Here is a 56,258-nt window from a genome sequence, read left to right on the forward strand (position 1 = left end):
CCCTGGCCCGATTTTGCCTTATTTATCAATAAAATAACTCGAATGAATCGGATTGGGAAAAAACCCGATAAAATCAGTCGAAATCCCGAATCGTACGTTTTTTCCTGAATCTCTCAATTTTTTCAGGGTTTCTCCATAAAACCCCAAATGTATTGGATTATCGGACTAACCCCAGAGCAAAACACAATTTCTTCAAATTAGGATAGGTGCCTCTCCCATTGACCTTACAGGACCTCGACAGGTCTGAGATGGTGGATGTTCTGATTCAGGCTATTTGCAGCATTGGGGTATAGTAAATCTCAAAAAATTTTAGTTTTTTTTTTACATGAAAAAAAATGTTTTTGCCACAAAATGCCCGCCCAGAAAAATTTGTGGTTTAGTAAAAAAAACCCTTAGAGTTCAGACACTTGGCCTATGTGGCACTCTGGTAGTTGCATTATGTTGTATTGAAAACTCGCATTTTAAAGGGAAAATTGAAATATACATTTATAGAACTATGCCTCTGTTTTTTCTTGATTTTTTGTAGTTAATACCCACATCGCTGTATTCTGTGTTTTCTTTAAAGAAAATAAACTTTGTGGTATTGTTTACAATTCCTTTTTCTGATACAAGTTCATCAACTACACGGAGCCAGGCATATTCTACATTGAGATGATTTTCATTCGATGCATCTTCTGCAGAGGCAATGTTTTGATCTGAGTCATATCTCAAAGGGACAACATTTGAATTTGAAGGTATTTCTTCATATATGTCATCATATTCTTCATCTATATTGTAAATGTCTTCTAAACTTCCTGAAGTCTCTTTTCTGTGTTTAAAAAGAATAAGTTATTGATCATGTTAATAATGACGAATTAAACATTTTTACATAGCTATTTTTTATTGATATCAGGTATAGGATTGCATACCCAGAATTCTTGGGACCCGGGGGTTTTCCAAATTAGGGATCCTTCTGTACTTTGGATCATCATACCTTTAGGAACCTATTTACTAGCATTCGGAGTTCCTTTTTTTCACAAATTGTATTTTTTCTCAAAAAAATTCAAGATTTTTAAAAGGTTCTAAAAAACCCTAAAAATTTGCATATGCAAATTAGGAGTGGGAGGGAAATCACGTGACTTTTTGTTAGAAAACAAGGAAGTAAAAAGTCTTATCCCCTTCCCACACCTAATTTGCATATGCAAATTAGGGTTTGGATCAGGTTCGGTATTTGGCCGAATCTTTCATGAAGGATTTGGGGGTTCGGCCGAATCCAAAATAGTGGATTCGGTGCATCCCTAATTAAAATAGTCTATATTGGAAGACACCAAAGAGACTTTTTATATCACTACATATTTTAATATCCCTATAATATCCCTTTTCCAAATTAGGAAAACTGGACAGGACATTGAAGTGAATGACTCGGAGATCAGACAATCACTGATCACCACGTCATCACCTGCTCCACCTCTAAAATCACCGTTCCCGCCCCTGACATCCACTGCCCTCCCCCATACGTCACCAGCCCGCCCCCCCTGCCCATTTTATCAGAAAAAAGTTGGCAACCCTACTCCTTATGTCAGCTCTGTCTGGCTTCCTCCCTTCATGGTCCCTCTCCGGTCTCGCTCTCCCCTCCCTTCTGCCCATTGCCTCAAGTTTAGCACTCCCGCCCACTCTCGATCCCCAGTCTCGATCTCTGTCCTTCTCTGCCTTTCCCCCTCCTCCAATCTCCTTAACTTGCAACTGATGATGTCAACCATGGCAAGCAAGAAGGAAAGGGGCAGAATAAAGCAAAGAAATTCAAATAATGGTACTTTGCCCCAAAAAACGAACTATAGGGAAACATAAGGATAAAGCTGAAATCAGCAAAGAGGGGCAAAATAACAGTACTTAGTGATGTCATCGGTTATAATCGGAGCTTAGTGATGTCACTTCTGTCACATGACTCACTGAAACTCATGTATTATAATAAATAAAGTACCACCTGTTGCAGAATATGAGAATATTAGAAAGCATCTCCAAGTTCAATAACCTGTTTAATATGGTTATTCACTATATATTTTAAAGGCTATTGGTGGCTTTTGCACAAACACTATTTAAACACACACAAAGCATGATATATTTACCTGTGCCCTTTATAATTTGTGCTCAGATTCTTGATGGTTTCACTAATGCATTCCAGTGAAGGTCTTTTTGTTGGATTGGGATGCCAGCATTTTTGCATCCATATTACCAGTTCACTGACAGAATCTTTCCAATTTTCTGTGGTGGGTGTCGAATTTTTTTCCTGTTGGAATTTTTTTTTTGTTTCATTAAATTTAACCAAAGTAAAATACAAATTGCACAACATTTACACGTATGTTTTGGGGGGAATTAAACACTACATTTATACTTTTACATAACTGCTTTTTAAACATGTTCCACAAAGACACACAGGGGCCTATTTACTTACACCCAGATTTCTGTTTTTTTCACAAATCATCATTTTTGTGTTTTTTTTTTATTTCTGTGAAACTCTGAAAAACTGTAATACAAAACGTTGCCAAGTAAAAGCTGTAAAGGTCCCATATAAGTCAATGGCAATTGCACTGATCCTGTTTGAACATTTTTAATCAATTCAGACTTTTAGAGGTTTTCAGATTTTTTTGCTAGTAAATGTCTGGAAAACTATGAACTCATTTTTAGTTAGGTTTTAGTTTAGGTTTTCATATTAATTAATTTATACACTTTATATTCTGATCGTTTAATAACTTTCATGGCATTTGTGGTTTTAGAGAAAAAGAGTTTAATCATGGTCAGTGATGGGCGAATTTATTCTGCAGGCGCGAATTTGCATCGAATTTCCTCATTCGCTGCCGGTGAATAAATTTGCGATATTTGCCACGAAAATTCGGCGGCGTCAAAGTGACTTTAATGGGCGCCGGCGTCAACTTCGACGCTGTCGACAATTTTGGGAAATTCGCCAATTTTGTGGCGAAACAGGACAAATTCGCCCGTCACTAATAAATCTGCCCTATAGGGGCCATTTGAAGATTGCAGCACAAGCAAGAAAACCCCATGTAAGTTTCATAATCATGCAGGGTTTTGTTATTCTACCCAAACAGGCTTTTTTAACAAAGAAAAACGTATGGCCCCATATGTTTGTGAGTGTTTACAAAGATACTTATAACTAATATAAATATTAGCTATTTTTTGCAGATTTTGTTTGTTTCCCTGATTCTAATCTTTGTATTGCTACAAATTGTGGATTGTACTAATTACTCTAAACCACAAAGAATTGTATTTTATTAAGGGGCCCATTTACTAAGAGTCGAAGTGAATTTTCTAATTCGAAAACTTAGAATTTCAAAGTAATTTTTGGGTACTTCGACCATCGAATAGGCTAAAATTTGATTTGAATTGAAAAAACTTCGACTTCGACACTTCACCACCTTAAATCTGCCGAATTGCTGTTTAGCCTATGGGGGACTTCCTATAACCTTTCATGAGTGTTTGGCTAAGTTTTGAGTAGTCAAAGTATTTTTTTGTAAAATCGTTCGAATCGAACGATTTAATTGATCGAACGATTTTTACTTTGAGCTAAAACGATCGAAAAAATACTTCGACTATCGAAGTATCAAATATTTCGACCCTTAGTAAATGTGCGCCTAAGTGTAAAAACCATGAAAAAAACAATACAAAATTTCTATTAATCTTAGTTTTCGTGTTGTTAACCCCGAACTCACTGATTTCAGCTTTTGCCATTTTTTTTAAAATTAGAAACCATTCGAGTTGTGAGTTCATTCAAGGTATAAAAAACCTCGACCTTTGATAAGTAACCCCCTATAAAAATGTTAAATAGTTTAAAACACAATTTATTTGTTCTTTTAGGTTTCGTTTGTTGGCTGCTCACAAATTTTTAGGATTTTGATGTCTTCGTATTCTTATTCTGATTCGTTCACAATTTTTAATATTTGCATCTTTTAATAAATAACTTCACATTTACAGTTTTATAAAAAGTGTTTTTTTTAATTACACAAATACAAGTTTTGATAAATCAGGCCCTAAATCAACAAAACACTTACCATGTATTGCTGCAGATATATTCAAAAGGCACATTTTAGGAAAAAAGAAGTGGGATGACCTCTGTTTAAGACTAATGTCATATGGGGCTGGTTCTCAGCCTGTGTAAAAGTGCAGACCATGAAACAGCCCCTCTGCTTGCATCTATACCGTTCTGTGTCTCACACTGAGCGAATTTGTGTGCAGAAACTTGTACGTATTTTCGCCCTGAAAGCCGCTCCGTGTGTCTGCAGCTAGGCCTACACAGTGCCTATGGGTGCACAGACATGCTGAAAAACAGGCTGCTGTGGCAGTACCCTAAGATCTATCCCAAGAAATCTAAATATATATTGTATGCGTTTCTCGAAGTAATGTATGCAGATTACAGAAACAAAGAAAACAACTTACCATATGGATATTAGATGCTGCAAATGGTACAAGTGGGTGATTACCATAGATTACTGTTTTCTGATAACCTAAGGCTTCCCAAAAAACTGCTGCCAGGTTAAAAATGTCAGATAATTTTGAGTACATCCCATTGGTTCTTACTTCTGGAGCTGACCTGTTGTTTAAAAATGGGATACCATATTTTACATTATCAATCCAAAATATACACTAATATTTACAATTATTTAATCTGCGTCAAATGATATGTCCCTTGTACGATTCAGCTATGTTTGCTCTTTGACCTTCAGTAGATTGTGTTGAATCTGTTAGAGATAGGGAGGAAGTGATTATTTTCCTCTGGAAGTGTTGTGCCTACAAGGTTCTGTTCTACTAATTTATATTCAGTCCAAACATGTAGCATTAAAAAACTTTTCAGGATTAAGGTCTGTCTCGTCTGGTGGAGAGAGTGTGTTAAGAGCCAAGGGTAGTATAGGACCCTAGAAAATGTATAATCATATCAGAGGACAGCTTATATATGAATGAAGAGCAGATTAAAGTCTAGTATCTCAGTAGTGTTGAAGGTGCAATAGGCAGATAAGGCTAGATAGATTTGCAGCGCTACAGTACTATGCTTTTTACACGTTGTACCTTGCACCTTCGTTGGTTGTGCAGCCCTTTGCATTTCTCACTGTGTATTCAGTACTGCCTGCATATAGAAGGGATAGCAAATTGGCATCTACTGGAATGCTCTATATTTGCACATACTTTATCATGTGAAAGCTTTATGACACCAGCAAACTACAGGATATTTTGGCAAATGTTATGTACAGGGCTCCATTATGCCAGAGATTTGCTCTGGGCCCTTGTGCCAGATTTGTTCAAGATACAGAGCACAACCAGTACCATTATTACAGTCACTACTTTTTATTATACCATTGGAAACCTGTTAGTGTAAATAGTGCAAATGTAGGTTGACCAACATATTAGGAAACTGAAGAGGGTAAGAATAAAGACTGTGTAACAGGTATTTGTCTTAGCAGTTGAGAGACATTATATTAACTACTTAGGGTACAGTATTTTCAAATTCTGTGTGTGCACCACAATTTATGTGCAGACTAATGTGGGTATGGTTTAGAAGGAACATTGGATCTTCTATGTCTATTATCTGGCTCTTCAGTATATGGCAAAACTCAGAAATGCTGTATTTGGGTTGCCTTGCTTGCAAAGCAAGGTCAGTCTAGTCTTAAATGATTCTGGGGTTTGTATTAATGGGTGGAGCCACAACATTTGTTAGACACTGTCCTCTTCATTCCTGTACCTTTTGGAAGGAATCTCTGTACAACTTTTCTCCATTCTGAAATTTTCCAAGTGTCTCCAAAAGAGTAGTAGAGGTTCCACATACATACAAACAAAGTTATGGCTTACACAGTCATGAGGAGGATTATTGCAATAAATCCTTTGACAGCATAATGCTTATGAACCTGGAATTTAGTAACTCAATGCAGCTACAGGACTTAAATTAAGCAAATCTTATTGTAGGAATATATGTGCTTTTAAAGTTAAACATCTATTCCACTTCTGTAATAATTCAAAGGAAAGGAATAACGAAAAAAAAGACTCAGCCATCAATGTCAAGTTTGTAAGCACTAGGAGAATAATCTGTAATCTAAAACCCAAATCTGAAATAAATAAATGTGAAATAAATTGAAATATAAGAGCATATATTCACAGTGTGCTGATCCTCCATATGCATATATCACTATAACTGATTGTGCACCTCTGGCTTCACATGGGGGCGAATTTACTAAAGGGTGAAGATTTGCCAGCGTGACGTCATTTTGGCACTTCGACGATTTAACTGTAGCTGGCGTAATTTCGCTGGTGCAATTTTGCCAAGGAGATAGACTCTGCCGCAACTTCGCACTCTTACACCAGGCGAATTTTCAGTCTGGTGAATCAGCGTTACTATGCAAATTCACTAAGTTTTTGATTTTACTGACCGTTACCTCTATCGCCAGACTTGCCTTTGCCACCAAGTTGAAACGCTGGCATTTTTTCCTATTTAAAGGGTGATAGACTGAAAAAGATCGTAAATTTTTTTTTGGGGTACCCTCCTTCCCCCCTACATTTGCTAACATATGGCACCTAAACTATACTGTGTAGGGCTTTATAACAACTTTATATAATTTTATTAAGGTTCCCTGGGCTTGTGTAGTGTAATGTATTTGCTGCAGCATATACGGCCATTGTACATTAACTGCACGCTGTATGTTAATTAGCCAACGCTAGCGTAACTTCGAACTGCTGAGCGTAATTTCACTGGCGTAATTTCGCCATCGTTCGGTACCCTGTGCGCAACTTCTGATCTTCATGAATTACCGTTGTCCAGGCGAATTTTCGCCTAGCGATGTGTTGGGATGTACGCAAAGCCAGCGCTGGTGAATTTTCGCCGGTTCGTGAATTTGCCCCATGGTTCGAGTGCAGGCACTGTGGAACATATATGTGTGTGTGTAGAAACTCCTGTGTTTACATGAGGCTGCATATGTGTTTAACTAAAGTATGTGGCTTAACATTAAATAATATGGGGGGTTTTATTATTCGGGTTTATTTGAGTACCTACAGCCCTGAAAACACTGTTTCGGTCATACATTAAAATAAATAATGCAACTGATAATTTAGTTACTATGGCATACTTATCCCACAAAAATAAAATGTATTTAACATTGTGTAATACCATTTTTCTGCATCTGGAGGCATCATTTTGAAAACACAGCTTTGACCCTCTAAAGATACAGCTCTTCCAAAATGGCCAAGTTTCAAAGTGCCCTGTAGAAGAAGAAGAAGACTTTTAATCCAAGCAAAGACAATGTAATTCAAAACATACAGAAAAAAACAGATAGACCAAAGAATATTGACAAAATCTCAATCTTAGTCCATTGGGGTAAATTTACTATGCCACACTTCATGCCAATTCACCTGGTGCAAATTCGTTACCACTACGCTAATTCACTAAAATGAGAAGTTGCGTCTCAGCAGCCAAATGCTGGCGAATTTTCGCTAGCATTACATCGGCAGTGCACGCATTCCATAGCGAATTTTTGCTAGCATTCAATTCTGCCTAGCAAAACTTCGTTAGTACTGTAACGCTTAGGTCAATTTGAATACTGCAGGTACATAGAAGTCTTATGGACGTCTTTATTAGTAATGTTGGTGCAAATGCTTGAAGTGGCCACTTTTCATTACAAATGTCCAAGGAACCATAATAAAGACAGAGGAGATCCTCTAATGCCTTAGACATGAGCCCACCCTAAAACAATTGTGCCATGCTCCTCTGGTCTGGAAAACTGTTAACACAAAAATCTTAATAGTTTGGACTTTTGAAGGCAATCCCGCTTTAAAAGAGTAAATGTCGCCATTGTTTTTTACAACTTTAATGAATTTCTAGCATACAGGATATGATGTCACTGACATAAGATTGAGGAAGACATAGCTTTGTTTTATTAGTTTGCCTGTTCTGAGGTGAAGAAGTAAACTCTGGCGAAAGAGGTAACGTTCAGCAAAATTCGCATCTTGGTGAATTTGCGGAGTAACAACCTTTTACCAGAGCGAAAAGTCGTCTGCCGATAGGGTGCAACCGTACATTAGCAATGGTCTTCTTTGCTAGCGAATTGTCCTCTACACCTGTTAGTAAATTGGCGGATGGGATTTTTGGCGAACTGTCTCTAGCGTTGGCTCCATTAGTGAATCTGCCCCATTGTTTTTCCTTCACAGTGCATACTGTGAAATACAGTGAGATGCATGGGGAAAGGAAATTATTTGTAGAAGTAATTTATTAAGTTATGGTGGAAACATGCTATACTGTGCTGAGTGACTAGTATATGGAATTGCTAGGTGTGAGATTCAAGGGACCTCATTGCTTGGACTAGAACTCCAGATTATTGTTTATTGAAAGCCAAAGTGGAAACATGGATTCCAGGAACTCCATCTGTTTTCAGTAATTTCAGTATAGTTCTCAAATGCCTGTCTGCTTTTTTAATCCATATTATATATATATATGTATGTATATCTATATCTTTATGCACGTTACTGTGTGTTTCCTTTGTACCAGTCAATTTTTTTCTCAGTCTACTGCAAAACCCGACCATCGAATTAAAAAACTTTGAATTAGAATATCAAATTGAAAGTTTTTTCAGCAAATTTGGCAATCGTGTTATCGAATAAAAATCGTTCGATCGAACGATTAAATTGTTCGAATCGAACGATTCTAACTATTTTATCAATCGATCTAAGGATTTTTATTCTATGTATAAAGAAAAATGTTGTAGAAGGTCCCTATAGGCTATCATAGTACTTCAGCAGGTTTAATTTGGCGAAGTATTGAAGTCGAATATTTTTTAAAGAGACAGTACTTCGATTATCAAATGGTCAAACAATCAAATGATTTTTACTTTGAATCAAAGTAAATTCGAAGTCGTAGTATCCTATTCGATGGTCGAAGTATCCAAAAAATTACTTCGAATTTCGAATTTTTTTTACTTCAAAAATTCCCTCAAATTCACTTCGACCCGTAGTAAATCTGCCCCTATATTCGTATATATAAATATGTTAGTAAACGAATGTTAATTACGTCACACGGGCTGACATATATGTGACTGCAGCGCAAATCACAATGAAGAATGTTCTGGGAGTGTAGTTCTTGCAAAGCGGCAGTAATTTGCTCAAAGTAAGACAGAAGTTCATCTACTGGTGTAAAGGCATCAATGTTGTCCAAAGTATAGGTGTATATTTCAAAAGGATAGGACACCTGTAAAGCAGAGAAAGTGTTATTTATACAGGACGTGTAAAAAGTAAGGAAAGGCATTAAATTACTATTACAATGAAAACTATCAGAAAAAAATGGGCATCAATTGCAAGTCGAATTTTACAATGTTTAATATTCTCATCATCATCTCACCATCTTTAAAGGTAAAGTGGCTTAAAAGCCATCCTACAATGGATACAGATGATCACAGGTTAAAGATGCCTAGAAAGTTTATGCTGACATATGGCTATTAAAAACATTTAAACATTAGAAAACGCAATGTTTGAATTTAGGCAGCTTAGATCAAAAGAAAGTCAGTTAAACCTGCACGATTAGCAAACCAACATTGTTCATCAAAGTCTGCCCAAAATACATGTACTAAAAATCATACAATAATCAAAGTGCAGCTTTATTGTATTGGATGTGTGATAATTCTATCTTAACAAATAGGTTTCATACGTTTTTCATATGTTTTTTAGCCTTACATAAACCTTAAGCTCTCAGCACACATTTTTGTTTCTGCTGCAAACAACAGTCATGCTGGGAGTCAGTAGTGCATCAAATACTGCTGGCATCAGATATTTAGAGCAGGTGAGATCTATCAGTGACTCACATCATGAGTGTTGTTTGTAAATCACAAATAAACTGTCCAATATATGAACTGCTGAAAAAAGGTCTCTTGGACAAACAGAATTAAATTTAACATGTACTTTTACTTGGTATTTGTTTACAGGTTCCACTGTATAAAGTAAACCTTAATAGTTAAAGGGGAAACATGTAAAAATGAAAATCTAATATAAGCTTCAGCATAATGAAATAAGAAACTTTCTAAATAAAATCACTTAAAAATTCTGTACTGTTTCTGGAATAATCAAGTTCATTTTCAGTATTCCTCTCTCAGTATCTGCTCTCTTCATTCTATCTTCATGCAGTTGTTGGGTGACAGATATTCATTGACAGTTAGATCCAATATATCTTATAGGGGGGGCTCATTTTGCCTAGAAGATGTATTAGAGCTCACTCTATTAAAATCCCCAGAAATCCTGTCTCTCTACATGCAGAATTTGTGCAAAAGGCAGTTATTTTGTTAGATTTTGTTTGTACTGGAATCAATTATTTGAGTGAGCTCTAATACATCTGCTGGGAAAGGAAGCCCCCCTATAAGATATATTGGATTTAACTGTCAATGATATCTGACAACCAACTGCTGCATGAAGACAGAATGAAGAGAAGCAGATGCTGAGAGAGGAATAGTGAAGATAAACCTGATTATTCCAGAAACAGTACAGAATTTTTAAGTGATTGTATTTAGAAAGTTTCTTATTTCATTATGCTGAAGCTTATATTAGATTTTCATTTTTACATGTTTCCCCTTTCAGAAACAGTACAGAATTTTTAATTGATTGCATTTAGAGCATTAGCAAAGAAATCACAATTTTTGTTTTGAATATGTACTTACCTATAATTGGGAACTTACCAGTGTTGTTGTATATAAGCCAGTTAGAATCTCAGCTACACATAAGATGTTTTTATGTTTCAATGCTTTAATTTTTTTTCTTGTATTCAGGTTCATTCTTATTGACACTGTTTCTCTATGATTGGTCTACAAAGTTGAATTCCAGTTATATTTTTAGTATTAATTTGACTGATAAATGAAAAACACTCAAATACCTTTAATTTATCATGTACTGGTTGTTTTGGTTATCTGGTTATTACACAAAAAATATTTTTTTCTTCTAAAACTTTACCCAGCAATGCAAGATATTGGTACTTAAATTATGGGCTTATTTACTAAGGTACAATGTGCCATGCCCCCCAATGTGCCATGTTTGCAACTCTGGAATCGTGTTTAAAAATGTTGCCCTCACAACAGATACTGTAAATCATGACCAGGATGAATGAAAACCTTCATAGTCAAATGTTTAGGAACATTGTCTTTTTGTAGGAGCCAGAGCTCTTCAATTGTCAGGGACCTTGCAAAAAAAAAAGTGTTTATCACTGGACAAGTGGAAGGGTGTTCAAACATTTGCACATGTCACAATTATTATTTTCTTTGTTCTTATGTTCCTAAAATAAAATGCAATTAAGCATTAAACGTTACAAATATTTTTTTAAACACACTGGCCTCTACAGTTTTTTTAATACTTTTTTATTACAAAATTAACTACATATGTTATTTGGCATGGGATGCCCCTACTTTTGCATTCAACTGCAGGTACTGTACATCTAAAGTTTTGCATGAATGTTTAAGATATAGGATAGCTCACCCGATCAAAAAAATCTCGGAATACTTTTTGGTCCTGTTGTTTTGTTTCCTCCAGAATTAAACCATCTATGGGGAGAAGAAAGAACACAGCTATCTAAATATTGTCAAAAGCAATGCAGGTGCATATATATAAAAATTACTATATACCGCATACTGTATTATTAATCAGCAGTAAAGTAATATGAAACTTAGATTAATATGTGCATGCCATGTTAGAGTAAATATTTGGTATGAAGCTGTCCTACTGGATGCCCAGCCAAGGATTTATTTGCATAACATTATCATTTTGTTACAAACATGAATTCAAATGAAGAATATTGGATAAAGAGCCACCATATATGGAAAAAGTAGGGAAGTAGTACATGACAAGCAGGACTATAGCTGATATGCAGAAATAAATTAGGCAGTATTTGCATTGAAGACATCCTTTCTCCATCAGTCTTCCATCTGATTGGAACCTACTGTATATGCATGTGACCTCTCTGTTTCCATCCAAGATTCATATATAGGGACTAAAGTAGCAAATCACAAAATCAATTTTGTGATACACGTAATGGAAATCAAATAGGGACCTATGATTTTGACAAACCTACCATTTAAGTCCACGTAGTCCTGAAAAAAATGAAAATGTTAACAAGTTATAAACAAAATACTATATCTTGTACTGTTATTTATGTTACTGTTATTTATGTTACTGTAATTTAATTTTTTTCTGGTTTCTGAATGGTAGGAGTGCAAGAAATTGAGATAAACAGAAAGGGTGCACAAGTCACTTCTTATCACTCATGCATGGATAAAATCAGTTAGTTAGTTAGTTAGTTCTTTAGTTATTTCATTAGTTAGCGTGTAACAAAAAAGGTCAGGGTTGGCAGGTAATTAAAAAGAATGTTTATGTTAAAAAAGTTTATAGGACCTTGTTCAGAAAGCTTATCGTAGTGCTATCATCAGCATCATCATCATCATTTATTTATATAGCGCCAACAAGATACGCAGTGCTTTACCATAGTTATAACAAACAGGGAATCAATGGTGGATAACAAACAAGGGTTACAGAGTTCAATAGAACTAGAGGGCCCTACACGTTAGAGTTTACAAAGTAAAGGTTAGGGTACAATTGAGACATTAGGATTTTTGAAACCATTTGTGATTTATGATACAGCAATGATTGATTAATTAAGGTACATTGAATAAGCTTCTTTAAACAGGTGGATCTTTAAGGAGCATTTGAAAGTTTGGAAAGAAGGAGAAAGTCTGACAGCTCGAGGCAGAGAGTTCCAGAGAAAAGCAGACCCCTGAGAGAAGTCTTGTAGATGAGAATGGGCAGAAGTGATGAAAGGAGAAGCGAGGTGAAGATCAGAAGCAGAGAGAAGGTTGCATGACGGAGTGCATTTGGAGATCAGAGTTGAAATATAGGGAGGGGCTTTGTTATTAAGGGCCTTGAATGTGAGTGTCAGTAATTTGAATTTGATTCTAGAGGAGATTGGGAGCCAGTGAAGGGACATGCATATGGGAGCAGCTGATGTTGAGCGGTGAGATAGATGAATGAGTCTAGCAGCCGCATTTCGAACAGATTGGAGTTGTGAAAGGTGACTTGTTGGAATATCTGCTAGGAGTAGGTTGCAGTAATCAAGGCGATAGATGATGAGAAACTGATTCAGTGTTTTAGTTGATTCTGAACTGAGATATGGTCGTATTCGAGCAATGTTGCGCAGTTGAAAACGACAAGATTTTGCAAGTGTTTGAATGTGTGGTGAAAAAGACAGATGTGAGTCTAAGATAACTCCTAGGCAGCATGCCTGTGTGGTGGAATGAAAGGTGGTGTTGTTTACTGTGAGTGATATCTGAGGGACAGGGGAAGATTTTGGAGGAAATATAATGAGTTCTGTTTTTGAAAGGTTCAGTGGTGCTGTGACATCCAGGAGGAGACAGCAGAGAGATAGTCTGTAACTTGGAAAAGGACAGAAGTAGAAAGATCAGGAGTAGACAAATAGAGTTGGGTGTCATCAGCATAAAGGTGATACTGAAGTCCAAACGACTGAATAAGTTTTCCCAGTGAAGTTGTATAGAGCGAGAACAGCAGAGGGCCTAGAACAGAGCATTGAGGAACTTTGACAGAGAGAGGGAACATAGTAGAAGTAGAGTTAGAGAAGGAAACTTTAAAGGAACAGTCAGACAAATAAGATGTAAACCATGAAAGAGCAGTGTCACGAATCCCAGCTGAGTATAGAATGTATAGGAGGAGAGTATGGTCAACTGTGTCAAAAGCTGCAGAGAGATCTAGAAGGAATAGTATGGAATAGTGACCTTTAGACTTTGCCAGTAGAAGATCATTGGTTACTTTGGTGAGTGCAGTTTCAGTTGAGTGTGTTGGGCGGATGCCAGATTGCAGGTGGTCGAGAATGGAGTTGTGAGTGAGATGCTGGATCAGGCGTTTGTAAACAAGCCTTTCTAGTAATTTGGTTGCGAATGGAAGAAGGGAAACCGGACGATAGTTAGTGGGAGTGCTGGGATCAAGGGAAGGTTTTTTGGGAATAGGAGTGATTAGTGCTTGTTTGTATAAGGATGGAAAAGTACCAGTAGAAAGGTTAAATATGTGGGTAAGTGCAGGAGAGAGTGTATCAGAGATTGGATAGAGGAGGTGAGAGGGCATGGGGTCAAGGGAGCAGGTTGTGGGTTTTGAGCAGGCTAGACGTTTACTAACTTCTTCTAGTGTTGCAAGAGTGAAGGAATGCAAAGTGGATGTGGACTGCACGTTAGTCTGAGATTGTTGTCAGACGGTATGCTCAGCCTAATGAGATCAATTTTTTCATTAAAGAAATGAGCATGGTCTTGGGCAGTTACATTAATGGGTGGAGGGGGTGGAGGGGGGCATAGGAGTGAGTTAAATGTTGCAAACAGTTGCTGTGGTTTAGAGGACAGAGTGGAGATTAAAGAAGAGAAGTATTGTTCTTTAGCTAATGATAGAGCATGATTGTAGCAGGAGAGCATGAATTTGAAATGGATGAAGTCAGGATCAGTTCGTGACTTTCTCCACAGTCGCTCAGCTGATCTACTGCATCTTCTGAGGTACCGGGTTACACCAGTGTGCCAGGGTTGGGGTTTAGCTGGTCGGCTGTGACGGGTGGTAGAAGGAGCAAGGGAGTCAAGAGCTGTTGAAAGAGCATCATTGTAGAGAGAAGATGCTATATTAGGACAGAAAAGATTATTAATATGAGAGATGGATTGTGCTGATACTGATGATAATTGTTGTGGATCAAAGGCGTTAAGGTTTCTGTACGTGTGGGTAGAGAGAGATGGTTGTGATAGTGCAGGTGAAAGTGTTATGTGAAAGGAGAGTAGGTGATGGTCAGATAGGGGATAAGGAGAGTTAGTAAGGTTGGATGGGTGGCACAAGTGGCAGAATATAAGATAATGAGCATGACCGTCGATGTGGGTGGGGGAGTCGGTCCACTGAGAGAGACCAAATGAAGTTGTTAGAGAGAGGAGTTTAGAGGTGGCAGGAAAAGCAGAGTTGTCAATAGGGATGTTGAAGACACCTAAAATGAGAGCAGGTGTCTCACTGGAGAGAAAGTATGGAAGCCAAGCAGCAAAATGATCCAAGAAAGTAGAGTAGGGGCCAGGGGGTCGATATATGACAGCAACACGCAGAGAGAATGGAGTAAACAAACGTATGCTGTGGACTTCAAAAGAAGTGAAGGAAAGAGAAGTTGGTGTGGTTAGATTTTGAAACCTACATTTGGGGGAAGAGAAGAAATCCTACCCCACCGCCATGACAGCCAGTCTAGGTAGGGGTGTGACTAAGTGAGAAGCCTCCATAGCAGAGGGCAGCAGGTGAAACAGTGTCTGAGGGAGAGAGCCATGTTTCAGTGATAGCCAGAAGGTGAATCGATTTGGATATAAAGAGATCATGGATTGCTGTGAGTTTATTGCTGATTGACCGTGCATTCCAGAGGGCACATGAGAAAGGCAGAGAGGGTGCTGGCTTTATGTGAATCAGGTTTGCAGGATTAGAAGTGCGTAGAGTCTTAGAGACTGGAAAAGACATTGTTGAATACCTGAGAGTAGGAATAGGTGAGGGTACAAACGAGTGTGTGGGACCAGGGTTTGGGGAGATGTCCCCAGCTGCAAGTAACAGTAATAATGAAAGTGAGACAAAGTGTGACCTAGATTTGACCTTGCAAGCATTGTATCATTTAACGGGTTGAGAAGGAATAAGAGATTTAACAATACAAGACAGTGTGCTTAGATTGAGAGAGGGTGATGCGAGCAAGTGAAGAGGATATTACAATTTCAGGATAGTTTGATGGATGTTGGAGTGCAAAGGATATATGGAGAAGTATAGAGGACAGAGAGAAAAAGAAGGCAATCAAATTAAACATAGTTAAATTGTATAATCCGTTTTATCTGATAGATGAATGATGAGTATTGAAGTCCTGATGAGATGTCCAATGTTTGCTGGGAGATTCCAGTCCAACTCTGATCCAACTGCTGTCCAGCTCTGTCTAACTCTTTATGTTGTACTTTCTTTTGTTTTTGTTGTAATTTCTGTACTTTAACTTGCCTTGACTTTAAGTTGTTAAATCTGCCATAGCTCTCCTGCCATGCTCACCCCTGCCATGCTGAATGTCCTGATATACAGCAAGGGGGTCACATGGGTGAAGGCCGGCAGTTGATTAATTAAGACAAGTTTAAAGACAGAAGAATCTCCTAGTCTGGTTATCTAACAGAACAACAGTAATTCAACAATTGAGGGGACTGAGCCAGATGTGGCAATAAAATGGACACACCAACCATTCACTAAAGCAAGTAGGAAATTGCTAAATAAACTTAAACCAATATAATATTTAACACATACCTCACAATTGAATAATTGGCAATGGTAATACAAATTTTTTGCAGCTGATTTGAGTGGTGAGTTGCAGAAAGCAAGGAGCAGTACGTTGAATTAGCAGGAATTAGTGCTATGGATAAGGTACACTTATGTATTCACAGAGTTCATTATTATAGTCCAGAATTATAACAATTATATTACTGTCATGATACACACTATTAAAATTATCAGCCCTCTCCATCTTTCCACCTCTGTAATATTGGTTGGTACCCCTTGGTGTCTGAGACACTGCACCTGCTCAGTATAGTCTGTGCTTGCTTTAGGTAAGCAGTGTCAGACTGGGGGGTCCAGGCCCACCGGGTCTACCACAACAATAGCCGACACTCACAACCCCCCAGGCCCCTGAGGGCCAGGACCCACTGTTTTTTTTCGGGTGTCATGCCACCTATTGGGTCACACTACTTGGCCCCATATACCCTCCTGGTATAGTCTGACCTGTTTTGCTGTACTAAATATTCTAACACTTTACATTAACAAGATTGGTGTGTATAATAGTTTGTATGTCTAGTTTTAGCAAAAAAAAATTATCAAATAATATAATTTTAGCAAAAAAAAAAACAAAACACATTACATAATTTCTGTTGATATTTTTGACTGATTTTCTTTCCTGTTGACCAAGTAAATAGTAAATACTCACCTTGAACACAGTTTAATAATTCTAGTTAAAAATATATTTTTTGGTGCTTTACAATTAGACTCTAATGACTGATATTGAAATGCAGAGAAATATAAAAATATTTTGAAAGAAGTTATTGAAACTGGCACAAACACATAATTGGGCTAAAACAGGAAAATATGCACTTTTAAGCTGTAATTGTTATGCTAAAACCCAAGCATAATGAAAAAATAAATCAGAACCATACCTTTTGGATATCTTCTGGATTAATATAGCAGCAAATTGAGTTTATAGAATGAACTGTATCTCTTACAACTCCTGGAAAGTAAGCAAATGGTTATTTCGCATTTCCTACTGCAACCCAACAATCATTCACTTTTACAGATAGGATTCTGTCTTGATTTTTATGGTATGGTTTTTATTACTAAATCACACTGTGTATGCATGTAATTGGTTGTACCATTTAAAATTTTATTCTTGAACTAATTAATGTATATTTTTTTATTGTAATATTGGTGTGTAGGCAGCCATCTTAGTGCATTTTGCCTGTTCATATGCTTTCAGAAAGAGCCAGCACAATGGAACTACTTTGACACAAGCTATTGTTTCTCCAACTCAAATGTAATTTAAGGAGCCATGACTTGGGTGAGCCAGATTTGGATTTTTACTATTGAGTGCTGTTGCCATATCCATCACTATGGGGCATGGGAGTATTTTTAGCAATGCAAGTGTCAAGGAGCTGTTATCTTGTTACCTTACCATGGTTCTGCTGATGGGCTGCTGGGCGGTAAAGGGAGGAGGTTACATCACTCCAACTTGTAGTGCAGCAGTGAAGAGTGATGTAAGTTTATTAGAGCACAAGTCACATGGCTGGGGTCACCTGGGAAACGGACATTTAGCCCCATGTCGGATTTCAGCATTAACTTTTGAAAAATGGATTTAAATGCAAGATTGGAGGAGTGCTATTGACTGTTGCATTTTGTAAAAAACATGTTTTTCCATGACAGAATCCCTTTAAGCACTGGAAATATGAAACACATTGGGGCAAATTCACTAAAGGACGAAGCGCCTAACACTAGCGTTAATTCGCTAGCGTATCGCATTTTCGTTAATTGCCGATTCACTAACGGACACTGGCGTAAATTCGCTAGTGTTACTTCGCACCCTTACGCCTGGCGAATTTGCGCAACGGACGTAACTATGCAAATTCACTGACACGCGCATTTTTCTGAACACTACTTTTTACGCCAGACTTCCTTCGCCACCTCAGACCAGGCGAAGTGCAATAGAGTAGATAGGGATTGCTTCAAAAAAAGTTAAACATTTTTCTAAGTCCCAAAAAAAGCTGGCGTTTTTTCTTTTTTTATGGGTGATAGCCTGGGATGTAGCGAACTGCCGTTTATGTGTTCGCGAACGCCGTTCGCGAACACCGGCAAAAAATGCGAACAGTTCGCGAACTGTTCGCGAACTTCGAACATCCGAAAATCGTTCGATTCGAACGATCGAAGGATTTTAATCGTTCGATCGAACGATTTTCGTTCGAATGGAACGATTGAAGCCATTCGATCGAATGATTTCATTCAATCCAATGGCTTCGATCGTTCGATTCGAACGAAAATCCTTCGATTTTAGCGATCGAAGGAATCGAATGGTCGAATGGTCGAACGATTTTGACGCGAACGCCTATTGGCGAACGTCGCGCGACATTCGCGAACTTGCGGCGGACGCGAACAGCCGATGTTCGCGCGAACAAGTTCGCCGCAGAACAGTTCGCTACATCCCTAGTGATAGGCTGAAAAAGATCGAAAAATTTTTTGGGGCTACCCTCCTTCCCCCCTACATTTCCTAACTCATGGCACCTTAACTATACAGTGGGCACATGTGTAGGGCAAAATAAAAATTTTATTTGCTGTTTTGAAGGTTTCCCAGGCTTGTGTAGTGCTGCTACATATACCTCCATTGTAACTTCAATTTGGCGCTGTATGTAACTTCGCTTTGCTTGGCGAATTAACGCTAGTGCAACTTCGCAACCTTACGCTTCCCCTGAGCGTAACTTCGGATTTTAGTGAATTTGCGTAGCGCTGGCGAAAATACGCCTGCCGAAGTGCGGCGAAGCGGACTCTGGCGCAACTACGAACCTTAGTGAATTTGCCCCAAAGGGTTCATTGTATAGTACAGGGCAATTTATACACCTGGGATGGTGTAAGCAATTTCCTTTTATAGGTATGGGATCTATTATCAGGAATGCTTGGGACTTCAGGTTTTCTCGATATTGGGATCTTTTTATACTGTGAAGTACTGTGCCATTTGGCGATTAAAAAATTTATAAACAAAATCAAATTGTTACGATTTTTTTGCTATCAACATTAATTTGTTAACTACGTTATAGTCAAGTACACAGTATTGTATTATTCTAACAGATAATAAGAATAAGTCAAAAATTAGAGAAAAATATGTCATCAAGCACAAATTTGCATCTTGACTTTGATGAAGTTGCCTTTAAGTCTGATGAAATGGCTATACTGAAGTCAATAAGAGTATCCTTCCCTTCTGACTGCCATAGGAAAGTATTGGTAAGGTTTGCCTTCCCCTGGATTAACTGAGCAGCAATGGATACAACTTCATATACATTAATCTTTTTTTTAGTCAGTATTTTACTTTTGCCAAGTCCATCTGATTGTTAACATTTGTTTAACAATATCCTAATGCCAAAATGCGTATTATCTGATGTTGGATCATGTGCTGTCCCAATTGAGGATGGGGGTGATTATAATTGTGATTATTTAATTATTTTGTAAAGAATTGTAGTTGCTGCTTTATCAGTAGTGAACATACCCAAATTGTTCTTGTATTTCTCTAGTTCCGCTAGTACTCTTTCAGGTGCCATGCGATGTAGGTTTACATAGGCAAAATTTGTTTTCAGGATTTTCCACAATTCAGGAGGAAAGGAAGCTGGAATTATTGCATCATGGTTTGATATTATCTGCAAAACAAATATAGAAATGCAAAGGAAAGGTCTACTTGTTGTAAAAGTGTCTGTATCCTGGGACTGGGTGTAAAATTTGTAATCAGCAGTAACTGATCAGCACAATGTCCTGCTAGTGCACAGACAGATTGGATCACTTATAACTCACCTAGCAGGCCTTTGGGGGAAGAGCTGGTAAGAAAAATGCATCTTTAATGCCATATAGCTAAGTGAATGTTTTATTTATTATCATACTAGATACTGTAACTATATGAATGAGCAATTAATCCATGGCTGTGAACTGTATATAAATAAGAAGATACTGACAGTGGAGTACTTTACTATTTTCATTCCATCAAATCTACATATATTGAGCAAGCCGAGTACAGGTATGAGATCTGTTATCCAGAATGCTCAGAACCTGGAGTTTTCCATAATTTGGATCTTCATACCTCAAGTCTACTAAAATATAATTTAAACATTAATTAATTAATTAATTAATTAAATTAATTAATTAATTAAAGGGATACTGTCATGGGGGAAAAGTTTTTTTCAAAATGAATCAGTTAGTAGTGCTGCTCCAGCAGAATTCTGCACTGAAATCCATTTCTCAAAAGAGCAAACAAATTTTTTTATATTCAATTTTGAAATCTGACATGGGGCTAGACATATTGTCAATTTCCCAGCTGCCCCAAGTCATGTGACTTGTGCTCTGATAAACTTCAATCACTCTTTACTGCTGTATTGCAAGTTGAAGTGATATCACCTCCTCCCTTCCCCCCCCAGCAGCCAAACAAAAGAACAATAGGAAGGTAACCAGATAACAGCTCCCTAACACAAGATAACAGCTGCCTGGTAGATCTAAGAACAACATACAACTCAATAGTAAAAACCCATGTCCCACTGAGACTCCTTCAGTTACATTGAGAAGGAAAAACAGCAGCCTGCCAGAAAGCATTTCTCTCCTAAAGTGCAGGCACAAGTCACATGACCAGGGGCAGCTGGGAAATTGACAAAATGTCTAGCCCCATGTCAGATTTCAAAATTGAATATAAAAAAATCTGTTTGTTCTTTTCAGAAATGGATTTCAGTGCAGAATTCTGCTGGAGTAGCACTATTAACTGATGCATTTTGAAAAAAAACATGTTTTCCGATGACAGGATCCCTTTAAACATTAGTCAATAGGACTGTTCTGCTGTTCTATATATTAATAGACAAATACAAGAAGTGCTCTGCACTCAACCCATTACCAATATATTTAAGACATTGAAACATTTTGTGCATACAGCTACTAATAATGACTTTAACGTAGTTGGCCAGTTTAAATGTATTGCAATATATGGACAAATAATCCCAGTTTTGTTTAAAGGTTAGGTTATTTTTTAGTAGCAGTATGCACAAAATGTATCAATGTCTAAAATATATTGTTGATGGGTTGAGTGCAGAGGACCTCTTGTATTTTGTGGTCACAGCCTCCTTGCACCCCTGCCTAATGGTTTTTCCAGATAAGGGATCTTTCTAAAATTTGGATCTCCGTGCTTTAAGTCTATTAGAAAAATAATTTAAACATGAAATAAACTCAATAGGATTGTTTTGTTGCACTTCATTATATCTCATTAGGATAAAGTACAAGGTGCTATTTTATTATTACAAAGAAACCCAAAATCATTTTTAAAATGTTTAATTATTTGATTATAATGGAGTCTATGGGAGATGGTCTTCCTCAAATTCTGAGCATTCTGGATAATGGGTTTCCTGATAATGGTTCCCAAACACTTTTTTTTTTTTTTTTTTTTTTTTGTTAATAGAATTACTGTCAGTCTTATTTTTGCCTAGGTGGTAGAGTTAAAATTGCCTTAGCATCTCCAGATACTCGAAGTACACAAGGAAACAATATGACTTTTGGGGATCTGTCAGAAAACATGACAAGAAGATCAATTTGATTTGCTTTCATATTTTCAATAGATAGATATCAACAGTTTACCTCGTTTACGAATTGAATAGTGTTGAGATGAGCCAACTCCTGAAATGGCTGTTTTCCATAAAGAACAACTGAATAGAATGTGGCATTCAACATCCATGATTCCGAAAAGATGGAAAACTCTTTATTTTTCAGGGTTTCTGGAGAGCTGAAATAGGCTGCAACTGGCTCATGGGTGTCACCTTACAAACAGGAAGACATAATGTTAAATTATAATATACAGTATATAGAATGGTAAAAAGTACTGTTACAAGTTGATGACTCATGCAATGCATTATTAGGCTACATATTTGAGTCACCTGCAAAATTATAAAAAAAAACAATATTTGGAGAGGGGCATCCATGATTATGCGCCAAATAATTGCTGTATACCTAGGAGTCTGCACAATTTAGGAAAGTATTATATTAAAACAGCAGGTATTCCTCTCTCCTAATAAAAAATGTTTCATTTCAAGTATAAAGCTATTAACAGGGTCCTTGCACACACGTGCTTTTACATGATGTTGTCTATAAATAGAATTCAGAATGATCTTAAGAAGGACATGTAATTATGTGACACCCCAAAAAGGATTCACCATCTTCTTCAGTTAAAAAAGAGAATAACATATGAAACAGAACCCACATGTTCCCTATCTATGAATAAAGGTTTATCCTGGGGCTTTTAAAATGAACTGTACACTTACTTTTTATATTAATTCAACTGATATTTTTTCTATAAGAAACAAGTGCCATATGTTGTTTTTATAAAAACTTTAGAGGAGGGAATACACAGCAATATTGAGATAAAGGATATTGATGATACCATGATGAAATGCAGGTAGCACTTTTTATAATATGTACTGACTATAATCTAATGGTTAGAGAAAGCAATTTACATATTTTGAAAATATGCAGCTAGATTTAATTTTAAAAAAAGAAAAATCAATGCATTGTATGGATATTGTTAGTCTCAGATTGTAAGTACATGAGAACTTATACTTAAAGGTGAAGGAAAGTTATAATCACTGGGGGTGCCAAATGTTAGGCAACCTCCCAGTGACTTTAAGTAGTTACCACCCCCAGGCAGGTGCCTCCTTTAGCTAAAAACATGGATGTTTCTGTAGGAACACCACCCTGCAATCGTCTTATCTTTCCAGGTCTTCTTTGTGGGTGCACATATGCAGTAGATTGAGAAAGCTAACTTTTTGCTTGTAAATTTGATTATTTTCTCAATTGTGCATGTGCACCTGAAATGAAACAGTAGAAGAAGATCGAGAACAAGAAAGTGGCGGCATTGAGCTCCTGCTATAGAACCCCAAACAGGAGAACTTTTCAGCAAACCAGAAAAGTTGTATGGCAGCCATAATGTCCCTGAATCATGCATAATGATTGGCACACTTAGGGGCCCATTCATTAACTTCAAGTGAAGGAATAGAAGAAAAAAAACTTTGAATTTCGAATGTTTTTTTTTGGCTACTTCGACCATCGAATGCGCTACTTTGACCTTCGACTACGACTTCGAATCGAATGATTCGAACTAAAAATCGTTCGAATATTCGACCATTCGATAGTCGAAGTACTGTCTCTTTAAGAAAAAACTTCGACCCCCTAGTTCGCCACCTAAAAGCTACCGAACTCAATGTTAGCCTATGGGGAAGGTCCCCATAGGCTTGCCTAACTTTTTTTGGTCGAAGGATAATCCTTCGATCGTTGGATAATCCTTCGATCGTTGGATTAAAATCCTTTGATCGTTCGATCGAAGTATTTGCGCAAAATCCTTCGACTTCGATATTCGAAGTTAATTAACCCTCGATATTCGAACCTTGATGCATCTGCCCCTAAATTAAAAAAAAGTGTAACAAAAAACATTAAAAAACTGGAAACATAATATCACCTGAGACAGCTTTATGCAGTGAAGTAAAACATTCACCTTCTGTACCCATGTATATAAGAGTAAGTCAATAGAAGGATTCTGTTTATAAATATGAGGATTTCTGATTATAAATATGCAGTGCCTAAACATCTTGTGACAAAATTGGTTGCTATAAGTGCTATAATTGTTGCAGTGTTATGATTGAAGGTATTGCCCACATCCATATTGTGTTCATAAATATATGATTCATGGACACTATGCAGTATTCAGGATAAATTAATAAATTGATATATTCCCTTATGTAGGTAAGACCAATAGAAGACCAGACTCACTGAACACAGGATCCAGATTTAGCTGAATCCAAGAGCCTGGCAGAATTTAATTCAAACCCTACAAAATGGCAAAAATGTGCTGTTCAAGCCAAGTCCTGTGTATGCTTTTTGTGCGCATCATCAATTTCCACTTACAATGAGGGTTTGGATTCGCTTTGGTATTCAGCCTGATCCATTATGGGGAGATTCAGCTAAATTCAGATGTGTAGTGTTTAATGCATCCCTACAATTAATCATGGCTACAGGGGCTCTTATTATGGTAGTTATGTAGACAATCCCCAAAGCAATGACCACATATTATATTAAACAGCTAGGTATTTTTAAGATAAAACCCATGATTAATCCAATAACAACAAAATCTTTCACATTATCAATTCTTTTGACCCTTTTGTTCACGTGATTAATACCTCGAAAGCACAACAGATTTATATCGTCACTGTCTTCTTGGTTAAAATTGCTACCATCTTTGGATAAGCACTTGGCATATGTAAAATTTGCAAGTTTTGCTTGAAAAGATCCATCAGCTTTGGGAACAACAAAGAAACTAGCAGGCGTTATGTCTCGAAGAATGACAAAATTGTTATGGCAATGTTCAACAGCTTTACTAATATCAATGAGTATTCCTGTCATTTGCGACCATGTAAGCTGGTTTTCTATCGCATGAAGAAAATGTAACAGTGGTTTGTTATCTTCAACCACATAAAAGGGAGGTATGCCATTTGAAATTATGTTCTTCAGTGATGCAATGCAATCGTTCCCTTGGCATAATTTTACAACTTTTAACATTTCATCAAAGCTTTCATATGCTTCATCTGTAGAATTAGTCTGCAAAATATCATTTAATGTTTTTTGCCGAAACATGTACAGTAGGGCTTTGCCATCTTGAGTGTCGACCTCAAATACAGAAGCTTTTGAGATTGTCTGAACTTTTCCCTTCATTATCATATCAGGGTGGTCAATGGATAGCTTTTCACGGATACAGGACTCAACAAGGTCTTCGTCAGCTATGACACAAGTACTTCCCAAATGCTGAACCTCAAAATTGTCCATATCTCCACTGAAGAGCAGCGGAGCAACAAAATTTCTGACATCATTTAAAGGATGATAAATTAATTTTTTAAAGAAGTGTTTAAGAATGGTGTTTAAATGTTCATCTTGTTTTCTTTTTTTCACATGCAAATCCCAGATGATTGAGAGAAGTTTCAAACTTGCTTTTATAGAACCTAAAAAAAAATGCAGGTGAGATTAAAAGCAGGAAATATTATATAAGCCAAACACAGTTGAAACAACCAACACAGTGTAATAAGTTAATAGAAACAATATTTCTAAAAATTTCAATGACTCACATAGGTAAGAATTTGTCTCATTATTTTCTGAAAAATACACAGGTTTTTACCCCTTATTTATCAATACATTTCCCGAAAATGTCCTGTGCAGGAAAAAACCTGCACCTTTGTGAAAAAAAAATCAGATTTTTTTGCCCGAAAACTACAAAATCTTCCGATTATTGCACGAAACCCAACGCAGATCAAGATATCTTTGGGACTTCTCCCGTTGACTTATATGCAACTGTAAGGAACTTACCCTGGTGGTCTAGCTACAGCGGGGTCCACACTGTGTCCTCGGCGTGGACGCCCGCTGCGTTGCTCCCTGCTGGTTCCGGTCCTCTAGGGCACGCCACGCTGTGCGCGTGCATTTCTTCATGCATTGGCGCGGAAATTCAAATGTATAAAAGGGGATTTTTAGTATTAGCTCATTACCTGTTGTAGGTTCAATTAACTTGTTCCTGGGAGCTTATTGTTGTGAATCCTGACTGATACTTCGTGTTTGACCCATACCTGCTTACTACGCTGATCTCTCCAATCCTGACCTTTGCCTGAATCTCTACTATTCTCTTGCTGAATCCTTCTGATTGATAACCTGGTTTAGACCCTTGCCTGCCTGACGATTCTTACTGCTTGTGCTGGCCCGGCCTGCCTGTTCCTGGTGGCTTCCTATCTTCCAGCAGCCTTGTAAACAGTCGTGTCCCATTGCCTGCCAGAACTTATGCCTTGCACCTCTCGTTAAGTCCAGGTTGCATCTGAGTAGGCCGAGGGCTCCTCCCGAGGCCAAAGGCGGTCACTTAACTGATGAAGTATGAGCCGAGACCAGGGTGCTTGGCATCTGTTGGGTCTTGTGTTGGGTGCCGACCGTGACAGCAACCTTGGCAGTTCTGAAATGCTGGATTTTCGGATTCGGACTTCTTCCATCCTCAGAGTATAATAAATCCAGAAAAATTCATGTTTTTTTCCCACTAAAAATTCGGATTTGAAAGTAAAAAAACATGGATTTTCGGGTTTTGGCATTCGGAGTTTAATAAATAACCCCCTTAGTGATAAAGCATTTAGAGGCAGATGATTACACCCTTTGGAAATCATTTACCCAGAACTTGAATCTGCGGCAGTTGGGTAATGTTTGGGGTCTGGGTCCATCTCAGGAAAGTTTTCCACGTGATTTGGATCAGGAGCAGCTTAAAAATGGCACATGGCCCCCTGTGGGAAATTCTACCCATGTTATGAAATAATACTTTAGGATAATACACAAATACAGCTAATTAAAACTAGTTTTTATTTGCATGTATTCAAATTCCAACAGAATTTATTGACTATAAGGCACCTGTACCTTTAGTGTAGCTCTGTAGAATATGCTCAGTTGTTCTTTCGACCACATCAAGAAGGATTTCTTTGTGTTTTTGCCCCACTGAAGCACAAATCTGGGAGAAAAAGTAAATGCTGCCATCTGTATACTTCTTCTCAAAAATCTAAATACACAAAAATATTCAAAACATTAGATTAATCCTCTGCAAAATGTGTTTTTATTCAAACCATCTGTCCTTTTGTTTTGCAATTGAAAATTATTTTGAATTATTTTTTATTCATATGTAAACAAAATAACTGTAATGGTTGTTTTTAACCCATATTCCTATTAAACTGCAGTATTCCCTCCAAGTATAGACAAAAGAACTATATCCTCCTGATGAAATCAGTAGACTTGCTATGCAAATTATTTTGAAAGTTCTAATGAGCATTTTTCTACTTTTGGGACATTTTATCACTTCTTATTTAATTCTAGAAAAAGCTTTTGTTAAGATAATCACAGTGGTTTCACAGAACTACTTGAATACTAGAAAATTCAACTCATTTAATCTGATTGCCTCGCATAAGGTTTTAATTATAGGAAACCAAGGACAGTTGCTTGTTATAGCCATTATAATCATGCTAGCTAACACGCTAACACCAGGACTTTATGTCTAATTGATAGAAATGATTTGCAATGTATAAATACAAGTTATGAAATTTAATTAAACGTTGTAATAAATCTAAAAATGAATGAGACGTGGAGGCCTATTTATCAAAGGTCAAATTTTAGAGGTTTTTAAAACCATGACAAAACTTGTAAAATCTGAAACTAAGAATGTCGTAGCATTTATTAAAAGATCTAAATAAAAAAATACAAATGGAAAATTACGCTGAATGATGCACTAAAAAATCCAAATACCTCTAAAAAAAAAAGTTTTCCAGACAATTCCTTGTGAAAAATGTGTTTTTTGTGGTTTTTACACTTCATAAATCTCGAATTTTTAGAACTTTTTTTAAAAAAATTGGAAATCAGCGAATTTTTAGAGATTCATGGAAAACATCGAAATTCGATTGTTAGTAGATGGGCCTCATGTTTAAAAAGAAAATATTTGCTACTTTTCTCAGATCAATAATCATGGTTGATACAATTATGCAAATAAATAATACTGTTACAAATTATTAAGCAAGCTTGTGGGTAGCAAACCTGGATAGTAGTAACAAAGATTCAAACAGGTGAAAGTACCATTTTTTAACACTTTTACAGATCTCAGTAACTTTTCCCTTTGACAATCTCTTAAAAATTGTAATCGATAAGAGCCTTCTCTTTCTTCATATATAGGGCAAAAATGCAGTAGCCTAACCAATGAAGATTATTTAAAGCATAAATATGATTAGTTTACTGCGCTGGGGCAAAAAAGAATTTCAAATTTGAGTTTTTCCATTCTCGAAGTTTTGAGATTTACAGTTTTAGCTGAAAATGAATAAATGAAAAAATTGGGGTGCTTAAGTTAGCATGTAACATTCATGCTATTTTTCAGGGGGTTTATATACATTTTAAAAGGAATTTTAAAATGAGTAAATTGAATTTACTGTGAATCCAACAACCAACAAATATAGTTTGTAGATATAAGGCACACATTGCCTCTACAAAAGTGAATAAGCAGGGCACTCTAATGAATTAATGTTAGACTCTCTGCTGCCACACTCCATTAAATCTGGGAAATGTGTATTTATGTGTAAAACTCTCATTCATTGCATGGAGGTGAGTACAGCAGAAAAAGAAAAAGCAAAACCAATTTGTGTGTCGCACTATAGAGTTGGTAATACAGTTCCATGCAAATCACTGTCATCACCTTTTGGAAACAAGATGGTAGGACAGGTATGGATCCCTTATGCAGAAACCTGTTATTTAGAAGGCTCCAAATTATGGGAAGGCCATCTCCCAAACACTCCATTTTGAGCAAATAATTATTTTAGAAAAGATTTCCTTTTTGTAATAATAAAACAGTAGCTTGTAATTGATGGTAAGTAAAATGCATGAATCCATACTGATGGCAAAACAATGCTATTGGGTTTTATTAAGGGGCCCATTTATTAAACTTTATCATTTAAAGCCAAAGGATGAACTCTTCATAGATAGGAAACGTGGGTTCTTTTTAATATGTTATTTTCTTTTTTGAAGATGGTGGATCCTTTTTGGAATGTCAGATAATTACTTGTGCTTCTTAAGATCATTCTGAATTCTATTTCTAGACAACATAATGTAAAAACACGTGTTTGCAAGGACCCTGTTAATGGCTTTAAACTTCAAATGAAACAATTCGATAAAGTCGAGTTTTGGGAGTGTCAATCCTACGATTCGAATTGACACTCAATTTTGTTTTTTGGAGAAGAAATGAGTTAGGAGATAGGACAGCTTTGTTTTAATAAAAATAAATAAATAAAAAATAGATTCATTTGAGTTTTAGTTAATAACCCCCTCAATGTTTAAATGACTTTTGGTTGGACATAATGTAAGATGATCTAAATTATGGATTCCCCATGAGCAAAATCCCAAACATTCCAGATAATAGATCCCAAGACTTTATGGTTGAGAAAATAACAACAATAGCATTTTAAAGAAATAACCATTTTATGATAATTTGTTTCTCCAAGTCAAGAGGGCAATATTTGTTTTAATATATAGTGAATAAAGTACCCCCTCTTGTAAAATATATAGTGAATAAAGTACCCCCTCTTGTAAAATATAAGGATATTATAAGTTACCGAGGAGTTTCATGACCATATAAAAACACGAGGCCGAAGGCCGAGTGTTTTTATACAGGTCATGGAACTCCGAGGTAACTTCTAATATCCTCATATTTTGCAACTGGGGGTACTTTATTTATTATAATACACAAATTTAAGTAAGTCATGTGACAGAAATGACATCAGAACTCACCGTTTATAACTGATGACATCAGAACTCACCGTTTATAAGGATATAATTTACAGGATATTCATGGCTTTTGTGTATTATAAGGATATTATAAGTTACCGAGGAGTTTCATGACCATATAAAAACACGAGGCCGAAGGCCGAGTGTTTTTATACAGGTCATGGAACTCCGAGGTAACTTCTAATATCCTCATATTTTGCAACAGGGGGTACTTTATTTATTATAATACACAAATTTCAGTGAGTCATGTGACGGAAATGACATCAGAACTCACCGTTTATAACTGATGACATCAGAACTCACCGTTTATAAGGATATAATTGACAAGATATTCATGGCTTTTGTGTATTATATATATATATACTCACAAATGAATGAGCTTACCTTTTCTGTAATGATGACTACAAAGATGTATTTTATATCCCAGGGCAGGTTAATTAAATACTTTATCATGGTGTTCATATCATCAGATTTCTCAGTATTGTGAGAGGCTTTTTGATCTAGTAAAGCTATACAGTTCTCCAGCTTTTGGATATGCAAATCATTACTATCCAGGCTTTTAGGCCAGGTTTTTATTTTTGCATGTATGGAGATGGTGAGTTTATTATAGTTCTTTTGGCAAACATCATCAAAGGCTTTCGTGCCTGTCTTATATTTTTTTAATGTCAGGCTCTTTATATGGGCTTTCAGGTCAGCATCGTTATTTTTGTATATTCTAATATAAATAGCTGCCAGTATCCAGAAATACAGCTTCCGAAAGTTGCAGTCTTTTTCACATTGTTTCATGTTTTCAGTTTCTACCATAGATCTGACTTCTTTTTCCACATTTTGCAAATTTGTATTATTACAGAATGTTGTAATGTCCTTCTGGATAATTCTTACTAATGTGTTGGCTGCATAATGCCTTATCTTGTCATTGTGGTGATGGCAATGACACAGAAGTTCATTTGGAGAGGTAACATTTTTTAGATCTTCAAGGAAAACATCATCATCTGCAGAAAAAAAATTAAAAGTTTGAAAAAATTTGCTTCAGCATAAAAATATTTTCAGAATTTCTGAAAATAAAATATTCCTGTAAGTCATCCAAAATATATTTTAAAAAGGCAACTACCTTCAAACAATAGCCCTTCTTTATGTATACAGAAGTTTACACCTGTGCCTGTGTTTATCATGATGTTATTCACAATGTGCAAGTAGCCTCAAAATAAACTCAGACATGCAACTTTTATACCTTCCTTAGTGGAGCTGTTCTTTATTGCTATGATTTAGACTACACGGTTAATCTAGAACCGAGACAGAAATGGAGCAGCTGCAAAAGTAAAGGAAAACAGGCAAGTTTGGTGAGTGTGAGCATTACTTTATTAAGACTTAAATCCTGAATCATTCCCAGGAACATTTATAACAAAAGTTTCATTAATTAATTATGATACATTTGTCAGTTGACTTTTTAGTTTCAAAAATTGTATATGATTGTGCCTTGAATGGTATGCAGAAGGAAATTCTTTGTACAGCACCAAATGTATAAAAATGCCTTTATTGACAAAGTACATGGCAAAACAACCTGGTCCTCAACATTTCAGGCCCTCTATGGCCTTTTTTCAAGGCCATAGAGGGCCTGAAACGTTGAGGACCAGTTTGTTTTGCCATGTAATTTTTCAATAAAGGCATTTCCTTCTCTGAAGAATTTCCTTCTGGATTGATTATTAGTGGAGGATGGACCACTGACAGTACGTGCACCGACATCCACTTTAACTGGGGGATTTGAGCTGACTCAGAGACATTGCTACAATTGAATGGTACACAGACAATGATTTGTTTTGTGGCATTGGTTTCCATTGTGTCCTTTTGCATAGAACAGCAATCCCCAACCAGCAGTTTGTGAGCAACATGTTGCTCACCAACCCATTAGATGTTGCTCTCAATGACCTCAAAGCAGGTGCTTATTTTTGAATTCCTGGTTTGAAGGCAAGTTTTAGTTACATAAAAACCATGTGTACTGCCAAACAGAACCTCCTGTAGGCTGCCAGTCCATATAGGGGCTACCAATAGCCAATAACAGTCCATATTTGGCACCACTAGTGAGTTTTTGTATGTTTATGTTTCTCTCCAACTACATTTGAATGAGACCCATGAGTAAAAAGGTTGGGGACCCCTGGACTGGAAATTACATACAACTTTTAATAAAATAAGGCACTTACCTATTTTCTGAACTTCAGAATCAGAATATATAGTCATTTCTAAAATATAAAAAAAAAAAATTAAAAATTTATTATAGATTCTGTGGAATATATTCTAAAATATAAAAAAGCATTTAAAATTGTTTTTTAGAATCTGGGGAATATTTCCTGTACATTCCAAGTGATGCACCCATTTTCCTTTGAACCAGTTTTTATGCGGTATTTTCTGTTATATGAGTTAGGGCAGGACTACACGGCCGTTTCCGCCACATTGCGCAAAATCGAAGGCATCACGTCGGATGCAATGGAAATAAGGTAAGTAATGCCAGTGTCGGATCGTGTCGCATTGTTGATGCAACGCGACACTACTGGCGGATGCAGACGCAGCGTGCAGTGTCTGCATCAGACAGTCGTGTCGCATCAACGGTGAGACACGATCCAACAATTGAATTACTTACCTTATTTCCGTCGCATCCGACGTGACGCCTGCGATTTTGCACAGCGTGTTGGATCGCGGCAGAATCGGCCGTGTAGTCCTGCCCTTAGAAAATGACTTTTCCTCTAGACCGTTACCAAAGCCCTGTGGCTGAATGGTGTGAAACACATAAGGGGTCATTTACGACTGCTCAGTGCAGTTGCAGTTGTACAAGTTTGCTGCAGTCATTTGTATTAGATATCCCATTTATTAAAGGTATATGCAGCAAAAGGCAATCCTTTCACTTATACATACTTGTGCTCAGCATCTTTAGGCACATTCCATACCCTCTCATAAATTGAAATTAGGGAGAATGTGTATACATGGGGCAAAAAGGCATCCTCACACAGTCTTTTCTGTTTTTTGTTTGAAGATAATATTCTGTACACAAAGACGTATGTTTGTCTTGGTGTAGCAGGCTCAATATAAATACTGTGTGCACTTGCATTATGTTGGCATAGATAAACTGCACGGGGTTATTCCAGTGAGCACCATGTAGAGGGATCCTCTTCCTCTTTCTTCGTGCAGCTGCACACGCGCATTCTACTGCGCATGCGTTTGCACCGGGAAATTTGAAGACAGAAGAAGAGAAAGCACTCTGTAGTGATCGCTGGAATAACCCCGGGCCGGTGCAGTTTTCTGCTGATAGAAACACCAGCCCCGGGTTTCAGGTAAGTAAATCCATTCACTTGGGGGTGCCTAACATTTGGCACCCCCAAGTGGTTAACTACTTTCCTACTCATTTAATGTCAGGCTCCTTATACAGTATAGGCTTTCAGGTCAGCATCATTATTTTTGTATATTCTAATATAGATAGCTGCCAGTATCCAGAAATACAGCTTCCGAAAGTTGCAGTCTTTTTCACATTGTTTCATGTTTTCAGTTTCTACTATAGATCTGACTTCTTTTTCCATATTTTGCAAATTTGTATTATTACAGAATGTTATAATATTCTTCTGGATAATGCCTCATCTTGTGATACCAATTTTTTAAGAAAAAAAAATATTGGTATACTGTAATGTAATATATGGTTACTGTAATGCTTTTGCAGAAACAGTCTTTTTGGAAATTCGACTTCGACCATTTGCCATATAAAACCTGCCAAATTTCTGTTTTAGCCTATGGTGGACCTCCTAGAACCAATTTGGAGTCAATTGGTGGACTTTGAAAAATTTGGTGGACTTTTTGGGAAAAACTTTGAATCGAAATCGATCGATTGCACTATTAATTCGATTCGAATTCAGCCGAATACGGACCTATTTGATCGAAACCGGACCTATCCGACCCAAAAAAAAACTTCAACTTAATTTCAGTTGGTCTTTTTGAATTACCATTTTGAAGTTTTTTCAATTCGAAATTCGACCCTTGATAAATATGCCCCGTAGACTACATAGAATGTTAATGCTTTAATAGATACCTTCAGAGATAACTGAAGCAACGCTAGTCATCCTCTGGATGGGTACTATTCGTGATATACTTGTTCTTCGGAATAAACCTGCAAGTTAAATATATTTGGTATTCTTAAAGTATCAAGAAACAAAAGCTAAAAATGATACAGATTTTAAAAAAAATACGTGATGTGAAAAAAATCAATTGCTTACAGTTTCTGTGAAATTCAGATGCGGTAGTAGAGACTGTCGATTCTGAAAAACAGTTTAATAAAACATTTTGTCACATTTAACTGTCACAGGATTTGTGTTGATCACTTACAGTATCTACTTCTGAACAAAAAATAATTTCTCACTTCCATAAACATGGATGTATGTAAATCCTGGATATTCAAAGTAATGCAAAAAAAAACCCTAAAAATGATAGGTGAAGATTAAAAACAATGTTTATCTTGACATATTTAATATGTGAATTATAATCTGTTGTGTTTATGAAAACCCAATAAAAATTCTTGTAACAAGATTAAAAACAGATGTAATCACATCTAGGAGTAAGTCATCTCTAAACACACTGGATAGCCCCAACAATATGTGGGCCCATTCTCTCCCAACATGTCTTTATGGGCACCCCATGACATTGGTCAAATAATATTATCAGTCTGATTTGGCCCAACGCTTAGTTGGTTAAAACTGTCTGCAACCTGCCAAAACAGCAGATATACAATGGTATGGCCACCTTAGAGTTTATGGGCCATTTTGTGTAGCAGATAAAATGTTATTTATGATGACAATGGTTTTGGTTAGGCATGTGTCACATCCATTAATTTTACCAAACCATATATTAGTTTGCATATTAAAATGTGAGCAAAATGTATTCAATTATATTGAATTTAGAGAAAAATGTATCACTTACATGATAACCTGTCACATGACACGGGGCAGATTTATTCACAATTTTTTTGTTCAAATGTTTAAAATGCAAATTAAACTTTTTCATATTAATACAAACTTAAATTAGGGAAAAAATTCCCAATTCTAAGGGCAGATTTACTAAGCTCGAGTTAATTTTCGAAGTTAGAAAAGAACGAATTTCGAAGTAATTTTTTGGGTACTTCGACCATCGAATAGGATACTACGACTTCGAATTTACTTCGACTTCGATTCGAAGTAAAAATCACGAATATTCGACCATTCGATAATCGAAGTACTGTCTCTGTAAAAAAACTTTGTCCCTCGCCAAATTAAAGCTACCGAAGTGCAATGTTAGCCTATGGGGACCTTCCACAGCACTTTTCTAAGTTTTTTTTGGTCGAATAAAAATCCTTCGCTCGATCGCTAAAAATCGTTTGATTTGAACAATTTAATCACTCGAACGAATGATTTTTATTCGATCGCAGGAATATCGCAGGATATTCGAATTCAAAGTTTTTTAATTCGATGGTCGAATTTCAAAGTTTTTTATACTTCGAAATTCGACCCTTAGTAAATCTGCCCAATTATGTCAAAAGTGATCTAAACCATTTACTGTTGTTTTAGGTTCAATTTCAACAAAGGCTCTAGCCAAGTGCAATTTATATTTTCTCTCTGTGTTTGTGTTAATTTCCTGTGTAAATAATGAAAAAGGCACTGGTTAATAGGGATGAGAGAGCTTTTTTACTCACTACAGTTTAGTGGCAAAATTCATGGTTTTGCCATATTTATTTTTTTTTCCAAACCACACTAAAATTTCCACCTGCAAAAAGCAAAACCAAAAAAAAACACACACAGAAAAAGTCATTGTTATTTAAAGCCCCTTGTCTTCCACATCAACCAGTGGGATCAGAGCCTTCCCCTCACCATAACTATCTAAAGAACTGCATGACCTTTGTGTTTTTAACAGATTGGCTACATGGGGACTTTTATAAATAAAATAGTTGTAACATACAAGGAACTTCAATATAATTTTGCCTTTAGTCCAATGCATTTTAGCAATAGTTTGCTGTTTTCCAAATGTTTATCAAAATTAGCCAAATTTGCTCATCACTACTGGTAAATTGAATGGTTTCTCATCAAATTAGCCCTAGCTTGTGTTAGTGTAGATGTGACTAGATAGTGAATTCCACTGGAACAAAACTCAAAAAAATATTGGTAAAGATGTGTGACCAGTAGGATTGATTTGTCTCCAATAAGGATCAATAATGTCTTAGTTGGGATTGAGTACTCTGTACTGTTTCATTATTACAGAGAAAAAGGAAATCATTTTTTAAAATGTATATTGATTGATTGAAATGGAGTCTATGGGAGATGGCATTCCCATAATTCGGAGCTTTCTGGATAACAGGGTTTCCAGATAATGGATCCCATACCTGTATTATATAAAGAATGGATAGTTATAGATATAGATATACAATGGTATATTCCAAGCAAACTTTACCGTGAGTTCAGTGTTTTTATGTGCATTTGCTTTGTACAGGTGTAGGATCCCTTATCCGGAAACCCGATATCCAGAAAGCTCCGAATTACGGACTCAATTTTATCCAAATAATCCAAATTTTTAAAAATGATTTCCCTTTTCTCTGTAAAAATAAAACAGTAGCTTGTACTTGATCCCAACTAAGATATAAGTAATCCTTATTGGAAGCAAAACCAACCTATTGGGTTTATTTAATGTTTAAATGAATTTCTAGTAGACTTAAGGCATGAAGACCCAAATTACGGAAAGATCCATTATCCGGAAAACCCCACGTCCCTAGCATTCTGGATAACAGGTCCCATACCTTTATTGCTTTTCTTCTGATAATGTTTTCTGCTCAGTGCACCATTTGGAAGTTCTGTATATATTACAGGATGTTGCAACAAAAATGTATTTCTTTGAAAGCCTAAATTAACTTCTACTCATTAAATTATACAGTTTTAGGATGTTATCAATTCAAAAAGGTTAGTGGTACATGTATGGGACCGGTTATCCAGAATGCTCGGGACCTGGGGTTTTCCGGATAATGGATCTTTCCGTAATTTGGATCTTCATACCTTAAGGGGCATATTTATCAAGAGTCGAATTTTGAATTTGAAAAACTTCTATTTCAAAAAGACCAACCAAAATGAAGTCAAAGGATTTTTTGGCAGAATAGGTCCATTTTCGATCGAATAGCTCTGTAGTCGGCCGAATTCGACCTTTAATTAATCTGCCCCTAAGTCTACTAGAAAATCATTTAAACATTAAATACACCTAATAGGCTGGTTTTGCTTCCAATAAGGATTAATTATGTCTTAGTTGGGTTCAAGAACAAATTTGGATCAAGTACAAGCTACTGTTTTATTATTACAGAGAAACAGAAAATTATTTTTTAAAGTTCAGATTATTTGGATAAAGTAGAGTCTATGGGAGACGGCCTTTCCGTAATTTGAGCTTTCTGGATAACGGGTTTTCGGATAATGAATCCCATACCTGTATACAAAAGATCCAACATAACAAAACTGTTTGGTCAATTACATTTGTAGCAATTGCAGGGATTTTTGTCTACTGGGGGAGCAACATAATACTTGGAATTGTTTTCCATTTCTTTTAACTTTTAAAATGTATAAAAAAAATCTCTCCAGAATGCTTACCTGGGTCATGCCGCATTTCATATTGTCGTTTCCTTTGGCAGAGTGGTATCTGGGAACTGTTTTTATTAATTGTGTGTATAAGCTTCTGTAATAAGTTGACATCTTTGCTGTTTATTGAGTAACTATTCTTTGAAAGAATGGAGGGGAAAACTTTAGTTGAATCAAATGAAAGAAATACAATTCTTTCCAAAAAGTCAGGTCGAAGGAGTAAATTCCGTATCGATGCAAAGTCCTTGTCTTTATAAACAGGCACGATGGTTGTAGGTATTAAAGTGATAGGATAACTCATTGCCTGCAAAATAAGTTCACCACCGACCATGTTTCTGCAGCCGTGGAAACATTTGTAGCCTTGTTCTTCGAGTGGCTTTACTAATCTCTCATCCATGAACTCATCAATTACTCTTTGTTTTGTAGATTGTGGTTCTGGTGCTGATACAATGTAAATATCATAGCAAAAGTAATGGTGGAAAATTGTATTCGTACCTGCTAAAAAATGTTATACAAGTAAAGAAATTAAAATAAGCAGGAAGTAAATATCAATTTTAGCTATTATTGCTATATATTTATCTATAATTTTAGATGTCTAATAAATTGACTTTTTAAAGGGATTTTTCACCTTTGAGTTAACTTTTTTTGGGGCCGATTTATTAAGCCATGAATTTTTCTGGTCGAGTTTTTAAGGGAAGTATCCAAATTTTTAGAGGGAAAAAACCTAAAATTGTATTAGATTAGTGTGCTCCTAAGCAGCTAAAAATTCGAAAATACTCCAGCTAAAACCTGTTGAAATCATGTAAAAGTCAATGGCAGATGTCCCTTTTACAATTGGAAGATGGTTTTTGCCTTCATGATGTTCGAGGGTTTTGAGCTCTTTGAAGCTGGTTTTCGTTTGTATATCCGAAAAAGGTTTCGGGAGACAACTCGAAAAAGTAGTTTTTTTCCAAATGATTATTAAAAAATGTCACGCAATTCGAATTGTCGCACAATTTTGGCAAGACTTTTTCATGCACGTACAATTTTCATTTGGATTTAATAGCAAATTAAGCCAAATCGTGGTTGGGAGTTAGGTCGAATTTTTATTTTTAAAATAATGAGATAAATTAAAGTTTTAATAAATACCCTTCTTAGAGAATTATATTCTGAGACAATTGGCAATTGGTTTTCATTTTGTTTTTATTATTTGTGGTTCTTGAGTTATTTAGCAATTAATTTAGCAGCTTTTCCAGTTTGCAATTCCAGCATTCTGGTTGCTAGGGTCCAAATTAGCATAGCAGCCATGCACTGATTTGAATGAGAGACTCGAAAATGAAAAGAAGGACTTCACAGAAAGGTGAATGATAAAAAGTAGCAATAACAATAAATTCTTATCCTTAAGAGCATTTGAAAGTTGAATAGAGTCAAAAGAAGGCAATTTATGAAAAAGAAAAAAAGGCTAACTAAAAAGTTTCTTAGAATTAGCCATTCTATAACATACTAAGTTAACTTAATGGTAAACCACCACTTTAAAGGGATACTGTCATGGGAAAAAAATTTTTTTTCAAAATGAATCAGTTAATAGTGCTGCTCCAGCAGAATTCTGCACTGAAATCCATTTCTCAAAAGAGCAAACAGATTTTTTTATATTCAATTTTGAAATCTGACATGGGGCTAGACATATTGTCAATTTCCCAGTTGCCCCATGTCATGTGACTTGTGCTCTGATAAACTTCAATCACTCTTTACTGCTGTACTTCAAGTTGGAGTGATATCACCCCCCTCCCTTTCCCCCCCCAGCAACCAAACAACAGAACAATAGGAAGGTAACCAGATAACAGCTCCCTAGCACACAATAACAGCTTGCTTGGTAGATCTAAGAACAACACTCAATAGTGAAAACCCATGTCCCACTGAGACACATTCAGTTACATTGAGAAGGAAAAACAGCAGCCTGCCAGAAAGCATTTCTCTCCTAAAGTGCAGGCACACGTCACATGACCAGGGCAGCTGGGAAATTGACAATATGTCTAGCCCCATGTCAGATTTCAAAAATGAATATAAAAAAATATGTTTGCTATTTTGAGAAATGGATTTCAGTGCAGAATTTCAACCATGTTTGTACTTACCATCTTTTCTTGCTCCACAATCTTTGCAGGTCTCTGTATCAGTTTGAGCCATTCCTAAGGAAAATGAAAGGCAGTGGTGTAACTATTGAGGAAGTAGAGGTCAGCGTCCTCTATAGTTGTTGAAATCCCCCCAGCCATTCTCCTGCCTAAAAACCAATGGGTGGTGTGAGTTGGCAGAGAGGGGGGGTGCAAAAAAATATGATTTAGAGAGAAAAACCTGTTACAAAAATCAAATCACTTTTTTTCTAAGACTTTGTTTTTCTACTCTCACACACTAGCATATTTAAGGAAATACTTGGACAGAATAGTTTTGTTGCAGAGAAAAAGTCACCCACAAATGAAAATCCCATTGTTCCATCAACTGTTTTAATAAACTGGGGGGAAAAAATTAAATGTAGTTGCTTAAACTCTTTAGAGACAATTTCCATTGACTTCTATAGAAAAGGCAGCCTTTACTTGCTGAATTTTCTAATGCAAATTTTTGACTTATTCAGGGTTTCAAAAATATTCACACCTTTTCTCCTTGTTTTTTCTCTAATCGAAAAAAAAAACTTCAGTCTCAAATTTTTAAAAATCTGCCCTTACAGGAGCATGAAATGTTGAATCACTGGTTGGTCAAAATTCTAGGCACCTGTCAGTGATTATTGATGCTTATCTGATACCCCAGGTCGGTGCTCTTATTTACTAAAAACTACAGCAGCCCCAGTACTTAAGTACTAAATCCAAATATCAACAGGAAGGGGCAGATTTAGGGTTGAATTTCGAGTGTTAAAAAAACCTTGAATTCGACCCTCGAAGTAAAATCCTTCGAATTCGAATATCGAATTCAAAGGATTTTAGCGCAAAACGTTTGATTGAACGATCGAATAAAAATCATTCGATCGAACAATAAAATCCTTCGAATCGAACAATTTTAAGCGATTGATCGAAGGATTTTTTATTTCACCCCAAAAAACGTAGAAAAGTGCTGGGGAAGGTCCCCATAGGCTAACATTGGACTTCGGTAGGTTTAAACTGGTGAAGTATGAAGTTGAAGTTTTTTTTAAAGAGACAGTACTTCGATTATCGAATGGTCGAACGATTTCTACTTCGAATTGTTCAAATCATTCGATTCGATGGTCGAAGTACCCACAAAAATACTTCGAAATTCGAATTATTCACTCGAGCTTAGTAAATCTGCCCCGAAGAGTCTGATAGTGATACATCCCACTTTAAAAATCATACAGAGACAGTTCTATTCCAGTGCAGAAAAAAACTAATGCTGCTGCTGAGCTGTGCCATGCTGAGCACTAATAGCCCATAAAAATGTATTTGTACAACTAGACAAAGCAGTCAAACACATGAGGATAAGCTGACACATCTGTTAGCTTTGATAAATGTTTCAGTTTGTTAAAAACGTTAAAGACAGAAAGAGTTTCTGAAAAACGCTGTAGAAAAAATTGTTTTGATAAATGGGGAATATAAATCAAACTTCTGGGAATCCTTTTGAATTGCAGACTTCGATAAATGCCCCGTGGTCTTCACAAAATGAGAGGAAATGTAGGTCGACCTGAATCGAACCCACTTAATTACATGCACATACTGTACTGTAACATTACTATTTCAATTTTTTTAAATCTTTTTTATGAGTTTTGCTCATAAAGTATAAAAACTATTTTGTTACATTTGTTTAAATATTTTTCCATTAGTGTGAAGTTTTCTCCTAATTTTGTATCTGAGTCTACCAAAATCGACTATATATTACATATAAGCTCACTGTTTGTCTTTTATTTTTAAATATTCTGCATAAACACAACTCTAACATTCTTGACTGACCTCAGTTGTCCAGGGGGTCCAATCAACAAGAACTTATTATGTAGCTGAGGATGCCAGGTTCTTCTGGGTAGACAAATGACCACCAGGTTGTCAATAAAATGGCTTCAGAAGTTCAAGAAGCTGCTCTGTGTAATATGAATCTCCAAAAAATTCATATAGCCAAAAAATCTTTTCATAAGATCATAAATGTTAATAATGTAGACATCTCCCATGTTAACGTAAACACAAAACGATAAGATATCTGTCACATTTCAGGCAATAATCAGAGTGAGAAACATAAATTGTTAAAATGTTTTTTTACTTCTCATCTGCATAACATTGCCTAAGACATTGCAAAATGTCATGTGTGGTTATTGAGTAATCTTCTTTCAAAGAAGTGCCTTAACAAGGGGAAGTTGTAGTCTCAGAAAATAATGCCAGGCTCAACACTTAATTACCTACTCATACAATACATACAATTGTTTTTACACATACAATACTCTGTATGGATAGTTCATACTTTGGTATACTATATTTGGTATACTTTTTTGGGTATGCTTTTCATTTGTTTCTTTTTTCCTAATAGCAAATGTCTAGAGCAGTGGTTGGCCAACCCTTTGAAAGTTAAACCTATAGTAAGAAATTCCCTTAGCTCGTGAAATTAGTAAGAAAATAACTGTATATCTGTCATTCAGCCATAGTTTTATTTCCAAATATTCTTTATTATTTTCAAAGAGAGAAAAAAAAAACCGCAGTATAGGTATACAGCACAGTCTTATGTATCATACAATTTCCATTACGAATATCAAGTATACCGTTGAGAAAAGGAGAAGGTTGTTAGTGAGAAGGAAAGCAAGAAAGAAAGAACAAAAGAAGGAAGAAAAAGGCACATTCCAAATTTAACCCAAAAGCATATTGCTCCAGACAAAGGAAAATCCAACACATAAATACCCAGTGTCGGTAGATCAGGCCATTGGTACCGATGAGCCTGAAATTGAGCCGGCTTGCCTACATAGATCTAGCAATTGTGTACGTCTCCAAATTTTCCAAATAGCGGTGTTGTGGGTTGCTCTCTGGATATCACAGTCCAAGGATACCTCCATTGACATATTGTATTGGGCATCTTTAAGTACTTGATGCAGAGTTGGTCAGCCATAGTTTTAAGAGTGTCTAGGACAACAAAAGTATAATCATCACAAATCTCACCACTGTCGGACTGGGGTGCCTGGGGCCCACCAGGAAACCTCATTTGAAGGCCCCACACAGTACAAAACAGCGCCCACCAATAAAAATCAAAATTAACATTTTTATTTAAAAAATAAATAGAATGGCCATAACAATATTAAGCTAAAATATCATGTTCAACTCTCCAGTTTGGAATTTCAGCACTGGTCAGTGTTCTAGAATCGAAATTACCCTAGCAGCCAGGGAGTGGTTTGAGTCAGAAGAATAAAGCAAATAATCGAAAACGATGCAGAATAAAAAATGAAGACCAAATGAAAAGTTGCTAACCACCAGGTTTTCTCCCGGCACCCCAGCGAGCCAGACTGACCCTGAATTTCACCCTAACTGACCTTTAAAATGGGCTTTCGGGTATATTTAGGGGCGCAAAGGGGCATTATCCCTAATTCTCACCATTACTGGCCTTAAGACTGAGCACAACCATGGAGTCACGGACAACTCTGTCTACAGTGCTGACCATACTTATATCATTGTGTCAGTGTTTAAGTATTTTCTTTGGCAGTTCCGCTGCAAGCAAACTATGGGTCATCCAAACACTCCCATAGACTGTGTAGTAAGGGCAATAGTAAGTGAGCTGACCAAGCTTCGTATTCCCGTACCATGATTCCAGAGTACACATTTGCCACCCTTCGATCGAACGATTAAAATCCTTCGATCGTTCGAATCGAACGATTTTAGCGGGTGTTCGAAGTTCGCAAACTGTTCGTGAACGTTCGCATTTTTTGCCGGTGTTCGCGAACGGCGTTCGCGAACACCAAATCGGCAGTTCGCTACATCCCTATTCTGTATGACTGTAATACAGTGTTATTGTAATGTTGTTGTAAATAATGTTCATTTTTTGTTGTAAAGTTTTCAATAAAAAAACATAAAAACTCTAAGCCCCAGTTTGACAACCACTGGACTAGAGTTTGTACAAATAACTTCCTAATTAGGTTACATCACCAAATATAACCTTTCTTATCTCTTATACCACACTTCCCAGCGACAAGGGAAGACCTAAGTCTTTTATGTTTCTTTCCATATTATTTACCTTGTAAACCTATCCAAACTCAATGTTTTTGACAATAAGTTTTCTAGGTATGCAGCAGTTGGCTTTGCACAGTCTGAAATGGCAGTCCATAACTTGGAGTGAAGTAGACTTTTTTATGAACTCCTCTCCACTTTTTTTCCTGTGAAGAAATGTGGTATTGCAAAACTACTGACTGGTATCAATCCTAATTTGCATACTTTGATTTGAGTAAAATGATAAAAAATAATTAAAGTCACATTCCTTTAAAGGGGTAGTTCATCGTTAAGTATGTTGCAGACAGAGGTATTCAGAGACAATTTGCAGTCTTTATTTTTAATTTTTGTGGTCTTTAAATTATTTAGCTGTTTGTTTCGCAGCTCTCCAGCAGCTGTTGCTAGCATTGGCTAATTTTCATACGGCGTGCAGTTAAAGTACAATGGCCGTATATGCTGCAGCAAATACATTACACTACACAAGCCCAGGGAACCTTAATAAAATTATATAAAGTTGTTATAATGCCCTACACATGTGTCCACAGTATAGTTTAGGTGCCATATGTTAGCAAATGTAGGGGGGAAGGAGGGTACCCCAAAACATTTTTCGATCTTTTTCAGCCTATCGCCCTGTAAAAAGGAAAAGAAACCAGCGTTTTTTGGGACTTTTTAAACAAAATTTCAAGTAAGTCCTATTTACTCCATTGCACTTCGCCCGGTCTGAGGTGGCTTAGGCAAGTCTGGCGATAGAGGTAACAGTCAGTAAAATCAAAAACTTTGTGAATTTGCGTAGTAATGCTCTTTCACCAGAGCGAAAATTCACCTGGCGTTAGAGTGAGAAGTTGCGATAGCTAGCGAAATTATCGCCAGCGTTAGCCACTTCGCCCTTAAGTAAATTTGCCCCAGAGTATTTTTTGACTGCCCTCATTTGAAAGCTGAAGGCAGAACGTGAAGACAAAAATAATATATATATATGTGTGTGTATATATATATATATACAATTATTTTAAGCAGCTGTGTGTGCTACTGGATACTGAATGTCAGGCTGTTTAGATTCTAGTACTGGTTCTAATACCTTAACCAGTGTAGAAGAAAGCAGATGATAAATATATCTGGAACACAGCTGACTTCCACTATATTGTTTCAAGAGTTGGAAGTGCTAGGCATTAACAAATACTGCTTTCGGGTTGGCAGTTACATTTGTATTTAACTTTGAAAAAACACTGAAATTGTTAAATTAATATATATCGGAAAAATTCATTGCTATTTTTTCATTCTGCAATTGGGAGGGAATGCCATTATAGCTGTAATTCTGGTTAAAGCATAGACTTTGTGGGGGCTTTAAACAGATTTAAACTTGCAGTCACTTGAAAATAAAGAATATTTGAATATTTGGTTTGAAAGGGAGATACTGTAGGTAAAGGGGTAGTGAACTTTAAGTATGATGTAGACAGTAATGTTCTGGAACAATTTGCAGATGGTCTTGTATAATTTCTTGTGGTTTTTGAATTATTTAGCGTTTTGCGTTGCTGCTCTTGAGGTTACGAATACCCTCAGCTGTCTGGTTGCTATGGTCCAATTTACCCAAGCAACCAGGCTTAAATGACAGACTGAAAGATAACAAGGAGAGGGCCTGAAGCAAAAGATACATAAAAAGTAGAATAGTTTTGCTTCCAGTAAGGATTAATTATATCTTAGTTTGGTACAATGTACTGTTTTATTATTACAGAAATTGTTTTTAAAAATTTGGATTATTTGGATACATTTAGAGTCTATGGCAGACGGCCTTCCCATAATTTGGAGCATTCTGAATAATGGGTTTCTGGATAAAGGATCCCATACCTGTATATAGTTGGAATATTAGCTGGAATAAATATTGTTTTAAGTAACCCTGGCCATTGCCTATGGGGTGTGGGTCATCCTTATGTTTTCCTCTGCCCCAATGCCCTCAGGAAATAGAACTTCTGTACTTTATGACATTAACATTTAGGAAGCCAATGACTATAATTAGTGTCCCCTGGTTCATCTGCATGAGATAGATACTACTGTGTGTTCCATTATTTGTATTTTGCACTGCTAGGCAGGTGGTAACAATGAATGGAGCTGCTGGGGTTCCAAGGGTGGGTTCCTTTTCTCCTCCCCATTGCAGCCATTTGGAGTAACACCACCTTGGATAAAGCGTTTATGGGGGTTTTATTGAAGCAGGAATGTTCCTCACTAGCCCCAGCCAGGCCCTCTATTTTTTAATATGTTAGCAAAATTTTGATGGGGGTCAGCAGTGTGGTGGCCTTCCATGTTGAACCCTTTAATAACTAAACCATACTGCTCATATTAGTAATAGCAACAGATCAAGAGATGCTTTATTAACTAAGCTTAACTGTACTTTGCCACTACAGGAATTTGGAAAACTTGAGGTTTGGGATTTTCTGAATAAGTGTCATAAAAAGACACATCTAAAAACCCTTTATTGCATAACTTCCAGGAGGGTAGGGTTATAGCCACTTAGGCGGGTAAAGTAACACAATTATAAAGTTTATTCCACGTCCAAGTAACCCATAACAGCAAATTATAAGGAGGCAGTTGCTACAGGTTAAAAGCAAAGTTCTAATACATTGTGTGACCATGGACCCTTTTGCTATATTATGTCTTTGTATTCTTATTAATGCAAGATTGTGGGAAAGGTCTGACAAACAGCATATTCTCCCTCACGTAAGCAGAAGTTGGGCATAATACAAAGAAAATTGCTGGTAGCACGAAATAATGTTGCAAAACATTTAGGGAAATTACTTCACAGTCATGGAGCTGTGCTAGCAACAAGAAGGAAATATATTAAAAAGAACTTGAACAGAGCAGAACATTTTATCTTGAACATAGAAATGAAAAATACAAATGTAGTGAACAGTGTACAATATAACATAACTATGAAACACTCATTTTTATGCTTTTATTTTGGTAATATTAAAACCTATGTTCTCCTCCATTTTTGCAATCAGATTACATGGTATTTATTAAGAGATCCATGCTGTCGTAACTGTGGAGGAAGCAGACCCAGTGGTTGGGGGGGGGGGGAGGCTGGACAAACAGCACATTTTCTCTCACATAAGCAGAAGTTGGGCATAAAACAAAAAAAAATTGCTGGTAGCAAGAAATAATGTTACAAAACATGTACTGCGTAGTTACGCCCCCTGGAGGTACCACCACTATAGGTACCTGTTATACTCAATCTTTGGGACCTTGGGTTTGCCTGATAAGGGATATTTCTGTATTTTCGATCTCCATACCTTAAGTCCGCTAAAAAAATAAACATTAAATAAACCCAGTAGGATTGTTTTGCCTCCAATTAGGAGTAATTATATCTTAGTTGGGATCAAGTACAAGGTACTGTTTTGTTTTTACAGAGAAAAAAGTAAGCATTTTAAAAAATGTAATTCTTTGATTAAAATGGAGTCTATATGAGATAGAAGTCCCGTAATTTGAAGCTTTCTAGATAATTGGTTCTTGGATAACTGATCCCATAGGTATATAAAAATCCTTAAAAGGGTGGTTCACCTTTAAGGCAACTTTTAGTATGTCATAGAATGGCTAATTCTAAACAACTTTTCAATTGGTCTTCATTATTTATTTTTTAAAAGTATCATTATTTGCCTTCTTCTTTTGTCTCTTTCCAGCTTTCAAATAAATGCTCTGTAAGGCTACAAATGTTTTGGTATTGCTATTTTATATTACTCAGATTTCCATTCAGGCCTTGCTTAGTCATATTCTAATCTCTTAATGAAATCAGTGCATGGTTGCTAGGCTAATTTGGATCTTAGCAACCAGATTGCTTAAAATGCAAATTGACAAGCTGCTGAATAAAAAGCTAAATAACTCAAAAAACACAAATAAAAAATGAAAAACAATTGCAAATTGTCTCAGAATATCACTCTCTACATCATACTAACAGTTATCTCAAAGGTCAACAACCCCTTTAAGTGGGTTCATGATCCAACAACCCACACCTACTGATCAGAATTCGAGTTTAATTGCAGTCCTGGAGAAAATAAGATATAGATGAGGCATTGACACCTTTCTTAATCTTTAATCAATTTCAAATGAGCCTGATCGTTACGTACATTAATAGGTGATCACCACACCCATAGTTCTACAATGAATTGAATTTACTCATGAGAATGCTTCTTAGTAGCATCTTACTGTTATCTTGCATAATGAGTAGTGATGGGCGAATCTTTGTCACTTCGCCAGAAAATTCACGAAACAAAATTTTGACGCGAACGACAATTTTTATACGCGTGACTATTTTCTCCAAATTTATTAAAGTCAATGGGCAACTGAATAATTTAGATTTTTTTTTTATTGCAGCAGATTTTTGGTGAATTTATTCGCTGGCAGCGTAAAAAAAGAGGAAATTCACAGCAAATTCGTGCCTGGAGAATTAATTCGCCCATCACTATTAATGAGATTATTTAATGGCTTCATTATATAACAGTGTAATTAGACATGGGGAGGGAGGCACTAATTGTTCAGTGCAGGAAAAACTGTGTTCAATGCTTCCAACTCCAATTGTAGGAGCAAATAACCTGGGGCTAGATTTAGACATAGGTGGGATATTCTTTGGAGAAATATTTTACATTTAAATATATCCGCTGGCTCTGCAGCTCTGGAGAGGTTGGTAAAAGTTAGTTAGTGGGAATATTACAATAAGAATAGAACCCTGATGTTGCTGGACTGCAGCCCTCATTCAGTTTTAACTCCTAATAAGAGCTTAGCATATTATAATATTTGTAGCCCAGCAACAATTGAGTAATGTGTGAATCAACATTTGTACCCGATAACAATAGCATTATGTAAATTAGTATCGTTTGGGGGCATTTCTGTTGTTGTTGTTCAGATAAAGGGCAATCCACAGTGTTCAGTACATACAACAGACAGCAGTCCATACAGATTGTAAACTGACTCTGTATTATGTACAGTAAATTACATTTAAAGTTAATGTACCCTACTGTGTGGACTGTTGTCTATCTAAGCACTATGCCATGGGACTTTGTAGCTGAATATAATGAAAACATTTGCATTTATGTGTAATATTCTTGGTGTGTGTGTTAATCTAGTATCTGTAGAGAATAAGGTGTCTCGTTTTCAATGCAGCAGTTGTATACATGGTTAATGCTGTGTATTAGCAGGTAATGTACACATGAAAAATAATGTTCTCTTTTGAAATTTACTGACTCCTTTACGCTTAGGTTTGACTGGGCAGGACACTGGGAAAAAACTCTGTAGACCCTGGAAATTGTGATCCAGACCTGCTCAAACTACCCGCCAAAACAGGTATGTGTGGGAGACAAGGTTGGACTGAGGGGCCCGGGCCCACTGGTGCTGCTGTCCCAGGGACCCCCCTATGGACCTCCGCAGCATGTGTGCATTTGCTCTGCTACAGAATAATCTGCTATTAAGTACTGGCGCAGCTGCCCTCCCTTCTTTATGGCAGGGAATCTAGATATACCCTCCACACTTTATCCGAAAGGTATGTTGCTGTTATTACCACTGTTTCATAAAGATAGAGGCAAATGGTTTGACTATCAGGGTAGGAAACAATACAGACAAGGCAGAGAAATTACATTTATTTAGCGTTTAGAATTCATTAAATGTGAACCAATGATGCAGCAGAAAAAATGACATGACTATTACAGGGAAGGTAAAAGCATATGCTTTTTTTTTTTTTGGTGGTTACGTGGTGTTACATTAGTGTGAAGTGCACCTTTCTAAAGAAACCAGATGTTTGAAAAGTGTTCTCTCCAATTTCTAATCAGCCTGCGGGTGCCCTCTAGTGGTGGAATGGAGGCTCTCGAAGGATTCCATTGCACCTGGTTACCAAGACAAACAAATGTTATCAGTGTGCCGCCCTGAGGCGAGACAAAGAAGCCAGTGCTCTTGGTAAATATGCTAAAAACCAAAAAGAAACTGAAGAAGAAAACCATTAAAAAAATCATCTTCGACAAATGTGAAAACAGAGTCGATTCCTGAAGAGCAGTTTTCCCAAGAAAGTTCCAGGGGAAAAGGTAAGGAGCTGGGACAGACCAATGAAAAGAGGTGGAACAGCTTTTCCTCAGTCAGATTAAATGGCTTATGTGCTATACTAATAGCTTGGTGGTATTTTCATTTTGTACATTAGAAAAACACCTTTCTGCAGCAGCATCCCAACTCAGATCATTCTATGCATCCCATAAGACTAATAGAAATAGTAAAGTGGTTGATATTCTGAGACAATTTGGAATTATTTTTGAATTACTTAGCTTTTTATTCAGCAGCTCTCCAGTTTGCAGTTTCAGCAATCTGGTTGCTAGGGCCGAAATTACCCTAGCAACCATGAACCAATTTGAATAAGAAACTTGAGTATGAATAGTAGAGAGTCTAAATAGAAAGATGAGTAATAAAAAGAAGCAATAACAATTAATTTGTAGCCTTACAGAGCATTTGTTTTCGATGGAGTCAACAACACAACACAAAAACTCAAATCATACCAATTTTTCCAATTTGACACCCGAATCTCTTCAGATCAGATGAAATCCAGTGCAGATCACGACATCATTAAATTGTAAAAGGGACATCTGTCATTGAATTATACATGACCTCCGCAGGTTTGAGATGGTGGATTTTAGGATTCAGACTTTCAACAGCTTCGGGATATAATAAATTGCAAAAGATTCTATTCTAGTTTTTGCCCAAAAACTAGTAAATAACCCCCAATACTGAACTTTGAATATGCAAATGAGATATAGTTCCGTATCCACTGAATCCAAAAAAAGGATATATTCTGTGCATGCTGCAATGTAGAATTTTAAGCTTGCTGTATAAGTCAACTCACATTTATGCTAGCAATGATAATTACATTTTTACATTACATTTTGGCAGCTCAAGAAATTGCCCAGTGCATTTTGTGTCTCACACATAAGATCATTTATGGGAAGTGTGTCAGTGCCAAATGCTCAGTGGCTGCACTCTGGCTACTCTCATGCTCTGCATATTCACTTAATCATGTGAAACATTTGGTTCACGGTTTGTGTCATCTAATTCTAAAAACAGTATGGAAGTTAGCTGTTTAATCTTAAACTTTGTAATGCTCTGAATGCCTAGATGGTAGACAGGGGTGATTCCTGCCACCCTGAAGTGGCTTTTCTGATGCCGCCCCCCTCTTCCCCCATGCTCACCGTTGCAGGGTGGGGGGGGGTCCAAGATAATCCCAACTGTATTGCAGAGATATCCTAAAGGTCCCCTTTAAGATGTTGCTTAATTGTTTGCTGTAACTTCACTACAACTAGATGTAGCAACAAGACTTAAAGGAGAACAAAAGCTTAGCCAAAAAAGTGGGCTAGAAATGTTCTACATTATATTGTTGGCCCATCTTCTTTTCTGCTGAAATGACCCATGTGGCCCCCCCCCTCAAGTCTCTGATTGGTTACTGCCTGGTAGCCAGGGTAACCAGTCAGTGTAAACCAAGCTGAAAAGCAGGAAGTAGTGTTCAGACTGATATGTTATACATCAAATCACTCCAGCCTTTAAACATTACATTTTTGCCTAACTAACTATATTAGAAACATTTTTTTTATTTTGCACAGCCTATCTTTTACCCAGTTTTTATTTTTACACTGTACAATTCCTTTAAAGCAATGAAAATGTGAAAAAATTTTTTCAAAAACTAGACACTAGATGGGGCTCTTACTTTAAGTTGACCAAACGTGCAAATATATGTCTGTCTAAATAGTTTTTTTTTGTTTGGTCTCTGTGATGGGCCAAATCAGGTACCTGTGTCCTTACCTTAGGATAATGATAAGTGATGTCAGTCGATATTTTACTGACCTGACTATTAAAATATAATTCAATTTAAAAGCATCAATTGTGCAGAAAGATATAACCTACAGGAAGGCCAATATGTTTTCTAGCAAATAACGATGACCGTAATAACAATACCATCATATGGAAGTTACCAGTATAGTACAGATACCCACCATTGGCATATAAATCTTAATAATAGCCTAATGTGATCCAAGGGCAAATGGATATTCAGCCTAGGCTTGTCAATGGGGCCCATTTACACTTTCTACCTTGTCTGTCCATGAGGCTGCCCAGAGGAGCAACTCGAGTGCAAAGTGCTGTAAATATTTATATATGCAGCACTGGGAAAATACATTTAAGATACATGGTACCCATAAGAATTATATCTTTTCACAAGGAAGGGTAGGGCACAGCATATGTCTGGCCACAGGAAAAAAGAGACAAAGGGGTCCGCCCTAAAACGTTGCACCGCACTTGCAATAAACTCTTAAGGTGTTGCATATGTCCTGTGTGCCATTGGAATTTTTTCATACACAGGAAAAAGAGAAGCCATATTTTGCATAGCGCTGCAGATTATGCGGGGCAGATGCGATGGTGCCACTTCCTCCCCAAATAACAGAACTGAAATTAATAGCACTTCTAAAGAAACAGCAGTTTTAGTATTACTGTATCATACCTCCCAACTGTTTTGAGTGGGACAGTCCCGCTTTTGACAGTTCAACCCACAGTTCCAGATTGTTACTGAAAGGTCTTGACTTTCTCTTTGATCTCCTGCACTGAACAGCCAGAAAAAGATACATTTCTAACTTAATTGGCTTAGATAGTTAGATACTTTTGTAACTTGGGGGAAGTGTGATTTTCATCTTAAAGGGCAAATCACCTTCATTAGCAAAACTATAATAACATGTATTGGCAACAGGTTATACAAGCCATGCCTACTTGCAATTGCAAGCATAGCCATAGGAGTGAAGCAAGGCAGCTGCGACGCAGACGGCACAGGAACACCAGGTCCCTGGTTGAACTCCAGGCAGGATGTTACAATTGCTTTACAGCAGGCCTACAAAAGGCCATCTAACCATGAAACTCCCACATTGATGCCTGTAAATGACTCCAGTGTTAGCAATTTTGGTGATCAGATACAGCTTGTAAAAGAACTGAGGATGTACAATACTTCATTGACTATGATATAAATATGTTTCTTATTTTCCATGATTTTTTTTCCTCAATTTTAGGAGTCTTGGATTTTGTGGGTTTTAGGAGCTCATTGCAGATTGACATGGTCATGGTGTAACCATTGGAGCTCAAGAAAGGATTTTCTGTGATTGATCGTAACTTATTGAAAACCTGTTATCAGTCACTGTCATTCCAAAATTATTTTACAAATTGTGATCAGTATAGGAGTGTGTGCTTCCAGAGTAATTTTAAAAGAGTGTCACATGGTGTCAAGTATTTAAGATTTGTAGACTGTAGTGGTCATTTATAACTGCAAGCACAGTTATAAACCCCATTCAATAAAGGTGTTTGGGTTCAAAATGTGCTCCTTGCAGTCAATGTTTCCTTCTACCTCCTGGAACAAGCTCTGTTGCAACTATTGATGCAGAGGAACCCTAGAGCTACTGCCACCTCCAGGGTTCCCACAATTCCTTGCATCAATAGGTGCAGCACACTAGTGTCTAGCCTAAAGAATTGGGTGTATTTGTTGTCACTCTTACGCCAAAAAAATTGGAAATGACACGATAGCAAGACTTTATAAATATGACCCTATATTCATGTATTTTTTTTATTATTTTGAATGTAAATATTCTAGCATTATATATATGATGACAGTTTAAATATGGAACCTTTTTTCAGATAAAGATGGAACAATTACCATGGCTGATTTGAATGCAGCCTCCAAGATGGTGGGAATTAATTTGTCACACCAAGAGCTTGAAGAGATAATGACCAAAGCTGGTCAAAATGGAGACCATACAATTGACATTAGTGAATTTATTGAAATTATGCTAAAAACCAACCTGTTTTAGAGACAGCTCATAGTCACAGTCAGTCAAGGAAGCTCCAATATAAAGTCGCTGACAATTTGTCACGTAGAGCACAGAAATAGGAAATAGGAAACAAGTTACTTTACAAATGAGGCGAACACTCCAAAGTAGCAAAAAAGTGCTGTGGTTGTGTTTATTCAAGGCTACTACACGACATGTTTCGGGTCATTACATACCCTTTCTCAAGAAATAGGAAACAAATTATTTTTATAGGTGTTTGTGGGCACAGTTCTACTGAATTCCATGGAATGAAGCATGCCTGCCTTCTCTTGACCGCAAAAAAATGAAAGCATTCTTACTGTCTTTAGATTTTAGCCTATTCGAGGTACCTGGATAAATACAGCTTGGCTGCTCTGCACATGAACACTCATTTACAAAGCAAGTGCATGACAACAGTGCAGATTTCCTGCATAATTGAAGGCACCAGTAAAATAATATGTATCATAACACATGTGCTATTTACCAATGTGTACACATATTTCTGATTTGGTGTCTTCTTTTGTGCAGTAACCATGCTCCTCACAATATTGCCCACACACCACCATACACACATGCAATTAAACTTGCAATTAAACTCACACACAGACACACACAGAAACAAGCAAACACAACCTTCTTACATATGTTGAAGAAAGAGTCGCCATGTCTCTCATATGACTATGCTTAGAATCTAAGGTCCCCATCATATTATACACACCATGGTGAATTATATCAGGAACCAATTAAGTGTCGGAGGAAACTGTAGTACGGGGGGAAACCCACACAATGCCCAGGGTGAATATACAGACTCAGGACCCAAAGATCCTACAACATTCAGAAGAGAGACAGAGAATTAGGAATGGCTGGATACTTTGGATATTAAAACATTATTATAGGGAGTGGGGGCTCTTGTCATGCTTTAGGGCTCTTACAGATGAGCGTTTTTACCTGCGCTCCCCTGCGTTCCGTTTTTCTGCGTACAGCCGCAGGGGAGCGCAGGGATAGACGCATTTCATTTTTTCCAATGGGGCTGTACTCACACAGTCGCGTGTAGGCGCCGAATGCAGGAAAAATGCAGCATGTTGCGTCTCAACCTGCGTTCGGTGCCTGTGTGAGTACAGCCCCATTGGAAAAAATGTAATGCGTCTATCCCTGCGCTCCCCTGCGGCTGAACGCAGAAAAACGGAACGCAGGGGAGCGCAGGTAAAAACGCTCGTCTGTAAGAGCCCTAAAAGTAAAACTCCAATTGGTTTTCTTGTCCCACTGCACATAGATATCTATGCACTGTCCCATATGCTTTTGACATACATTTCATTGTAAATCAAAGGGGTGGTTCATCATTTAATTAACTTTTAGTGTGTCATAGAATAGCCGGTTCTATGCCATTTCCAGTTAGTCTTCAGTATTTTTTTTTATAGTTCTTTAATGATTTATCGCCTTCTCCTGACTCTTTCCAGGTTTCAAACGGGGGTCACTGACCCCTCTATAAAGCAAATGCTTTGTGACGCTGCAAATGTATTGTTAATTATTATTATTACTCATCTTTCTATTCAGGCCCTCTATTCATATTCTAGTCTCTAAACTGGATTATTGAAATAAAACTGCTGAATAAAAAACTAAATAACTCAAAAACCACAAATAATGAGAAATGAAAACCAATTGCCAATGGTTTCAGAATAGCACTCTCTACAATCATACTAAAAGTTAACTCAAAGGTAAATAACTCCTTTCAGAATGTGAACTTTTATATAAAGTGCGCCCAGACCCTTTACATGCAGATATTGCACCAAAAGGGAAGTTTGGAGATCGTACTAAGCTTTATTAAAAACAAGTATATGATCTTATACAGCGTAGTGCATGTTTTTGTTATAATTAATTACACACTTTTATAAATATGCACCTCACTGTTTGCCACATGCCTAAAATGTCTTTCTTGTTTATGTTGTGTGCTTTAAGTTCCATTGTAATTTATGAAAGGTTATTTTCTGATGTGATTTAGGGATAGACAAAATACTTCACCGCATTTTGCTGTGAAAAATGCCCATAGACTCTAATACATAATAAAATATTGTTGTACAATTTGAAAAATGAAAAAAAAAACACCTATTGACTTCAGTACATTTGGTGGCAGGCAGGTAAGCTGTGTCCCTCTGGCTTTACTGCCCAGGATGGGGGTGTGGTGGGGGAGAGAGTTGGCAACCCTGGTGGGCCCTGGACCCCTCATTGCAAAGCTGTTCAATGCTCCCTTGCACCTCGCTAATCTTGTGCATGCTCTTCGCCTTATATTGGCATTAGACTGTGTATTAATCTTTCCTTGTCACACATGTCACAAATTTTAAATTAACGTTTACACCCAAATGTAATAAAAGGCACTAAGTTTGAATAAGAGACTGAAACATGAATAGGAGAGGCCTGAATAGAAAGATGGGTAATAAAAATGAGCAATAAATGCAAAGCATTTGTTTTTTAGATGGGGACAGTGACCCCGATTTGAAAGCTGGAAAGAGTCAGAAGACGGGACAAATAAATTATAAAAACTATACAATTAAATAATGAAGATCAATTGGAAAGTTGCTTAGAATTGGCCATTCTATAACATACTAAAAGTGAACCTAAACGTGAGCCATCCCTTCAGAGGGTATTTCAGCAACTTAATTTGGATATTATAGTAATAGAAGTTTAATATGGCCTTTCCTTTGTAATGCATTAACCCCACAACACTGCAGTTATGTTTGAGGGATGATTACCTGATGAGATACTGCTTGGATCAGTGTATTCAATCCTTTCATACTAGTGCTATATATATTTTGGAAAGGCACTACCCCTTATTGTACATGTATACAAGATATGTTGGTGCCTTGGGAATTATGTTAGTAACAAATATTCCTGAAAACAAGTACAATACTTTACAAATGGTTATAAATAAAATGTGTTCCATGTACAGAGATAAGAATACAAAGTAGTGTAGAAAAGAA

The 56,258-nt window shown here is 36.7% G+C and overlaps 1 protein-coding gene across 1 annotated transcript; it reads right to left on the minus strand.

Moving 5' to 3' along the window:
• Window positions 1-261: 261 nt before the first annotated feature.
• On the minus strand, window positions 262-41,532 carry LOC108696218. Its single transcript, XM_018225373.2, has 20 exons — window positions 41,210-41,532; window positions 39,395-39,448; window positions 37,296-37,781; window positions 33,921-33,962; window positions 33,737-33,814; window positions 31,866-31,904; window positions 30,052-30,659; window positions 26,773-26,911; window positions 24,519-25,334; window positions 21,931-22,109; window positions 19,817-19,964; window positions 17,229-17,299; window positions 12,068-12,086; window positions 11,476-11,540; window positions 10,686-10,811; window positions 9,035-9,211; window positions 7,142-7,233; window positions 4,429-4,582; window positions 2,106-2,266; window positions 262-808 (listed from the first exon to the last, which is right to left on the minus strand). Exons 2-20 carry the CDS (start codon window positions 39,444-39,446, stop codon window positions 487-489), a joined length of 3,774 nt encoding a protein of 1,257 aa, XP_018080862.1. The 5' UTR covers window positions 39,447-39,448; window positions 41,210-41,532; the 3' UTR covers window positions 262-486.
• Between the last annotated feature and the right edge of the window lie 14,726 nt (window positions 41,533-56,258).

The sequence above is a fragment of the Xenopus laevis genome, chromosome 7L, assembly GCF_017654675.1.
Source record: "Xenopus laevis strain J_2021 chromosome 7L, Xenopus_laevis_v10.1, whole genome shotgun sequence".
Classification (NCBI taxonomy): Eukaryota; Metazoa; Chordata; class Amphibia; order Anura; family Pipidae; genus Xenopus; species Xenopus laevis.

Excerpts from the sequence above, each read along its gene's own strand:
- LOC108696218 (XM_018225373.2), bottom strand. The coding sequence starts at position 39,446 with ATGGCTCAAACTGATACAGAGACCTGCAAAGATTGTGGAGCAAGAAAA. Across the intron at positions 26,912-30,051 it reads TAGTCATCATTACAGAAAAG|ATTTTTGAGAAGAAGTATAC; the intron begins GTAAGCTCATTC and ends TTGTGTATTTAG. Across the intron at positions 19,965-21,930 it reads CTATTCAATTCGTAAACGAG|ATAATATCAAACCATGATGC; the intron begins GTAAACTGTTGA and ends TTTGTTTTGCAG.